General features: G+C 39.6%; 2 long non-coding RNA genes across 4 annotated transcripts; one reads left to right on the top strand and one right to left on the bottom strand.

The window, feature by feature from the left end:
- Positions 1 to 21382: 21382 nt before the first annotated feature.
- On the top strand, positions 21383 to 55357 carry LOC309654215. Of its 3 annotated transcripts, XR_014260044.1 has the most exons (4): positions 21383 to 21778; positions 24625 to 24756; positions 25466 to 25539; positions 29468 to 29525. It is a non-coding gene; the product is annotated as an uncharacterized lncRNA (long non-coding RNA). The 3 variants fall into 3 exon arrangements; XR_014260042.1 differs by lacking the exons at positions 24625 to 24756; positions 29468 to 29525 and adding an exon at positions 54867 to 55357; XR_014260043.1 differs by lacking the exon at positions 24625 to 24756.
- On the bottom strand, positions 34859 to 36570 carry LOC309654216. Its single transcript, XR_014260045.1, has 3 exons — positions 35876 to 36570; positions 35232 to 35292; positions 34859 to 34955 (listed from the first exon to the last, which is right to left on the bottom strand). It is a non-coding gene; the product is annotated as an uncharacterized lncRNA (long non-coding RNA).
- Positions 55358 to 65000: the final 9643 nt, after the last annotated feature.

Raw genomic sequence — 65000 nt, 5'->3', positions numbered from 1 at the left:
TTGATTATCTCAGTATTTATAGAAAACGACACATGACACCATTTAACATCCTTTCATAGTAACCAGAACAACAACATAAACCTCAGCAGACTAGAAATGAAAAGATACTTATTTTAACTTGATAAAGACAAAAATCAAAAAACAAAACAAAATAAACATCATACTGGAAGGTGAAGGGTTTAAACCATTTCTTTTAAAATTGGGAACATGAAAAGAATGCCCATTGTCACTGCTCTATTCAACGTTGTGCTAGGAAGCCTAGCTAAGGTAGTAAGACAAGAAATGAAACTATCATGTATAAGAAATATAAAGGAGGAAACAAAATCATTATTAGCAGTAGATAAAATAGTTGTCAACATGGAAACAAAACTCTAAACAAATTTTTGAATTTCAAAGACAGTTCAGCATGTTTGCAGGATATAAGAATATTTCCCTAAAAATCGATTGCAGTTAGATATCACAGCAACAAATTATTAGGAAACATGAAGACATCATTTACAGAAATATATAATGCCCAAGAATAAATCTAAAAGAATATGTGCTTTATGGAAGAACATTTTCAAATTTTATTGAAAAACATTGGATAAGTCCCAAGACATTATTAAAGGAATATCAATTTTCCTCAAATGTGTCTAAATACAATTCTAATAAAAATCCCAAAGGTGGTACTTACCTAGCTGGCAAGAATATTCCAAAATGTATATGGCAGAAATAGGGCCAAAATAGCCAAGAAAACAATATTTTTAAGATGTTAGTTCAAAACAATTGTGATAAATAAGAACAAAGTTGGGAATGTTACCCCAACTGATTTTGACTTACTATAATCATGTCAGTATGAGACGTGTAAAGATGGATATGTAAATCACTGAAAGAGAATAGAGTCCAGAATTAAATCCACACATAAAGGGATGGTCTGTTGATTTTCAACAAATGTGCCAAAGTGATTCAAAGGGGAAAGACATATTTTCAATAAATGGTGCTAGAGCAATTAGATATACATATTCAATAAAATGATCTTTGACTCTTACCTCAAAGCATATATGAAGATTAACTCAGAACGGATCATAGACCTAAATGGAAGAGCTAAAACTATAAAACTTGTAGAAAAAATATAAGAAGATATTTGTAGTTCTGAGTTTCTATACAGACTCATAAAAATTTTTATTGATATATGGGACACAACATACTAATAAACTAGATTTTGTTAAATTTAAAAGCTTTTGCTCTTCAAAATACTCTGTTAAGGAATTAAAAAGACAAGTCACAGACTGAAAGCAAATACTTGTAAAACATATACTGGACATAGGATTTATATTCAGGATATGTAAAGAAGACTTGCAGCTCAGCAATAGAAGAAAAAAATCCAGTAAGGAAATTGGCAAAATATTTGTATAGAAACTTCACCATAGAGGAAATATATAAATAAATGGTAAAATAAACCTGTTTTTTTTGAGCCTCTTAAATACCAATGGTAATTTTTTTTAATGTCCTGTTTTTTTTTATTTTTGAAGTGTGAGTGTGGTGCGAAGGTGTGTCTGGGTGTGAATCTGCACCTGTGCCCTGCAGTGTGAAATGTGAGGAGAGACATGGAGGGGGAGAATGAAGCCCAGGGACTAAGGTCCACTGGAAAGGCCAGCAGCCTGGTAGAGGCCATGCAATTTAAGATAAACGATAAGGGAGGGGAAATGGTTGATGACAGAAATAAGGAGGGACTGGGAGAAGTATGAGAATCTATATAACCTGATCACTCAGAAATAGGAGCTACGAAATGTCGGTTATGCAAAAAGGGGAACTCTGAATTACCAACTTCAGCCTTGACCAAGGTCTTATTCCTCCTCCCAGAATTAAAATACAGATTTTCTTTCCCTTTAGAGATACCTGAGTAATGGTGGCATAGTGATTGTAAATATATTAAAATATTTTCTAATTTCCCAAAAGTCATTGACAAACTATAGTGACTTCAATAAAAACTAAAAATATCTAAAATAAAAATGGTATAGACAACAATATTTTGCTTCAAAAATTATACTATATTCTTAGTTTTATCATATTTAATTTTCCTTATAAAATTGATTAGCCATTTTCAATTTAAAATTTTCTATTATGCATATGTATAAATATATTTTGAATACCATTTCCATGCTTAACTTATTTACATAAATCATGAAAAAATAACTTTTAGTTTGTATAAAGATATAATTTAATATCTGGTGGGAAGAATAGGTATGTGGCTGAAGATCTTTCTTGTGGGTTACATTATGTATGGTCTCTGGATATGAATGTGATCTCCAGAACTTTTTCTACATTGGATGAATACACCTAAGGACTTGCTTGACCACCTTACATATATGAGTATTTGTAGATACCTAAATGTTTTCTGTTTGAATCAGAATAAATAGAGCTGAATTTGTTTTAGGTTGTAGAATTTCTCCAGCATAAAATGGGGCTAAACTCCTTCAAATCACTTGTTTTTCAACTTGGACATACATGAATAGGCAGGATTATCTATGTATTTCATTTGAAATACACTAAATGCTTCAATCCGATATCAGTGCTTAATTTTCTCTCTGAACATCTGTCTAATTTTATAGTGAACTAGGCTAAAAAAAAGCACAAAAAGGACTTCCCTGGTGGCGCAGTGGTTAAGAATCTGCCTGCCAATTCAGGGGACACGGGTTTGATCCCTGGTCTGCGAAGATCCCACGTGCCACGGAGCAACTAAGCCCGTGCGCCACAACTGCTGAACCCATATGCCACAACTACTGAAGCCCACGCACCTAGAGCCCATGCTCTGCAACAAGAGGAGACACTGCAATGAGAAGCCCGCACACAGCAACGAAGAGTAGCCCCCTCTCGCCGCAACTAGAGAAAGCCTGCACGCAGCAATGAAGACCCAACACAGCCAAAAATAAATAAGTAAATAAGTAAATAAATAAACAAAACAGAAAAATATAAAGAAAAGCACAAAAGAAGTAATATTTATGAGCAGAAATCCTAATGGGTCATGATTTTCCACCAAAGAGACTAAAATATGTCGTCAGTTTAATACACCACTCAGTAGGAGCACTGTACAATAATTCCACCTCTTCTTCATCTGGGTACAATTTCTGATAACATTATTCACTTGTTCTTTGGATGTAGTAAACTTTTACCTCTTGAAAATTTGCTTCACATTCTCCAGGTCGGAGGATGCATGATGATGAAGAAACGAGGAAGTATTCCTTTACCCAGCTCTGTCCAGGGCTGCTGCAATATTCGATGCACAGACTGTACAATGAAAAGCATGCACAGCCATCCATACACAGCAGCCCGTGCGCACTATCACCCCTGTTTTCTTCCTTCATCTGTGGAAACCTGCAGGAAGCCAAGTGTTGCCATAACTGTAGCCTGTTGCCTCAGCTTCTTTGCTAATCAGAGACCAGACCACCACCACCAAGCTATAAAGTGGGTGGGGCTGGGCTGTTTCTTTCTGCCCTGTACCCGAGCTGTGGAATTTGGTTCCAAGAAAAGAGCTCTATCATGAAAATAAGCTATTCTTCCAATCATTCAAATGGGAATTTCAAAACTTGGACTTGAAAGGACTTCCAACATATTCTAATCAAGATCTTTTCTCTGTCCAGATCCTCTCTTTTCCTATTTTCAAATGCAGCACATAAACATCCTGACCCAAATGTTCCAAATTGCTAAAGAATTCATATGATGGTACTGGATTGACCTCCAAATGAATGTAAGGTGGTGTATTTTCACCACTTGCCATGCTTACACAATAGAATATGTACCCAATGAGATTTTTAGTTGCATATGTCTTGGCCTCTACTGGACTAGTTTGAGCCTTAGAATCTTTTAAAATTCAATAAAGTCTAGAATAAGGACACTCAGAGCATCTCTGCTGTTTTTGCTTTTGCCCACCACTTTCTTTGGTGACAACAAGCACTAATAAAGTGTATCTCTCTTTAATATTCATGTGTGTTAGAAATGAAAAAAAGAGAAGTGTGTGTAATATGTGTGATCCTTGTATCTTAAGTAAAAACTCAAATTTATCAGCTAAATATGCATTTCCCTAGCGCCATTTGCCCATTGAGATGGTATGGATACATTTCTTTAAGCGCACCAATGATAAATGATGAGCAGTGACAATGACTTGAGGTCAACTTGTTAGTTGAAGATCTGCCTAGAATGCCTGGGTCAGAGGGCTCTCACACTTTCTCTTAGATCTTTCACCTGCTCTCTGGTGCAGTTCAGGGGCCTTTTCTCCAGCTTGTCCAGCACTCTGAGCCTGCATCGACTCTCTGCAGGGTGCCATAGACAGAGAGGTAAACCCAGTCCAATCCATGATTTCAAGAGAATTTTAAGAGAAGTAAGTATGCCATATAATGCGTGCCTTGAAAGAGGTATGTCTCCAATGCCAGAGAAGTTAAAAACAAGAATCTCATTTTCAGGTAGGGCAATAAGAGGAAAGCTACCTGGAAGAAGTGACATTTAGGCCAACTTTGAAATTTGGGTATTATTTTAATGGGCAGAGAAGCACAGGGGCTCTTGTGACAGAGAGCATGGCATTAGCTAATGTGTGGAGGAATGTTTGGGACTAATGTGAATAGTCCAGTTTGCCAGATGAGTGGAGCAAAATATAAGGCAGGAACCAAGAAAGTTGAGATCTGGAGAACCAAGAAAGTTTAGATCTGAATACAACTTATTGAGGAACAAGGATGTGATGTAACTGGGTTTTAGCAAACTCATCAGAAGGTGGTTTTCATATGGGATGAGTAGTAAGAGGCTAGAGGTGAGAAGGCCTGGTAGGAGGTGAAAGGTGAGAAGGGGATTTATAGGAAGGATGATGCATAGACAGATGGCTCTAATAGTCTTAACTAATTAATTAATTACTGCTGAGCACTGGGGATATGTGCTGAGCAAAAATTCAGTCTAATACAGTGGGAGAAATTAAATAATCACACATCTGAGCAGAATCACATCTGTGATGAATGCTTGACAGAAGCAATTTGACTCTAGGAGGATTTCAGAACTTGGGGGAGTGATTGGCAATATTATATTTTGAGCCCCAGATAATGTCGCATTAAGGAATTTGGGTTTGTCTTTTAGACTGTGAAAAACCACTGAAAATTTTGGATCAGAAACTAAGATTAAGAAAGCAGCCTTTCTCTTGGTCAATGTGGTCTTCTTTCTAGAGTTGGGATATTGCATTATATACACCATGAAATTCTGGAAACAATCAGAGATGGTAAATCCTATATATGCCTCTTCTACCTTGAGTTGATGTCCAGTGGTCATTTCAGTCAAATGCTTTTTAAAAGAATACTTCTGTTAAAACTTCAGTAATTCATTCAGAACAGTATAGCAACTGTACTTATGTGCCTTGGATTCTACCTTTCCAGCATTGTGTTGTTTAATTTTCTGGAGTTACTGTTGGACATATCTGGTTATTTTTTCTCAGGTTGACATAAAGTCAAAATGAAAATAAGTAAGGAGAAGCATAGTGACCTTAAAAACTGTAACTTTAAAAAGTACTTCTGTGACTTATGAAACTTCTATCAAGGATTTTTATCTATTATGTTTATCATTTTTTACTGTATAGGTCCAATTTAAACACTTCCTTTAAAATTTATTGCCAAAAAAACTTTCTCTCAATTAACATATATTTGTAGTTTTTTTCCTAAAAATCAGCATTCTCACCTGTTTATCTTAACTTCAAAGAAATTGAGGATCTTTTCTTTATAGTGGTAAAATATGCATAACGTAATATTTATCATTTTAACTGTTCCAAAGTGTGTAATTCAGTAGCATCAAATAACATTTGCAATGTTGTGTAATCATCACCACTATATCTAAAACTTTTTGGTCATCCCCAACAAAAACTTTGTATCAATTAAACAATAATTCCTCTTTCCCCTTTAACTCTATTCTACTTTCTGTCTCTATGAATCACCAAATGATTGTTGTTTTGTATCTGGACAATTTCACTTAGCATAATGTTTTCAAGATACATCCATGTTGCAGCATATATAAAAATTTCACTTCTTTTTATGGCTGAATAATATTCCTTTGTATGTATATATCACAATTTGTTTAGACATTCCTTTGCTCAAGGACACATGTTATTTACACCTTTTGGCTATTGAGAATAACTTGGCTATGAACATTGGTGTACATATATATGTTCAAGTCCCTGCTTTTAATTCTTTTGAATGTATACCTAGGAATGAAATTGCGGGTCATATGGTAGTTTCATGTTTAGTCTTTTGAAAAAACAACAAACTGTTTTCAACAGCAGCTGTACCATTTTACATTCCCACCAGCAATGCACAAGAGTTCCAATTTCTCTACATCCTTGTCATCACTTGTTTTCTTTTTTTTTTTTAACCCATCCTAGTAGGTATAAAATGCTATCTCATTGTAGCTGTGATTTGCATTTCCCTAATGACTAATGATATTGAGCACATTTTCATGTGCTTATTAGCCATTTGCATATCTCCTTTGAGAAATGTCTATTCAAGTCCTTTGCCCATTTTTTGAATTGGGTTATTTGGTGTTATGGAGTTGTGGGAGCTCTTTATATATTCCGGATATTAATCCCCTATCAGATGTTATTTGCAAATATTTTACCCCATTATTTATTTATTATTTATTTATATATTTTGATAGTATCCTTTGGTGCACAAACATTAATTTGATCAAGTCCAATTTATCATTTGTTTCTTTTGTTACCTGTGCTCTGGTGTCATAGTCATTAAGTCGTTGCCAAATCCAATGTAATGAAGACTTAAAAATTTTTTTCCCTGAGTTTTACAGTTTGAGCTCTTAAATTTAGATCTAAAATTTAGATCTTTGATCCATTTTGAATTGACTTTTGCATTTAATATGAGGTAAGGGTCCAACTTCTTTTGCATGTGGATATCCAGTTTTCCCAGCACCATTTGTTGAAAAGACTTTCTTTTTCCCATTGAATGGTCTTGGCACCTTTGTCAAAAACCAATTTACCATATATGTGAGAGTTTATTTCTGAGCTCTCTATTCTATGCCAGTGGTCTATATGTCTGTCCTTATGCCAATACCATTCTGTATTAGTTACTACAGCTTTGCAGTAAGTTTCAAAGTCAGGAAGTATGAGTCTTCCAGTTTTCTTTCTTTTTTTAGGACTGTTTTAGCTATTTAAGGCCCCCTAAAATTCCATTTTTGTGAAAAGAACTATTGGTATTTTGATAGGGATTACATTGAACCTGTAGCTTGCTTTGGGTGGTATTAACATCATAAAAATATTGTCTTCCTAGCCATGAATATAAATATCTTTCCATTTATTTTTGTCTTCTTTAGTTTCTTATTTAGTTATTCATTTATTTTTTTGGCTGCGTTGGGTCTTCGTTGCTGCGAGCGGGCTTTCTCTAGTTGCGGTGAGTGGGGGCTACTCTTTGTTGCAGTGCGCGGGCTTCTCATTGCGGTGGTTTCTCTTGTTGCAGAGCAGGGGCCCTAGGCACGTGGGCTCAGTAGTTGTGGCACGTGGGCTGTAGAATGCAGGCTCAGTAGTTGTGGTGCATGGGCTTAGTTGCTCTGCAGCATGTGGGATCTTCCCGGACCAGGGATCAAACCCCTGTCCCCTGCATTGGCAGGTGGATTCTTAATCACTGCGCCACCAGGGAAGTCCCTTCTTCAGTTTCTTTCAGCATTATTTTGTAGTTCTGAGGGTACAACTCTTTCACCTGCTTGGTTAGATTTACTACAAAGTATTTAATTCTTTTAGGTGCTATTATCAGTAGGATTGCTTTCCTAAATTTTTTTTGGCCTTTTTTATTGCTGGTATTTAGAAACACATCTGATTTTTGCGTGTTGATCTTGTACTCTGCAACTTCACTGAATTTATTAGTTTCTACTTGGTGTATTCTATATACTGGATGGTGTCATCTGCAATAGTTTTAGCTCTTTCTATTTTGGATGCCTTTTATTCACTTTTCTTTTCTGATAGCTCTGGTTAGAACTTCCAGTAGAATGTTGAATAGCAGCAGTGAAAGTGGGTATTCTTGTTTTTGTTCCTTATCTTAGGTGGACAGTTTTCAGTCCCTTACCATTGATTATAATGTTAGCTGTGGGTTTTTGTAAATATTTTTTAATATGTTGAGGGATTTTCCCTCTATTTCCAGACTTCTGGAAGTTTTTTATCATGAAAGTGTGTTTGATTTTGTCAAATGCCTTTTCTGCATCAATTGGGATAATCATGTGGTTTTTTTCCTTGTTCTATTAATGTGACACATTACATTGATTAATATTCTTATGTTGAACGACTCTTACATTTCAGGAAAAAATGCTGCTTGGTCATGGTAAGTAATTATTTTAAAATGCTATTGGATTCAATTTACTAATATTTTGTTGAGGATTTTTGCATCTATCTTCATAAGGGCTATTGATGTGTGATTTACTTTTCTTGTGGTATTTTTTTTTTTTCTGGCTTTGATATAAATTAGTGCTGGACTCATAAAATGAGGTAGGAAGTGTTCCCTCCTTGTCAATGATTTGGAAGAGCTTGAGAAGGATTGATATTAATTCTTCTTTAAATGTTTGGTAGAATTCTTTTGTGAAGCCACCTGGTCCAGGACTTCTCTTTGCTGGTAAGTTTTAGATTAATAATTCAATCTCTTTACCTGTTATAGGTCTGTTGAGATTTTCTATTTCTTTGTGAGTTGGTTTAGGGCATTTGTGTGTTTCAAGAAGTTTGCCCATTTCTCTAATGGTTATCTAATTTGTTGGCTTACAGTTGTTCATAGTATTCTTCTATAATTCCTTTTTGCCTCTATAAGGTTTGTAGTAATACTTCCACTGTTATTCTGATTTTAGTTATTTGTGTCTTCTCTTTTTTATTTTGTCAGTCTAGCTAAAGGTTTGTCAATTTTGTTTATTTTTTTCAAAGAACCAATTTTTGGTTTCATTAATATTTTTCTATTGTTTTATTTCTCTATTTTGTTAACTTTGCTCTAAACTTTATTGTTTCTTTCCATCTGCTAGCTTTGAGTTTGGCTTTATTTTCCTTTTCTAGTTCCTTATGGTATGAAGCTGTTGATTTGAGATCTTACATTTTTTTACAATGTAAACATTTACATCTATAGATTTCCCTCTGAGCACTACTTCCACTGCATCCCATAAATTTGGTATGTTGTGTTTTTATTTGTTTCTAAGTATTTTCTAATTTATCTTGTGATGGCTTCTTTAAGAGTATGTTGTTGAGTTTCCACAAATCTGTGAATTTTCCTGTTTTCTTTGTTACTGATTTTTAACTTCATCCTGTTGTGATTGGAGAAGGTACTTAGTATGATATCTGTCTTTTAATCTATTCAGACTTATTTTGTGGTTTAACATGTGATCTGTCCTGTAGAATGTCCCATGTGCACTTGAAAAAAAACTGTATTCTGCTATTTTGGGGTAGTGTTCTATATATCTTTTATATCTAGTTGGTTTATTGCATTTTTCAATCCTCTGTTTTCTTACATCTCTTATGTCTGACTGATCTATCCATTACTGAAAGCAGGGCATTGAAATCACCACTATTATTATAGAGCTCTCTATTTCTCACCTTCTGTTCTATCAATATTTTGCTTCATATATTTTGAGGTATTTTATTAGGTGCATAAATGTTTATAATTTCTATTTTCATTGTGATAGCGAACCTTTTTTAATTTAATTTTTTATTGAAGTATAGTTGATTTACAACATTTTATTAGTTTCAGGTGTACACATAGTGATTCAATATTTTTATAGGTTATACTCCATGTAAAGTTATTACAAAATAATGGCTATATTCCCTATGCTGTACAATATATCCTTGTTGCTTGTCTATTTTGTATATAGTAGTTTGTATCTCTTAATCCCATACCCCTATTTTGCCCTTCTCCCCTTCCCTCTCCGCACTGGTAACCACTAGTTTGTTTTCCATATCTGTGAGTCTGTTTCTAATTTGTTATATACCTTTGTTTTATTTTTTCAGATACCACATATGTGATAACATAGAGTATTTGTCTTTTTCTGTCTGACTTATTTCACTAAGCATAGTACTCTCTAGGTCCATTCACTTTGTTGCAAATGGCAGAATTTTATTCTTTTTTATGGCTGAGTAATATTCATAGTATATATATACCACATCTTTATCCATTTATCTGTTGATGAATACTTAAATTATTTCTTGAGACTTTTATTAAGATACATCTTCTTTGTCTCTTGTAAACTTTTTAAAGTTAAAGTCTATTTTGTTTGATATTAGTATAGCCACTCCAGCCCTATTTTCATCATCATTTGTATGAAATATTTTTTCTGTCATTTTACATTCAACCTATTTGTCTTTAGAAGTAATGTGAGTCTCTGATAGAGACCACATAGTTGAATTATAAATATTTATTCATTTTGCCAATCTCTGTATTTTTATTGGAGAGTTTAATCCATTTACACTTAAGGTAGTTACTGATAAGGAGGGATTTACTTCTGCCATTTTTCAGAAAACAAATATGTTTTCTATATGCCTATAGGTTTTTATCTCCCTCATTTTCTCCATTACTGCTTTATTTTTAGTTAACTTTTTATAGTGAAATATTTCAATTCTCTTCTCAATTCTTTATACGTATATCCTATAGATATTTTCTTGGTGGTTACCATGGGTATTATATTTAATATCCCAAAGTTATAATAATCTAATTTGAATTGATGCCAACTTAACTTCAGTGACATAAAAAAGCTCTACTACTATACCACACCACCCTCAGTTTCTGTTAGTAATGTCATAGATTACATCATTACACATTTTGTATACAATAAAATAGATTAATAATTTTTATGCATTTGTATTTTAAACCCTTTAGAAAATAAAAGTCAGGCTCAACCAAAATTATAGTAATAGTAGCTTTTACAGTTGCCCATGCATTTACCTTTACCCTAATTTCTTTATATGGCTTCAAGTTACTATCTTCCTTTCATTTCAACCTGAAGCACTCCCTTTAACATTTCTTGGAGGGAAGGTCTGGTGGTAATGACCTCCCTCAGCTTTTTAAAATCTAGGGGTGTCATTTCTCCCTCATTTTTGAAGAGTAGCTTTATTGGATATAAAGTTGCCCATCGACAGTTTTTTTTCCTTTAAGCATATTGAGTATATCAACCCACTGACTTCTGGCCTTCAAGCTTTCTGATGAGAAATTGACAGATAACCTCATTGCGGATCACTTGTATGTGATGAGTCACTTCTCTCTTGCTGCTTTCAAGATTGTCTCTTTGTCTCTGTCTTTCAACATTTTGATTATAATGTATCTCAGTGTGAGTATTTTTGAGTTTATTCTATTTGGAGTTTTTGAGCTTCTTGGATTTGTAGATGCATTTATTGCAATTTCAGTCCTTTAAATTTGGGGGGTTTTCAGGCGTTATTCATTTCGTTCCTTTCTCTCTCTCTTCTCCTGATGGCATTCCCACAACGCCTATGTTGGTCCACTTGATGGTGTTTCACAGGTCTCTTAGGCTCTGTTCAATTTTCTTCATTCTTTTTTCTTTCTGTTCCTTAGACTTGATAATTTCAGTTGTTCTTTCTTTATGTTCACTTATTCTTCCACTTGCACAAATCTGCTTTTTAACCCTTTTGAGGTATTTTTCATTTCAGTTATTGTACTTTTCAGCATCAAAATTTCTTTTTGGTTCTATTTGAAAATAATTTAATCTCTTCATTGATATTTTTTAATATATTATTTTCCTTTGTCCATGTCTTCCTTTAGCTCTTTGAGTGTCTTTAAAACAGTTGTTTTAAAATCTTTGTCTAGTAATTTTGACATCTATGCTTCCTCAGGTACATTTTCTGTTGCTTTATTTTGCCTCTTTGAATCAGCTATGCATTCTTGTTTCTTTGTATGCCTTGTTGTTTTTTTATTGAAAATTGGACTTTTGAATTTGATAACATGGAAACTGGGGAAATCAGATTTTCCCTTTTCCTCAGAGTTTGGTACTTTAAAAAGTTGCTATAAGGTGTCTCTGTATTGGAGTAAAAGCTTAAGATCTTCTGCATGTCTTTTCTGAGCTCCATATTTCCCTAGGTATGCATGGTGGCTTTCTAAATTCCCCCATATACATAGTTGCTTTTGAATATCAAAAACAAACAAACAAACAAAAAGCAAGCAAACAAAAAAACAGGTGGCTCTTTTAAATCTCCTGGAAATTACTTCAGCTGGTGGAAGTTGGAACATTGGTGGCCAGCCTCCATATCCACACTTCAGCAGTGAGAGCAGTAGTTCACAGTTAGAACCAAGAACCTACATGTGGATGACAAGGATCTTATTGGCCACCCTGGCTCCAGAAGAAGCTGCTCCAGAAATTTGGGTTACGTTCTTCACAGCTGTCTGGTATGGGGCTGGGGTAGGGGGCTGAGTAGCTGCAACCACCCTAATGGTTGAAATAAACCAAAATTAATGAAAATGTCCTAGCCAAGCTATCCCCTTGAAGTTACAAGTGTTCAAATAAACTCCAAAGTTCCAAAATATCCACCTCTGATAGTTTCTCCTAGTACAGTTGCTGTCCAGGTAGAGAGATGAATTCTTGGTGCTTCCAACTTCACTATCTTCCCTGACTTCATTCCCTTGAGGTTTAATCTTAATAGTAATGCATGGTAACTTTTTAAACCATTTTGGTTTCCCTGTATTGGAGATCCTGATTTTCTCCTCTTTTATTAAATTTAGTGTCTATCACCCGTTTATTGGCTACATTAAATATATAACTTTAAGAAACCTAGATATTTTAATTAATCAGAAAATTACAGTGCACTAACATCCTAGTCAATCAAGTGTCTTCACGGCACTATAGTACCGATTTGTGGGGTAACTGAAATCACTTTTCTTTGCTATTACTAACTGTCATGCAGTATGAAATAATTTAAAAAGTATAAAGGTTCTTGAGGAGAGCAATTTACCTATGTTCTTTTTTAAAATCTTTTATTGGAATATAGTTGATTTACAATGTTGTGTTAGTTTCAGGTGTACAACAAAGGGAATCAGTTATATATATACATGTATCCACTTTTTTTTTTTTTTTTAAGATTCTTTTCCCATATAGGCCATTACAGAGTATTGAGTAGCATTCCATGTGCTACACAGCAGGTTCTTATTAGTTATCTCTTTTATATATAATAGTGTGTATATGTCAATACCAGTCTCCCAATTTATTCCTCCCCCCCCCCTTATCCCCTGGTAACCACAAGTTTGTTTTCTACATCTGTGACTCTACTTATATTTTGTAAATAAGCTCATTTGTATCATTTATTTAGATTCCACATGTAAGTGATATCATATGATATTTGTCTTTCTGTGTCTGGCTTACTTCACTCAGTATGACAATCTCTAGGTCCATCCATGTTGTTGCAAATGACATTATTTTGTTCTTTTTTATGGCTGAGTAATATTCCATTGTATATATATCACATCTTCTTTATCCATTCCTTTGTTGATGGACATTTAGGTTGCTTCCATGTCCTGGCTATTGTAAATAGTGCTGCAAAAAACATTGGGGTGCACATATCTTTTCAAATTATGGTTTTCTCTGGGTATATGCCCAGGAGGGGGATTGATGGATTATATTGTAGCTCTATTTTTAGTTTTTTAAGGAACCTCCATACTGTTTTCTATAGTGGCTGTACCAGTTTACATTCCTACCAACAGTGTAGGAGGGTTCCGTTTTCTCCACACCCTCTCCAGCATTTATTGTTTGTAGGTTTTTGATGACAGCCATTCTGGCCAGTGTGAGGTGATACCTCTTTGTAGTTGTGATTTGCATTTCTCTAATAATTAGTGATGTTGAGCATCTTTTTATGTGCTTTTTGGCCATCTGTATGTCTTATTTGGAGAAATGTCTGTTTAGGTCTTCTGCCCATTTTTTGATTGAGTTATTTGTTTTTTTGATATTGAGCTGCATGAGCTGTTTGTATATTTTGGAGATTAATCCCTTGTCAATTGCTTCATTTGCAAATATTTTCTCCCATTCTGAGGGTTGTCCTTTTGTTTTGTTTATGGTTTCCTTTGCTGTGCAAAAGCTTTTAAGTTTCATTAGGTCCCATTTGTTTATTTTTGTTTTTATTTTCATAACTCTAGGAGGTGGATCAAAAAAGATCTTGCTGCGATTTATGTCAAAAAGTGTTCTGCTTATGTTTTCCTCTAAGGGTTTTATAGTGTCTGGTTTTACATTTAGGTCTTTAATCCATTTTGAGTTTATTTTTGTGTATGGTGTTAGGAAGTGTTGTAATTTCATTCTTTTACATGTAGCTGTCCAGTTTTCCCAACACCACTTATTGAAGAGGCTGTCTTTTCTCCACTGTATATCCTTGCCTCCTTTGTCATAGACTAGTTGACCATAGGTGCGTGGGTTTATCTCTGGGCTTCCTATCTTGTTCCATTGATCTGTATTTCTGTTTTTGTGCCAGTATCATATTGTCTTGATGACTGTAGCTTTGTAGTATAGTCTGAAGTCAGAGAGTCTGATTCCTCCAGCTCCGTATTTTTCCCTCAAGACTGCTTTGGCTATTTGGGGTCTTTTTTGTCTCCATACAAATTTTAAGATTTTTTGTTCTAGTTCTGTAAAAAATGCCATTGGTAATTTGATAGGGATTGCATTGAATCTGTAGATTGCTTTGGGTAGTATAGTCATTTTCACAATATTTCTTCTTCCAATCCAAGAACATGGTACATCTCTCCATCTGTTTGTGTCATCTTTGATTTATTTCATCAGTATCTTACAGTTTCCTGAGTACAGGTCTTTTGCCTCCTTAGGTAGGTTTATTCCTAGGTATTTTATTCTTTTTGTTGTGATTATCTATATTCTTGGCATTAACATTTACTAATAGAATGAGTTCCTTCTGGGAAAAATCAGCTTGAGTGACTTCAAAGTTTTGGAGAGTACCACCATGGTAAAAATGGGTGGGTAAGTATAGATAGATTTCAGCGTGAAAAATTATCAATTTGCCTTTAATAGCCCTGAGTTTGGTGCTATAAGTGCACTTAAAGGCATGACTTAACAAAGAGGGATTTAGAAAGGAAATGCCGTTGACTTCCCAAGCTGTGCACTTCATGGGATACAGTTTTGTAATAAAGACCGTAGAAAATTACGAAACTTCTGAAAGAAACTTCCTGTCTGTGTATGTATATGTGTGTGTTTACAGTTTATACTGGATTAGGATTGTAAACCTTGATAGTGTCTAAAAATATTAAAGGGGAATATGAGGATGTAAGCCAAATAAAGGAGGACTGCTAGAATGTTTAATTGTGTATTAGTCTTTTATTAGCAGTGTATGTTCTTCAGGAAGCAGCTGCCTGAGAACCCATCTCCTGAGAAAAAACAGCTCTGAGTTTGAAATTCAAGGCTCTCAGAATGAAAAGTGGTGACCCTCTAGAATTTTAGTCTTATCACTAAATTTGCAAAGTTGGATTAGACCAAGCCCAGCTACTTATCAACTGCATTATTATTCTCTTCCTTGGGCCTTGGTTAACTCATCCATGGAATTGTGGAGTCACACTAGATATCCTTAAAGTCCCTCTTAAATGCATGTCCTCTGGTCACACACATGTCAGTCCTCTAGTTAAACTTTCTGTGCCACAGATGTTGTTTTGTATAGCATCCTGCAAGTGTTGTCCAACTCTGCTGAGAGGGCTCCAGGCAGACCAGGAGAGTCTGGGTTCATTACAAACATCCCTCTTTGAAAACCAATGTCCGTGGTATTCACCTATCTTTTCTTAGCTAGTTGGATCTTACTTCCATATGTTACTACTCCTCCTTTAGGTCTTATACTCTCAGCCAATCTTAGACATGGCCATTGAGTTCTAAGGAAAAATTTTCAGAATCCTCATCTCCTGTTTGTTTTCCTCTAGAGCTACATTTGTTCATTAATGTGCCTTTTGTAATGTGGTATTCACCCTGACTGAAGCTACTAAAATAGTCTAATTACTAATCAGTATGTTGAGACTGTTGCTGTGATCCTTCAGTGGTTAGACATGTTCTTCATACTTACTATTTCATACTTACTAGTCAGTATGAATTTTAAAATTAAAGTGCATATTTAATCTAGTATTTACTTTTCCTCTTTTAGTCCTCTTAAAGTATTAATGGTGTCTCTTATAATCAATAATTCTTGTGCTGGAAAAGTAATAAGGTGCTCTGATGTTTGCACAAGTTTCTAATAATGTACCAAAAGATAAAGTATATAAAGTACAACTATCTTGCCATAATCAGTCCTAAGGAATTGGTTTTCATTCTGGAATTATACTTGAATTTCAATTTATTAAACCCACGCCCATTTCTCTCCCCTGTGATATTTATATTTATAATCATATGAGTATTATTTTAGCTATTACAGATCCAGGTAGCTGCTATTTGATGTTGACTCTCCGCTTCTGTTCAACTGCTAATGATAGCAAGAGCTCTGTGGTCCCATAGGACTCATATTTTATTGTATTGCTATGGCTGCCATGCTTGTTATTTCCTCAGCCGCTTCTGCAGAATGAATTCTGTAGAAATTTTTACATAATTTCAATTTTGAATTTTGTTTAACATAACAGCATGCTTACTTTTAAAAATAAAGGAAGGAGACTGATTGATTTCTACTCTTTGCCATCCTATTTATTTATTTATTTATTTAATTGTGGTCTAGTTGATGTACAATGTTGTGCCAATCTCTGTTGTACAGCAAAGTGACTCAGTTATACACATAGAGACATTTTTAAAAATATTATTTTCCATTATGGTTTATCCCAGGAGATTGGATATAGTTCCCTGTGCTTGGGTATAGTTCCCTGTGCTATACAGTAGGACCTTGTTGTTTATCCATCCTGTATATAATAGTTTGCATCTGCTATAAAATAAAATTCATTTAAAATAAAATTTATTTTCAGCTATAAAATAATTAAGTCATAGGGATGTAATGTACAGCATGGTGACTACAGTTAATAATACTGTACTGCGTATTTGAAAGTTGCTAAGAGAGTAGATCTTAAAAGTTCTCATCAGGACTTCCCTGGTGGCGCAGTGGTTAAGAATCCGCCTGTCAATGCAGGGGACATGGGTTCAATCCCTGGTCCGGGAAGATCCCACGTGCCTTGGAGCAACTAAGCCAGTGAGCCACAACTACTGAGCCCGTGTGCCCTAGAGCCCACGTGCTGCAACTACTGAAGCCTGCGCGCTCTAGGGCCCATGTGCCACAACCACTGAGCCCACATGCTGCAACTACTGAAGCCCACGTGCCTAGAGCCCGTGCTCCACAACAAGAGAAGCCACCGCAATGAGAAGCCCCTGCCTGCTGCAACTAGAGAAAGCCCACATGCAGCAACAAAGACCCAGCACAGCCAAAAGAAAATAAATTAAAAAAAAAAAAGTTCTCATCACAAGAAAAAATTCTTGTGTATGGTGATGGATGCTAACTAGATCTGTTGTGGTGATCATTTTGCAATATATGTAAATATTGAATCATTATGTTGTATACTTGAAACTAATATAATGTTCTATGTCAATTGTACCTCAATTTAAAAAAAGAAAATTTCAAGTATATATGTAAGTTGGAGAAGAGAAATGGAGAGTATTTAGAGGTGGATATGGAGGTCAAAAGAGGTATTATGTATTTATTTTTTAAGATGCAAAAAGTATGGTACCATTGTATGCTGATTGTAATGATTAAATAAAATTTTTATTGTTTATTCATGAGGTGGTGGTGTTGAATATCTGGGGCAGTATACTGCCTTGTATCTTTTTGTTGGAGAGAGTAGATAGATTCTGGTGCAAAGTGGAAGGTTTGGTCTCTGAACGGGGCATGGACGGTGAATCCACTGTGTCAGGAGGGAAGGCAGGGTGCATGGACACAATGGCCTGTAGGTGGGCAGATGTGGGGAAAATAGGGAAGTTGCCTTCCGATTGCTTCTGTCTTCTCAGGCCTATGGAAATGTCACATACAAATTGGCACTTGCCATCTACCTCTACAAAAATTAAATTATGAGCCACTGCATCTGCTGACCTTCAACACCCCCTGAAAGGAATTCAGGGTGGAGATCAGAAATGAGGCACTCTGTGCTCTGGAAAAAACTGGCAGAACAGGTCCTTAGACAGTTAGATATTTTCAGGAGATGATTTTATGAGCCCAATTCTTGCATCTCCTCATATTTAGAAAAGCACTAAAAAATTCTTCATGGTGATGTCTGCTCCTCATGACTAGCAGTAACCTTCACGAAACTAGCAGAACCTTCTGCAAAAAATATCTGCTTGATTGCATGTACTCCCCCTTCACCAAAATCACATATATACTGACCTTCTCCACTTCCTCTTTGGAGCACTTTCTCAGAGCTATTCGATATGCTGTTTCCCAGGCTATAGTCCTCATTTTGCCCCAGATAAAACTTAACTCACAACTCTCACGCTGTGCAATTGTTTTTAGTCAGCAGAAGCAAGTCATCAGCTGAGGGTGGTCACTGAGGAGGAGACTTGGGAAGTTTTCAGAAAGAGAAGATGTGAAGTATGAAATAATTTAGGAGCATGAGAGAGTGAACGGACAAAGGAATATGTTAGAATTGTTGGGCAACAATGAGGGCCCTTGTGAAGTTATTGGTCGTGAGTTAAAGTGAGACCAAAACTTAGACATCTTAGAGGAGGTCTGGTCCGGGTCAAATCCTGGTTGTTCCTGTTAGTTAGATTCATCACCTGGACCAGGTCCATTCATTGATGCCTGAGTCCCATGGAGGAGAGGACAAAGAGTTAGACGTGAAAACAAAAAAACTGTCAACAAAAGCTCTGAAATTTTGATACGTCTTTAAATTTTGTAAACCAAAGCAGAAAAGAAGACCATGTCCTCTCTCCTGCCCCTCATCAAGGGGCGCCTCAAGGAATCTGCTTTGCCACTGGTGGAATTTTCGGCCACACCAGGTGAGGATTGTAGTGCCTTTGAGGAACTTTATGGAACCTGATGAATGTGGAAGAGCTGGAGGACATCGCAGGTCCCAGGAAGATGTAGAGGATTAATGTGTAAATATCACATGGTAACTAACTAGAATGTTTCATCATCAACTACAAGACCCCTCTGGGAAATCCCAGAAGGGCTTAAATGCACTTAACTCATTACAGGCTTATAGTAGGAAGATTTCTAAACCTGGTCTTCCAAGATTCCTGTTCTCTGATTCTTCATTCAAACACTAATCTGGATACTGCTGTGAAGAGAATTTGCAGTTGTAGTTAAAACTGAATGGATTGATCTTAATACATAGAGTTTATCCAGGTGGACTGGACCCAATCAGGTAAGCACTTTGCGTACAGAGTTTGCTCCATCTGGCAGCAGAAGAGAAGGTCAGAGAGATTTGATGTACAAGGTGACTTGATAGATCATTGCTGGCTTGAAGGCAGAGGAAAACACATGAAAAGGAATGTGGGTGGTCTTAAGATGCTGAGAAAGGACTCTGGGTGACAGCCAGAAAATAAGGGACCTAACACTTCCAACAGCAAGGAACCGTATAACAACCTAAATGAGCCTAGAGGCAGATGTCTTCCTAGAGCCTCCAGACAAGGAATCTGCCTTGCTAACACCTTCCTCTCAGCCTTATGATACCCTGACCATTGAATCCAGCCTGCTGTAAACTATACGTTAATAAATGGGTGTTATTTGAAGCCACTTAGCTTGTGGTAATCTGTTATGCATCAACAGGAAACTAATACATAGTCCTTTACATTTCGTTTGCTCAGGAGCCAGATGAGTTTCAGAACTGGGTCATTTGTGCCTATGCAGGTGGCACTCAGCCAAGTAAACTGCGGCCATGTGCTATCAAGTTCTCTCTCAAATTCACCAATATACCTGGGAGTTGTGCTGGTCTCCATAGCGGTTCAGTTAACGAGGTCTTTTTCTCAAACTTGGTGGGTTGATTTTGAGCATGATTCAATTGCAAAATTATTGTTTAACATAACTCTATCCATAAATTGTTATTTGTTTATTAACGGAGAGATATTAAAACTTTTTTACAAAGAATAAAAATCTTCACTTTCAGTTTTATGTTTCATTTTTTTTTTCACTTTACTAATTTCGTTCTGAGAGAGGAAGCCTAGTCTTTTTAACAAATGATGCTGGAGAAAACGGATGTCCACAGGCTAAAAAAACTCAACCCAAACTTCACCCCTTTCACACTAATTAACTCAAAAATGGATCACAAAATTAAATATAAAATATAATACTATAAAACTTTTAGAAGAAATCCTGGGAGAAAACCTCTGGGATCTAGGGCTAGGCAAGGAGTTCTTTTTTAAGTACATTTTAATGAAATTTTATTTTCAATTGTAGATTGATGTGTACCTTCACTTATTCTGAGAAAAAATAAAATGTATTCAATTTGCCCTTCCAGGTTTATAGACAAATCACATGAATTGATCATATTATAAACCCATAGTTGGTCAACAGTAGAGCCATGCAGTGTTTTCCTGAGGAGAAACCTTTCTTTATGTTCATGAAATTTTTGGAGGATTAGGGCTGTAACTAGAGGGTCGGGGTAAGCTGGGGATTCTGCCAGTGGAGGTGAGAGCAGGGAGGGAATTCACCAAACCCAAAGACAGGCAAACCTGTCAGAAACTGCTGGAGAGAGAGGACAGTTACTTGGGATTCAAATCTGCTGATCAACCTTGGTGTGCTATGTTTTGTGGAACAATAAAAATAGTATTTTCCAGCAAAAACTGGAATAGGTAATGCAAATTTAAGGATGCTAAAACGCACACATATGTATGTGCATATATACATACACAAAACATATATATGTATACATGTATATATCTATATATACGTCTGTGTATTTTTTCCAGCTTTATTGAAGTATGATTGACAAATAAAAATTGTATATTTTTAGGTTGTACAATATAATGTTTTGATCTACATACACATTGTGAAAATGATTCCACAATCATTTCACAAAGTGAAATCAGGAAATCATACCATAATCAAGCTAATTTACATATTCATTATTTCCCATAGTTATCTTTTGTGTGCGTGTGTGCCTGTGTGTCTGTGTGTGTGGTGAGAACACTTGAGATCTATTCTTCTAGAAAACTTCAAGTATACAGTACATTATTATTAACTATAGTCACCATGCTGTACATGAAATTTCTAGAACTACTCATCTTATAACTGAAAGTTTGTACTCTCCATATTTGTAATTTAAATTGTTAGGCAATAAATATGCAGGCATATTTTCCTATCCTCTCTCTTACACATCTTTCAAATGATGTTTTGAAACATTTTCAGTTTTTTCAATAATTCAAATATAATTTTCAAACAGTCAAAAAAGCACACGGAGTTGTTTTTCACTACCCTATTTTACATATATTTGTTAGTAAATAAATGGTTCTCCAGACTGTTCAGCAGATTAAATGTTAAAGTAAACAAGGGCTAATTGCTCCTTATTTTTAGAACAGTAGATTTACAATATATGTAGCTGTTACAAGTCACATATTTAAATTATTTTAAACATCTTCTTTGGTAATAGTTTTTTTTTTATGACTTTGTGTCAAAATAGAAACAATACCTCGAAGTAAATTTGCTTTTTAATCCATATTCTGTGAACACCTAAATTTCACAATGAAAAATTTCAAAACCTACAAGGATATCCATATTTGAAATATAAAATAAATGATAAATTCAATAATTGGGAATTTTCTTTGCCCTATTAAACATCAATTTTTAATGCTGTTTTATTCTTACAGATTCTTCTCAAAATATATTGGCTACTTGAGAGATGTCATTACACTCCTGTGATTTATACAGAAGGTAAGTTAGAAAACTTTAATTCTTGTGTCCATTAATTAACAAACTTTTAATAAACACTTTTCATCAGGGACTAGAGTAAGTACTGGCAATGTGGTCAGACATGCTTCACTCCTCTCTCTTGCCTGCAAGGAGCTTTCAGTGTAGTGAGGTGGATGGACCTAGAGTCTGTCATACAGAGTGAAGTAAGTCAGAAAGAGAAAAACAAATACCGTATGCTAACACGTATATATGGAATCTAAGAAAAAAAAAAAAAAAGGTCATGAAGAACTTAGGGGCAGGACGGGAATAAAGACACAGACCTACTAGAGAATGGACTTGAGGATATGGGGAGGGGGAAGGGTAAGCTGTGACAAAGTGAGAGAGTGGCATGGACATATATACAATACCAAATGTAAAATAGATAGCTAGCGGGAAGCAGCCGCATAGCACAGGGAGATCAGCTCGGTGCTTTGTGACCACATAGAGGGGTGGGATAGGGAGGGTGAGAGGGAGGGAGACACAAGAGGGAAGAGATATGGGAACATATGTATATGTATAACTGATACACTTTGTTATAAAGCAGAAACTAACACACCATTGTAAAGCAATTATACTCCAATAAAGATGTTAAAAAAAAAAAAGATATGCAGTAGTTGTCACAGGGGAGAAGTGCAAAGTGGTCTAGGCAACACAGCACAGGGGACCAGTCCTCATTGGGGCAGTAGAGAAGGCTTTCTGGAGTAAGCAGTGTTTAGTGAAAGGGCTGAAGAATGGGGGTGTTCTCCACGGGGTGCCAGAGTTAGCTGGTTAGGATGAGATCATTCCAACGTCTATGTTCTCCAGCCAAAACAACCAGGAACACACCTGGGAACCAGTTTAGTCTAGAACAAGTTGGATTTATTACTCATGGCAGTGAGGGAAGACACACACCATGGGGAATCCTGGGGTGTCTCAGTAAGAGGGTGTTAGAAAAGAGCTACTACAAGATTTGGGCTTTAGTTGGGTGACTTGGGAGAGGGTCTGAAAGTGATGGGCCACTTTAAATTGGATGCTGAAAGCCAAGGCAATTCTATAATTCATCTCAATAAATTTTAGCTACAAGAGGGAAGACTATAGTCAAAATAAAGCCATTACTGGAAACAAAGTAGATGTCACTCATTTTAACCAAGAGAATGGAGTGTTTGGTATTTTGGGGGGATGGCACAGTGACTTCTTTTTCTGTACTTAGAAAACAGTTGTGAATTGCCTTCACTTTATCTCACTTCATCATTATCTCAGAGTAATCTTGCTTGGCATTGGTATTCTGTGATACCTTTTGGTATTTATGTCCAGGCTTACCTCTGGATATCATCAGGGCTGTTGTTGTTTTTGCTTCTTTTTTTTTTCTCTCACAAGACAAATGAAGCATGGGGGAAGCATTTAGCTTCAATTGGAAGGCATCGTTCTAGAATTTTAGAAATCAATGGAAAAGTACAGGTCTTCTAGCCAAACCCATACATCTGTTTGTATGAAGGACAAACAGATTAACAGAGTAAGTGCATTGGTAGCTTGAATTTATTTTCTAAGATTTGCTTAGCTCCCCTAGTCCCATTTTTTATACTTGTTATATTTTGATATAGTAAAAATTCATAAATGTGAAAACCACCAGTAAGATTTCAGTTCATCCATCTTCCCTTAAATACTTTCTCAGCCTGGGCACGTTGATTCCCTTTGCTTAGGATTTAAATCTCTTATCAGTACACCTCCCCAACTCTATTCAGTAGGAAACTGGTGAAATGATATCAGAGTGGGATGACATAAAACAAAGAAGACATCCACACGCACAAATAAACTGTATATAAAGTCTGCTCGTAATTTGAATACAAAGTGTTTTAATAAAAAAAATTTAACCACTGCTAAATTATCCATATACTGAGTAAAAGCAAAAATGTTACCCTAATAAAAAGAGTGTAGACATGATAGCCCATGAAGCCATGTGGGATGAAATTAAAAATAGAGTATGTCTCCAGAGATTATCAGGCAACACTTTTTTCAAGTTTGTAATGTATAGTATTTTTTTTACCATTCCTTTTTGTATTGATAAATCAATCATGTCATATCATATCATATATTTTGTATTATATGTCATATCATATCATATCAATCAGTATTTTTTACCATTCCTTTGTGTATTGATACATTAATCATGTCATGTCATAGTATATATCATTTATTATATATCATATCATGAAATGTTTCATTTGATGGTCATCTATCTGAGAGCAAGTTGCAAGATTTTCACACTTTCACTGAGTCCTTCACTGACATCCAGCTTGACCTTGACAAGTATATCTGACCTTCCCGCTGTGTTAGAGATCAGAGTGTGTGAAATACTGACAACTACTGAAGATTACTGGGTAATGTAGACAGTGTGCAGTGGATCGACCAGTATAGACTCTTAAGTCCATTTTCTACATCTAGTAATGTGTTCAAGTGATTGGTTTTGGCATCAAAACTGAAATACTTCTCTTTCTCAACTTGCTGTTCACACATTATCTTCCAATGGCAAGTGCTGACAACTACCGATGCTGCTTTCACTAAAACTTCATTATTGACTAAACTCCCCTCATCTTAGCTTAAAACCCCTGAATTGGGAGAAAGTGTATCCGATCTGCCTGTGCTTAAGCTGGATCACAGCAGTTGCTTGGCCTAATAGCTGAGACCCTTTCTCAATATGCCAGCTTGTGAGTGTGATCAGTGTTTGTGCACCCTAGGTATATTGATCTGATGTTTAATTTTGTCTAATATTTTTACTCTCCTGCTTACTAGTCAAGTCACTATATCCATAAATTTGACTTAATGAGTCCATTTTTCTTTTCTTTCTTCAGAACTGTTTACCTGATCCAAAACACCTTCCAGTGGATTTTCTATATGTAAAACCTGTTTTTTAAATTAGTAAATAAAACTACTGCCTTCAGAATTTTGCCTCGAAAGCAACAGGATGCTTTCAACAATCTAATGTAAACGCAAACCACTGCATTCTTAACTAAAAGCCATTCTCCTGGGTATGGTGTGTGCTGCTGTTCACCAATCTCTGCTAGATGCTGCCTGAGGTCCCCCTTGCTTCTACACCCTCACACATTCCCCCTGCAGCTCTGATGCTGCTGGAAGGTCTGGAAGTTCCTGCACTGTATTCTAACTGGATCTGTGCTCTTACTACAGACTTGGGGTCCCTACCAATCCACAGCTGCATGGTGTTTGCAGGCAAGTGGGGGGAGAATGGTTCACTTACCTGTGTTATCTGCCCTCTGCCTACAAGGTGAAACTCAGGGCTGACGGGGTCCCTTTGAGTTTCAGAGTTTGGTGAAACAGATATTCTAGAGTTTATTCATGGTTCTCCTTCTCCCTGGACAGGCCACACACATGTGCTTTGCCTGACAGAGCCCAGAGCCCATGGCTGTTTTGGATTCTGGTTTGATTCCTTAGAAAAGGCCAGGAATCTGGTTCATGTCAGTGTTCTCCAACATTTCTATCCTTCTCCTACTCAGTAAAAAGTTTTCTGAGCATGAAGATCCAGTGTGTATATTTATGCATTTGCAAATTAAATGCATGTTCTATGGTTCCGTAATTTATATGCAAGACAAAGATTATACAGATATAGGAATTTTAAAAGAATGAGATGAGGAGGAATGCAAATGGAAGTTCTAACATTTTCTTCCTGCCTCCTAGCATACTGTCTTGTCCACTCTGACTGGCGGGCTTCCCCATCAAGAAGTCTCTTAGTGAAACTCCATGCTGCTCAGGTGAGGGGGTGTGTGGGGACATGGGGGCAAAGCAGGGATGGTATTTCCAGGAACTGGATTTTGTGTACTTTTGCCTTCAACTCTCAAAATCTGCATGGATGACCTTGAATTGCAGGTGGATTCAAGATTCAGAGAGTTAATGTTTTTCATGATGGAGTTCTATCCAGAGAAGTGGATGTGGATCACACTACATTGCATTGTTTTTCCTGGAAGTTTCTTTCTCTTGTTATTCTTTTCCTTTTAAGCCATGTTATGATGAAAAATAACAGACTGTTATCAAAGAAGGGTAGTATACTCTTAAATACTTTAAGTGGCACAATGAATTTTTTTTTTTTTTTTTTTTTTGCTAAAACAGTAATACGTGCCATAACCTCGTGGTGGTGGAAATAATTTACACTAGGTTTATCATCTGGATGATCTATGAAAAGGATTCTTTCACACAGGTTATATGATGTAGCAGAGGAAGCATTTGGTCTGCGTCAGTTGTGGAAAGCGAGTATCTGTATGGTTTGGGGAATCCCTCTCTGTCTCAGGGTCCCCATTTGTTCATTAGGTGACCAGACTACAGAAGAGGCCACAGTCATTTTTTGGTAATGACTTTCCTTCATCATCCTCCTTCTCCTGTTCCCTCCCCACTCCTGCTCTCCTCCTTCTCCTCTTCTTCTTCCTCGCCTAATCTCCTTCATCTAAAGTCCGCAGTAAGTCCCCAGACAGACAACGCAGGAGGGCTATAGGGTGTAGGGTGGTGAAAGGCAGGGTCATCTAGGAGTAACTAGAGGGAAGGAGCAGCACCCATCACTTTGGCCAAGTTGTAGTTCCTCCTTCAATTATGGACAAATCTTTTAGGTGGTATCCTGGCCGTGGCCAGCAGACCCTAGACCTGCCTGTCCTTCTTGATCTACTCTTTGCAAATCCTTTCATCAGATAGCTTTGGGGGAGTCCTTCCAGTTTTAATAGACTAAAATTTATGTACTTATTTGTGGGGCAAATGTATCTCAGCTGCCTACCTGAAGTCCCCACCTTTTTTTCTTCTACTGGGAAAGTTCAAGGAAATGTAATGGTTTTTCCAGAAACTTTGTGCCGGTTGTTCTGTTTACCCTCATGTTCCATTCCATGAGGGATGAGAATGGCCATAGAGCCTAATTTATAAACCGCATATCCTATGCATCACTTATGTAAAAATATTCTAGCCCACAAATCTTAAAAAAAGAATGTTAATGCATCCCATCCAGAGGACCAGCTAAAGCACACACACACACACACACACACAAATGCTTAGACCAAAGAGCTGTGTCACTCAAATTTCTTGTTATCAGGATGAGATGAGACAACTGTGTTTTCCTGTGAAAGATGACAGTATTTCCTAAATCCTCATGTATTTTGTTGGGAATTACATTATTTTATAATGCCTCTTACTAGAATTTAGTTTTATCTCAAACACATGGTTTAGAAATATTGGCTTAAACTTCCAAGAAGAGAGTGTCATTTTCATGAATGTGAGATGTTGTAGTTGTGGGTATCTATAGGAAAACGACGAGCTAGTCTAGTTAGTAAATACTGTTGATTGGCTATTAGAGGACATCTGTGGCTACTTTCCAAAGTTCTGTGATTCAGTAACATAAGAAAATGTCACAAAGGGAGCACATTTCAAAAAATTAATAGCTATGATTTTGTAAAATATTTTACAGCCTGAATATTTGTTTTTCTTAATTAAAGAAAATACACAGGGCCCTCACATCAGCTCACTCCTCTCTTTTGAGAGAAAGGACCATGACACTGTTACCCCACAGAGTGACCTGAGAGACTTAACCGGACATAATACTTGACATCTGTACATTATCCAGTTTTTACCATGTAAAGGGCAACAGAATTTATGACCAATGAGAAATATGTAGTCTCAACTGAGTGCACAATTTGGAAAGTATTAGGCAGACAGTGAGACCTCTATTATTATTATAATAGAAATGCTGATTAAAGATATACTTTCTTTAACAGATGTTAAAATGCCAATTCCCAAGCGATATGAGGTAATATATATTTCAAGCACCAATTAAGTGACATATTTTCTAAGATTTCAAAATTCTTTTAAGCAATGTATCCTTTTTGTAGCCCTATAATAAATAAATAAAATATAAATTTCCTGAGTCTTGGAAAATGCACGTTTCTTATAATTATATAAAATATGAATTCTTCTAAATGGTTCAGAAGTTTAAGTTATCACAGGTGAACATTAGGATTTTTTCACGTTCTAGAGACACGCATACCATACAACCATCTTGACTGTACTACTGTATTTTAAAAGGAGTAAAATAAACAATATCATTTAATATTAGGCAGTTAAGTACAAATATGCCAGATAATGTAATAGAGATATTGCCAAAAATCTGTCACATTTGTGAATAAGCTTCGTGTGTCTGATAAGGTGGCTCACTTCATTGAAAAATAAAGCAAACCTCACAAACCTGACACAAGCTATTCTGTGCGAAATCCCACGCCATTTGCACAGCTAGGAAGTAGGGGTTAGATGCCTCTTTGCTGGTTCATTTCACCATGGATCCCACTTGCTGTAGGCCTCTCTACATCATGTTTCCAAAGGAGAGAAGTCACTTTGAGTGCAGGAACTTGTCCCCAGCAAAACAAAGCATGTGACCCCCTGATGCCATTTGACTGAACGATATTTAAAATTGGACAAAGATTTTTCCCTCATTAGATGCTGGCAGAGTTTTGCTTCTTTTCAAAGTCTGTCATTCTTTCAACTGTGAGTCAGAGCTCAAGCGAACTAAAACCTGTGAAGGAAAGGATTTTGCGGGTTTTCATGGGGAATCTGTAATTCTTCTTTTTCAGAAGTAATTAAAAACTACACAAGAATTTTCTCTGAGGGCACTGGTACTGATCTCCTCCTGCACCTTCAGTTTGCTACATGGCTTGGGATCCATTCAGAGCCGGCTGGTGGCTCAGGCTCATTTGAGTGGGTGTCAGGCCGCTGTTTGAAGGGTCTCTGTGGTCTTGCTGGGGCGCTGGGCGCCTGTGTGTGGACTGCATGGAACTGTGTGCAGGTGCCTTGAGGTTTCTCTTCTCAACGAGGGCTCTGTATAAGGCTCCTGTGAGAGGTCTCTGTGAAGTCTATGTATTATCTCTGAGAGGTCCCTGTGTGGGGTGAGTGTGGGTCCCCGTGTGGAACCAGTGTGGGTCCCCGTGTGGAATCAGTGTGGGTCCCCGTGTGGGGTGAGTGTGGGTCCCCGTGTGGGGTCAGTGTGGGTCCCCGTGTGGGGTCAGTGTGGGTCCCCGTGTGGGGTCAGTGTGGGTCCCCCTGTGGGGACTCTTAGTGGGGGGCCCTCCATTGCTGGCCTTTCTGCACCTCACAGAAGGAGAAGGGCAAAGGGACTTGCAGCTTCTTGTTTCTTGCTGTTTGTCACTGTCCCTCTGTGTCACTTCTCCCGACAGGTGCCTTGGGCGTCCAGCACCCTCAAACCCAGCACTCACCTCTTGGTGCCCCTGAGAGGACCCGGCAGCAGTCAGGCTCAGGGGCCCCGCTCTGTGCCAGCCTCTCCTGAGCTCTGGAAGTTGTTCTGTGCTCTGGGTCCCAGCCCCTCCCAGGGCCCCTGGCTGTGCCCCCAGTGCTGTGTCTGCCCCGGAGGAGGGGGCCCAGAGGTGAGACCTGGCTCCAGGGAGAAACCACAGCACAAGCAGGCCTGTGGCCGCTCCCCCTCAGCAGGTCCTGGTCCCGCATGTTGGGGTCCTGACAGGCGTAGGGCAGGGCCATTCAAGCTGTCACCTGGATCAGGGGACCCTCTGGAGCAGAACTCTGCAGCACGGGAGTGACTGTGACACAGAGCCCCCGATTGCTCTGTAGAATTGCTCCTGTCTCCCTGGTTTCCCGTGTGGACGGGCCGGGGAGGAAAGCTGACGGCACCCTCGTTCTCCGCAGGTCACTTCCCGCCCGCTGGGTGACACATCCTGTCTGCTGGCCTCTTCCCCCTCCAGGCTGTGGGGTGAGCAAGGCTGACAGCAGGTGAGACTTGCTACGACCCCAGCACAGTCCCTGAGCCTGTTAAGTCCCACTTATCCCCTGGGGGCCTCCTTGGGCCACGCGTGTAGGTAAAGGTCACAGACCGCGAGTCTGTCGTGAGCTCCCAGTCCTGTGAAAGTTGATTAAATACATTGTGGGGAAGTGAACCTTCCCTGCTTGGGGGCTCCACGGCCTCTGGGAGCCTGGCCCTCTGTGGAGGAGCTCCAGGGGCCTTCCCTCTGTCTGGGCTCTGGGAGCTGGAGTAGGGGGAGAGTCTGGGCTGGGGCCACCATAAGCCGCTGGCCCCTGACTTCTTTTCTCTGGGCCTGTACACGGTGGTGGGACGCCAGGGGCTCCTTGGGCACTGCGCCGTTTATGGGCGCCTCTGCCACTTGCCTCCTTCCCCTGCATCCCACCCTCGGGGCACATGACAGACAGTGAGGTGACTGCACACACAGTCACACCCCTGCTCGTTCCCCAGGGGGCGGGGAGCACTGTGAGTAGGGCTGTCCTCTCCTCCGGGGCAGGGGTGGACGGCCCTCGGCGGCCTCCATGCTCGTCACCTCACACCCTCAGACCTGGGAGTGCGCGGTCCTCCTCCTCACCGCTGCTCCAGAGTGTGAGAAGGACAGAGGACGCGTGACGCTCCCGGCCCACCTCAATCCCAGCTCCATCGGGGAGAGGAGGAGCTTCCAGGGCAGGCATCATCTATCCCCACCAAGACATGGGGGCAAGGTTTCTGCCACGTCTGGACTCTGGGCTAGCACTGCCCCCAAACTCCTCTCCTTATTCTGACATGTGAACTTGTCTCTGACACTTTCTGGAGCCTGAGGGGAATTTCAGCCTCTGCAGACCCCTCCCCTACAGTCCCACAAGTTCAAGGTAGAGAGAGAGCAGGAGAGGACTGAGCCGGTTCCTGAGAAGGGGGAGGTCTTTAGGTTTAGTTCACCTTGACACGTCCTGAATGCTGTTGCTTGTTTCTGTAATGCTGCTATTATGGAAACTTAAATGCAGTGAGGGAATTGAGGTGAGGATGGGTATTCCACGCTGGGATCAACCTCCCTCCATGGCCCCATCCCATCTGGAAGCCAAAGCAGGCACCTGGGAAGAGTGGACCCTGATCCCTTCCCTTCCCCCCAGCAGGGCACAGACAGAGGCCACCACCTCTCATGAGAAGAAACATTTATTTTGGGAAACAAAAATTGTGGTAGGAAGAAGCCATTAACACATAGACAATGTGTTAACATGAGAAGAAACAGGTTTTCTTTGCATGACCTGCACTTTTCCTTGCACTGCTTTCCTACCAGGAGAGGCATGAGAAGCACACTCTGGTTGACCAGAGGGAACACATTTTTGAGGACATGTTGGATGATGGCGCAGGTGGCCTGAGTCACCTGCCACCCTTGGTCTACGCTGGCAGGGTCTGACTGGGGACTCCAGTTCCCTGGGTGGGAAGGCAAACTTGTCGCCTCTGCCTCTGGTATGCCTGCTGTTGTTAAGGTAGCTGTGGTCCTTGGGGGTGGCTTGGTGACTGTAGGCTGTATCTTTCAACACTCTTCTCTGTTCTGAAGAGGAGAGAACCCTGTGGTAGTACGAATGCCCCTCTGCTGGGGCCTGGAGCTGTTCTGGGTGCTGATTTAACTCTGAGGCACAGAGTCCTTGGTGAAGCCCCAGTTTGTCTACTAGGACCTGTCCAACAGCTGTTCCAATCGCCCGAGGATCAATAGCCCTGCTCTCTACAACAGATTTGCCTTTGGTTGGTTCCTGGTGGTGAGCAGTGGCTGATACAGGCTTGCCTTTTTGAAGGGATTTTTCTGTTCCTTTGCCTTTTTTATTGTGGCTAAGATACTGCAGAAAGTGCCTAAGATACTGCAGAAAGTGCCTTGTCCATTTTTGGCTTTCTGGTGAAAGCTCTCTCTTCTCTGGCGAGAGCTGGGGGTGTTTGCTCCCAAGGGACTCTCCTCTTTCCCTGACCTGAGAAGCGTGGCTCATCCCACTTGCTTGAGAAGCCTTTAGTCCTGAAGACCTTTCTTCATACTCTCCCGGTTTGGGCCTCCAATCGTCCTCCCTCTCATCAGTTGGGGCAAACATCTTGCTCTGGCTGTTCATTTCTTCATCCTCTTCTGGTTTGAGCCTCTCACAGACCTCCCCATCATCAGTTGAGGCAAACTGGCCCTTACACGGGTCCCTAACCTTTGCTTTCCTGGGTTCCTGTTGTCCCTGGTTGCTTCTCGTTTCTTCATGTTCTCCTGGTTGCAGTCTCCTAACGCTCCTGCACTCCTCAGCTGGGGCAAGCGTCTCGCTCTGGCTTCTTGTTTCTTCATGCTGTCCTGGTTGGGGCTTCGTGAAACCCCTCCACTCCTCAGCTGATGCGAGCACCTCCCTCTGGCCCTTCATTTCTTCATGCTCTTTTGGTTGGGGCCCCTTAAAGTCCCTCCACTCCTCAGTTGGGGCAGACATCTTGCTCTGGCTGTTCATTTCTTCATCCTCTTCTAGTTCGAGCCTCTCACAGACCTCCCCCTCATCAGCTGAGGCAAACTGGCCCTTACACGGGTCCCTAATTTTTGGTTTTCTGGGTTCCTCTTGTCCCTGGCTGCTCCTCATTTCTTCATGCTTTCCAGGTTGGAGCCTCTTAAAGCCCCTCCACTCCTCAGTTGGGACAGACATCTCACTCTGGCTCTTAAATGAGTCCTTAAGTTTTGGTTTTCTGAATTTCTGCTGCCCCTGGCTGCTCTGTTCACTCACGTTGAGGTCATATGGCACCACCTGGAAAGCTGGTGCGTCCTCACTAGCATGTTCCCTCTGGGAACTGGAAAGAGACCTATGAGAAGCCAAGATGTCTGCAGGAAGGAGCACATCAGTGTGAGAGTCTTGAAGGAGCTCACCAGTGGCACGGCCTTGAGCCACCTGTGTTTTAAGGCATGGCTCCTTTGGATGTTGGGCAACTGACTTTGTTGGTAGTGACAGGGTTTTGCTAGCGGCTGGAAACCCCAAGACAGTCCCATTCTCCCAGCTTCTGCCCATGAGGTTGACTGTGGGCATCTGATAAGGCAGTCTGCCCTCCTGTCCAGTCAGAGGGGCCTCTGAGGGCCCATACCTGTCAGCAGGTGAAGTCTTTCCCAGGGCCCTCTGGATTTCTGTATGCTCAGGTGAGGGAACAGGGAGGGGACTCACCAGGGTGGGAACTGTTGCTTTTGTTATCACTTTCATTCCCTGATGGGGCTGAGGTTTTCCCAAGAACTTATTAGCAAAGTTGGCTTTTGAGTGTGCCCCAGATTGCCAGGTGGCAGAGGGGGAAAAGGTGGACCTTGGAGAGGACAAGGGTTGAGCCCCACATGGCTTGAGATTTATGGGCTCAAAGGCCTGTTTGGGTAGGCCCCACCTGTGCCTTACCCGCCACCTTATAATATGTGCTTCCAGCATCTGCTGAATGCTTGGACTGAGGAAGGAAAGCATACGGGAGGAGTTTACACAGGGTTTCCAAGACTTCAAGGGTGCTAGATTTCTGATTTCCTCGTGAGGGTGGGGCTTAGAAAAAACACAGTTGGCAGCAAGCCAGGATTGACGCACAATCACAGGGATCAAACCTTGATTAATCTGCCTCGACTTTGTGCTCAAATGGGCTTTCAAGATTTTTTCTAGATGTTTCTTCTCTGGGCTACTGGGTAAAGAGTTTCTAGAGTCACTCATCAAGGGCCTCATCAGGTATCTTTCTGACTCCTTTTCAGAGTTTCTTTGCAGAAACTTCCCTGGGAGCCTGGCCCCGGAGGAAGCTTTTGAGATCCTCCTCAGACATGGCCTTAGACCCTTGCCAAAATCCTTCCCTGGTTGAAATTGCATTTGACCCTTCCTATGGGATCTCCTAGGGTGCCTGGACCTTATCTTCTGTGGGCCCAGTCTCCTTTTGCCTGTAAAAGCAGAGGGCTGCCAGGGTCCCTGCTTGCCCTGTGCCTGATAAGTCCTTAAAAATTGGCACTGAGAGGAACTCAATTCCAGAGACAGAGACAGGTGGATACTGAGGCACAGGCCCCTCTTGGTTTGATCTTTGATGAGCCTCTTTTGAAGATGTTGCTTCTGGAGATCAGGGCCAATTAAGTCCTCATGATGAATAGAAACTGACCTTTGGGCCTGAGAGCGCCCCCTCTCTTGGGGAAGGTTGAGATTGAGTTGGCTAAAGCCTTTCTGAGATCTTTTGACCACAGAGGATGAAGGCTTCCCACTTTTCAGTTGCTTCTGCAACAAGGGGCATTTCAGACATTGAGTTTCAGTTGGGATAAAATATGGTGTCTTGTTCTGAAATGTAGGACAATCTAGTCCACAGGTACTCATCTGGGGTGGAGAATAAGGTGGTCTGAATGGGAGAGAAGATGGGAGGTAGGGCTGGGCCTGGATCTGAGCCAGAGGTGAGGACTGGCACAGAGGCAAGGTTTGAGTGAAAGGCTGGGGTGGGACCCCCGGGCAGGGCAAGACTGCGGCCTGGGAAGGACCTAAAGGTATTCTAGGTTGAATTGAAACTGGAAAGCCATTAGAAACTCCACTGAATAAAACAAAGGGTGCCTGCTGTTGAGTAGAGCTCCTAGTAGGCACCAGGGACTCGCTGTGCAGAGAGGGGTGACCACAGTAGAGCTGGGTGTATGTCAGTTCCAAGTGGTCCCTCAAGACCTCGGAGTGTAAGAGCTGCCGAGGACCGGGTAGCTGCTCTGTTTTGTCTTTCCTGTTCCAGAAAGATTGAGGGGTTGTGTTGTCCTGCTCAGCACCCAGTGATTTCCACACATTCCCTAAAGTGTTCAGGTGGTAGTCTGAGCTCATTTGTTCCGAGAATGACCCATCCTTTTCTTTCCCCTTATGAATCTTTAGTTCTACTTTCTTGGTGATTAGAATCTCCAGCAGCTTCTGGACTTCAGGGTTGACAAGTGAGGGGCTACCAGTCTCTACCTGCTTGTCTGTGGGCTCTTCCTGGAATGGGGCCCCTGGTGGCTGGTGGGACAGGTGTTCTTGCCGGGACTCACTCTGTGATGAGGTGGGGAAGAACAAGGCCTTGGTAGTCTTCCACCAGAAGGACAGGAACAAAATGGGATAGCATGCAAGGCCAAGACTCAAGATGGCTGCGATGGTAGATGCCAAAAAAGAGTTACCTGGAGGTGAGCTCTTTGCAACAGTGCCAAGGGTGATTCTCTTCAAGTTGGATTGGTCTTGAGGTTCTTTTGACAGGGTGGAGGCCACAGGTAAAGAGCCCTGGGTCAGAGGAGCCAGGGCAGCTGATGGGCACGTGGCAGGAACAGCCTTTTCTGAAGGTTCTCTGCAGGGCTGGTGGGCTCCAGCAGACGCTGCTCTGCACACTTCACCAGGGGGGTCTTGATAGGAGAGCTGATGAGAGCTGCCCTTGTCAGGGAGCCTCCCCAGGTGGCTTCAGGAGACATGAGGCACAAGCTGCAGCCAGGAGCCCCCAGGGCCAGGAGGGCTGGGCAGGCCAGGCAGGGGTGGGCACCTGTGGCCCACAGCCCTCCACAACCCCCATGCTGACTTCACAGTGCTCCTGCTGTCCCTCACCCCAGGGCTTTGGCCATACCCCACCCTCAGCGCTCCCCCTCCCAGCTCAGCCCCAGGCTGCCTGCAGCCCAGGTGTCACACCATAGGCTTTGGGTGGAAGAAGAACCCAGGAGAGAAGGGGAAGATTCTTTACCTTTGTAGAAGTGAAGTCAGGGCCCGAACCTCTTCCAGCTCTTGCAGGCAATCTCTGAAAACTGGAAAACAGCAGAATGGGTCATGGTGGTGAAGGCAAGGGCTTAGGGGGTCTTACAGGAGGCTGAGTGCTGTGTCCCTTTAAGGGGACACCATTGGGAGATTGGAGCCCAAGCACCAGTGTCCAGGGCCACATGATCCCTGACAGTGATGGCGAAGCTCATGAAAGGGTTTATCATTTACAAAGTACTTCCATATCCATTACCCCTTGCTGCCCTCCCATCCTCCCTGTGGGGGACAATGGGCAGGGGTCACATCACAGAGGAATCTGAGCAAAGTTAAACAACTTGTCCACGGTCGGACCTGGAGGTCCCGCCTCCCAATCCAGGCGCTATTGGTCCACTGTAGGCCACACACCCCTGCTGGGCCACACCCTTTTCCGGGCCCCTTACTGCTTCATTGTGCACATGGAATCTGGGAAGTATCTGGGTTCTGCCCTCCTTCCCAGGAACCTCCCTGAGGGTTCTGTTTCTTGAGGCACAGGCCCTGCCACTGGCCTCCTCGGAGCCTGTGGAGTGGGCCCTCAGGGCTGGGAGAGATGGGGCCTAACCCTCGGGGCACACAGGGCTGAATGGCACAACTTACCTTTCAAAGCTCTGTTTTTCATCTTAACCTTGTGTTTCCCCCTCCACTCCGTCTGATGCTGAGAGACAGAAAAAACGAGGACCTGGGACCCAATTCTCACTCTCCCCTCTCTAGACAAGCATCAGACACTCAGTGTTCATACATAATATGACTTTTTACATTTAACTAACAGAGCTCTGTGGTTTTTCTTGCCTTTCACTCATTTTTAAAGAGGATAAAAATATTTTCTGTTTTCCTTCTCTGAAGAACATAAAGAAGGATTTTCAATGTGAGATTCACCCTGGATTTCTTTTGTCACTGTTCCTCTGCTCAAGAAACACACACATTCTCTGAACTACGGGTTCATCTGAGCTCCAACAGGTGGGTCTCTGCTTCCCGAGGCCAGGGCCACTCCAACCCCCGCTCTGAGGCTCTCAGGGCCTCAGCACTGCCAGCAGATCAGCCCTCATCCGAGACACGTGTTCACAGCTGGTGATCCATTGCTCATGGGCCTGTCCTCTGGCTGAGATTGAACTCAGTATCCAGTCCTCGACCTCCGGTCACTGTGTGTGAGACTTGCCCTGGAGCCCTCTACCACACCTGGACAACTGGTCTGAGATCTTTGGATACAAATCCTAGTGTTCACTCTATCCCCTGCCCAGGCTGGCTTGCCCTTAGAGGGATGACGTCCTATTCTTAGGAGTAGATGTCCTATTCTTTCCCATTTTAGGAGTCTCTGAATTTGATTCAGAAAAGTGGAAATAATAATAGAAAAGAAGGGAGAAGCATGTGCTTGTGGGTCTGGCCCAAGGGTTCTTTACCTTCGTGATGTTTCCATGTTTCCTAGGAGGTGGTGAAGATAGATTATTCTGGCGGTAGGAGAGTAACAGGAAATAGAGCCCCAGTCCACACAGAAAGCCAAGGATGGTGGCACTCGCCCAGGAAGTACGACTGGAGTACAGCCAAGTATCAAAAGTGCTTTTCAGAGAAAAGAGAGGATTCTCCATCATCTGAATCACATTGCTGGCTTCAGGCAACTGAGCACAGGATGTGTACTTGGGGACTGATGTCCTAGGCCTACATCATAGAGCTGTGGTCTGGTCACAAAGGGCTCTTGAGGGTGGGGGAGGGAGTAATAGAGGAGGAGGCTGGACCACGGCCCCTCCCCACCATCCGCCCCACAGCTCTATCCCTCGACCCTCATGGGTCTTCTAGACCTTAGTCAATTTTCTATTCATTCCACCTGGAAATCACATTTTTCCTGGTTCCTCAGCTCTCTTGGGGATTTCGAAAGATTCCCTTTCTCTCCTATTGAATCATTACTTATTTCAGCAGAAGCTGAAGATACAATAGGAAGGCCATTAATATACAGTACACTTTTTGCTTCCCTTTCCAATTTCAATTGAGAAACTTAAGTTTTCTGTTTTTTGACAAATAATTTGAGCCCTCAACAAACAAAAGTTTTTTTTTTTTTATTCATTTAAGTGGTCTGCGGATTATCCAGTTCATTTGGATAATACCCTCCATAGGTATGGATCTCTTTCTAATTAATGTTGTCTGGAGAGAAAGATGAAAACAGCTTTTCACAATTTAAATGTCATTGGTCTCCTGTCAGAATACGTTTTTATTGTGTTTTATCATACAAGATGGTACATTTCCCTACTACTTCCTCAGCATCTGTCAGGTATATTAGGAAATGGGTTTTTTCCTCAGGTAATTGCTCAAATCTATAAGATGGTTTTAGGTCTACTCTCTCTGACCTGTTTTGACCTTTAAACCTCTTCGAGTCCTAAATGCACGTCGCATTTCTTTCTAAGATCCTGGGAGGTGTGGCCATTTGAAAAGCCTTCACTTTTTCTCGCCATTGATATTTACTGTTATACCTCTCTGCGAGGGCTGCTTGATAGGGATGTTACATGAACATTCCCCCTGCTTGTTTTCTGTGCTTTATGGGAGTAATGTGAGCTTTCTGTTTTAGATAATTTACTATGTTCTCCACTGTGGACAAAGCAGGGAGTGAGCATATTGCTGTAAGGCAAAAAAGCATGATTGATAAGGTGGGTGTAAAACAAGCCAAGAGTCGTGGTCCTCATGTGCGTAATAGGTTCCATCAAGTGAGGGACAAATGGAAGTGATGCAAAGAGAGAGAATGGAAATGAAACTAAGAAATAATCTCTCCATTTTTATTTTCTTCAATGTCACCAGCCTGGATGAAAAGACTTCAAAGCACATAGAACCAATGAGTCAAAAATTATATTGTAATTATACATCCATGATTTTCATGTGAGTTCTTAGATCATGTTTTACCAGGTATTTTTCTGAAACATTTTTCTGAATAAATGGAAAGGTGTTCCTGATAGGCAGGAAAGGCAGATATCAACATTTTACAATTGACTTCAGAGATGTAGAGAGCTGGAAAGAGTGTTGTTGGAAATTAATGACTTTTTTCAAACCCTTCCTAAAACTGAGGTTGCAGGACAAGCAACCAACAGGAACTCTAGAGAGTGACAGGCACCTGCAGGGAGAAACAGCAACTTGACATTCGTTTACTTAAAACAGACACAGACTGAATGAATTATAAGCCCAGAGATTAAACTAGACAATTTTAACAAATTGAGCAACAAAACAAACAACCAAATAGCAGATTATAAACCAAAGAATAAAATAAATGTCCATGAGTCCATACTTATATAAATAAATCATTGACCAGAAAAATAAATTACAGAAAAATTACAAATAATACATAAAGATATTTAGATATTCCTGCCTCCAAGAAGTGGAGTTTTATTTTGATCATGTATTGGGTTTAGTGTTGGGTTTCTAGCTAACAGAGATTTGAGAGAGAAAAAGAATAACTTTACAGTGAATAAACCTGGCAGGTACCACCTAAGTCTAGTGGTCCTGATAACATCCTCAATTATAAGTCATCTTGAAATCATGTACCCTCCGATATGATGCATAAGAAAAGCATTCACCTCTGTACTATGCTTCCCCCAAACCCATAACCCAAGTCTAATCATGAGAAAATATCAGAAAAAAGCAAAATGAGAGATATTCAAACTTGAAAAAGTCATGAAAATCAAGAAAAGACTGAGAAGCTCTCACAGATTGAGGATGACTAGGCAGATAGATAACTAAATGCAACATGTTCTTATTTGGATCTGGAACAGACAAAGGACATTAATGGAAAGACTTGGTGAAAGTAGAATGAAGTCTGCAGTTTACTTAATAGTGTAGTACCAATGTTAATTTCTTAGTATTAACAACTGTACTATGGTTATATAAGATGTTAACATTAAGAGAAGCAGTTTCCAGAAGTCATCACTCCTATCCTTACGATAAGGAAAATCTGGAAAAACTGGAAATCAACAATTCTTTCCCATTTCAGGAGTCTCTGTAGGTGATTCAGAAAAGTGGAAATAATAATAGAAAAGAAGGGAGAAGCATGTGCTTGTGGGTCTGGCCCAAGGGTTCTTTACCTTCGTGACGTTTCCATGTTTCCTAGGAGGTGGTGAAGATAGATTATTCTGGAGGTAGGAGAGTAACAGGAAATAGAGCCCCAGTCCACACAGAAAGCCAAGGATGGTGGCACTCGCCCAGGAAGTGCGACTGGAGTACAGCCAAGTATCAAAAGTGCTTTTCAGAGAAAAGAGAGGATTCTCCATCATCTGAATCACATTGCTGGCTTCAGGCAACTGAGCACAGGATGTGTACTTGGGGACTGATGTCCTAGGCCTACATCATAGAGCTGTGGTCTGGTCACAAAGGGCTCCTGAGGGTTGGGGAGGGAGTAATAGAGGAGGAGGCTGGACCACGGCCCCTCCCCACCATCCGCCCCACAGCTCTATCCCTCGACCCTCATGGGTCTTCTAGACCTTAGTCAATTTTCTATCCATTCCACCTGGAAATCACATTTTTCCTGGTTCCTCAGCTCTCTTGGGGATCTCGGCTTGAACCCACCATTTTCATAGCCTTTGAAACTCTGAAATTCTCCCAGGATTTTGGCTGTTTCCCAACGATTTTAACTCTCAGAATCTCCTTTGTTCACAATTCCATCGTTTTTTCATCTCGCATATTTACATTTAAGTTGTATCAATACTTTCTCAGCAAATTTCAGTTATACAATACAGTATTATCAACTCTGGTCACCATGTTGTACATTAGATCCTAAGACTTTCATCTCATACAAAGTTTGTACCCTGTTGCCACCCTCTCCTTATTTCCCCCAACCCTAGCCCTTGGCAAACACTCCTCTGTTTCTATGAGTTTGACTTTTTTCTGTGTAGATTCTGTATATAATTGATAATAGGCAGTATTTTCCTTTCTCTGTCTGGCTTTCACTTAGCATGATGTCCTCTAGATTCATCCACATTGTTGCAAATATGAACACCACTTTTCCCATATAATAAGTTTTTTACTTTCATCAACCCAGAAATAGAATTTTTTTTATACTTATTTAATTTTGAATATTTAATTTGTTATAGTTTCCATCCACCTTTGCCGACTTCACTCAGAATAATTAACACAAAAATTCAAACTAATGATGATTATTTCAAATTTACAAAACCAAGTATAACAAAAAGATAAGTAATTTAACCTCTAAATGATATGTTTTGTGTTAGTAACATTTTATACTTCTGAAGTTAGAAAAGCTTCGCAAAAACTGTACACACACACACATTTTGACAGACCAATGCAGTATATTCAAATCCAAAAATTAAGCATGTCCTCATTTTCTCTAAATCTTTTGTATATTGTCTTGACCACATTTCTTCTCACTCTGCCCAAAATAGACAGTCTCCATTCTCCAGAGTTTAGAAACATGTGTGGAACACCCAGAAGTCAGAAATGGGTTAGGTGAGCTTAGGTTCTCATCTTTAGAGTAGACACTGGGACTGGAGGACCAAGGCCTGGGTTAAAGTCATCTACAGTAGCCTTTTCTGATATCCCTAGTGTGTTCTACACATATTCTCTTTTTCAGAATACACCTTGCCTTCCCCCTCCTACCCTACCCTCTCCAGACCCTGGAGCTTCGAGTCTTGCCTGTACCTTATAGAGAGGGCACTTTGAGTCTTATAGGAAATCCCCTATGACATCATTGGACATCCCTTTTGGCAGGTGGAATTGGGTATTCACTTAGGGATTGTACTTTTTAATCACTAGCTGGTTAATTTTTCTTAATATGTGAAATATTTATTGGCCATACTGTCATGAATGTACCTGTTCAAGAACATGTCTCTAGCATCTACTGTTGCTTTTATTACAGTCTCTTCACCCTTTATGATATTGTCACTGGGGCATGACAGTCCTCAGTGTGAACAACTAGGGCACCTGAGGAGCATGGAGGTCCCTAATTTAGACAACTAGAATCAATGGAGATCATGGTGGGTCCTGAGTTCTGCTTCATTTGCAGGGGGACTTATGACTGAAATGTGAGTCTCATCTTGACCTAGAAAATCAGGCTTGGGCATGCAAGGAATCACCTTCCAATATGATTCTGTGAGATAATGGAAAATATATATTGGTCTCTGCCACCAGTGCCTGGCACAGAGCTCCTGAAGCTCTTGTGATTTCCTGGGTGATAGGAGTGTCTTTTTTTTAAATTAATTTTTATTGGGTTATAGTTGATTTGCAATGTTGTATTAGCTTCTGCTGTACAGTAAGGTGAATCAGTTATACATAGACATATACACACTCTTTTTTAGATTCTTTTCCCATATAGGTCATTACAGAGTATCGAGTAGAGTTCCCTGTGCTATACAGTAGGTCGTTATTAGTTATCTATTTTATATAAAAGTGTCTTTTTGTGATAGGGATGGGGCAGGCACGTGGCTATGAGTGAGCAACCATCAGCAGTCCCACTCAGCCACTGGTTGGCTTTGCAGTGGGCCCCTCCCCCTCCCCTTCCTCTGTTTAAAAGGAGCCTGCATTCAGACTGGAGGAAGATGGTTCTTTGAGACACTAGTCTACCATCTTCTCAATCTGCTGGCTTTCTGAACAAAGTCATTATTCCTTACCCCAACACCTCGTCTCCTGATGTACTGGCCTGTCGTGCAGCGAGCAGAGTGAGCTTGGGCTTGGTTTCATTTTGCTCTCGTGAGGTGACTCTGGGTGGGCTCCTGGGTGGCTCCTGGGTGAGGGCTGGTCACCAGAAAGACCAAGCCATGATGCAGGCTTGACATTTTTAGCCCCACCCCACTATTCTCTTGAGAAAGGAGAAGGGCTAAAAAGGGAGTTAATGACTGATCACATGCCTACATGAGGAAGTTTCCGTAAAAATCCCTAAAGTACAGGATTTGGAGAGTTTCCAGGTGGGTGAATACATCCACATTCTGGGAGGGTGACACACCCCAACACTGCGGGGACAGAAGCCCCTGAGTTTGCGACCTTCTCAGATATCATCCTATGTATCTCTTCATCTGAATGTTCATCTATATCTTTTCTCATATCCTTCGATAAACTGGTAAATATAAGTACTTCCCTGAATCCTGTGAGCCACTTTGGCCAATTAATGGAACCCGAGGAGGGGGTCTTGGGCATCATTTCCTGAGTACAAATTATTGATTCTCTGAACCCTTTTGTACACGAGTGCTTAGATATTCACCTTTGTAGGTATTAGACAGTTACACATACAAACACTTACAGATTATGGAAAGATGATTTTTTACTTGATAAAAAGATAATCTTGGTTATACCAAAAGAGGTCTTGTATAAGTTGTTCTTATTACCCTAAGCTAGTATATTTATTTCCAATTTATGCATATTTTGATCACAGAATAATTTGTTGCATAGTTAACTCTCTTAGTAGTCACCAAAATCATGTTTAATGTCTTCCTCAAGAGATAAGACAACTTTATACTTAACAAGTCAAACAAAGGTCTCTTTCTGGAGCTGGGACTGAAATTCAAGTCTGCTACTTTATTGCCTCTTATCATCAAATGATGTAGGAACAAATTAAGAAAAATATAGAAGAATGTCAAGTAAGATAGTGGGTATACTGTGAGTTATTTTATTTACTTTGTATTTAAAAACACATAACACTTGTGAAGTGTCAGGTATGGTTCCATTTAAAATACTGACCATTTAATAGTTTAATAGTTTATGTGTGACATAAATAATGTATATCTGTGGGATCTAACACAAAAAGCATCACAAGCATGTCTGAAAATAGAATTGCTCTTAGTAATGTCAGACCATAACTGTGCAGTTTGTCAAGGTGTTCTTACTATAAATTCCCAGTGTATCACTTTTCACTGAAACTTCTGATGATATGCATTTCAACCCTACTTTGCTGTTTTGATCAAGGTTTTCCTTTCTACACTTTTACAACAGTACTGTAACATCGTAAGCATGATTCAAAGTGTAGTTCTTTAAAAACTTCCTTTAAGAGAATTTTAGAGAATCCTGCAAAGTACATTTCTCCACATGTATCATCCTACTTCTGTCAAACCACTTAGCATTTGCTTGATAGCGGAATCATCTATGGATATGTCTGACTTTTCTCCTAGATAGCAAATTTCTGGAGAGCAGGGACAGTTTTGGGCAGATTCAAGCAACATGGAGAAACCCTGAGATTCTGTGGGCCCAGGCGTCCCTCTTCCATGCAAGGCCTAGGTAGGGTTTGAGCCAGGTGACTTGCCCAAGATCATATGTCTAGTTTGTGGCAGAAATAGGCCTATCACACAGTCCCTTGACTCTTAGTCCTGTATTTTTCTACCACACAGCTCAAGCCAACTGTGACCTGATTGTCCTTGTATAATGAAGATGGCCTTCCAATAAGCCAATAAGTAGATATTGGGCACTAAAATATGCCTAACATAGCAGCATGGGACTAAGGAGGAAATAAAAGAAAACTAATAAGAACCATCATGTATTTATTATTATGCCACCAAATAGAATTTTTTAGCCTTCATCCTTATAATAAAGTACCAGTTTGGGGAAATAGCCCACTACCTTTGCTCATTTATGCACCGCAGATGATATGGGTTGTCATTGGATCTGAAGACAATGTATGTGTTGACTTTAGTATCACAAATCTTATCTTCACTGTGCTATATTTTGCTTATGATTTGTTTATGAATTATGCATCTATGTTTATGAGGGAGATTGTGGTTCTTCCTGAAATGCAAGGTTCCTGGTCTTATTAACAGCTATGCCACGACCTCCACCATAGTCTTCCAGTTTGCCTGTTTCTTTGGTCTCAGCATTCTCTGCTATGACACACAATGCTAATGTCTGGATTGCGACGCATGTAAATTCCAGCAGGGTGGAAGGAATGAAAGAGGATGAGAGAAATCTAGCACTGCCAGAAATTAAGAAGTGAAAAATCTTGGGGAAATGGGAATGGACACAAAAACCATTAAAGAGAGTTTATTTCATGAAGACAAGGTTGTTTTCACATTCAAAAAAATCAATCATTATTACACATCATATTTATAGGATAAAGGAGGAAAGTCCAATGATCACCTTAGTAGACGCCAGAAAAAGAATTTGGTGTAACCCAGTATGTTAAATGACTTATTTTTCTATTGCATCATATTCTTGACAATCCTAATGTTGTTTCTTGTATTTAACAAACTCTAAAACCTAATCCTGCTCAGTACTTTTCTAGGCTTACATGTATATTTCTTATGAAGCCTTTAGGGCATGTGTTTAGAATGTAAATCAATAAGAAAACTCTTCCAGAAAACCTAATCCAACTAGAATAGTGTGTATAGTAGAGAGGAACCCTCGTGTTAAATAAAGACCCCTCCCCTAAAAAATTAATCAGTATTACATTGGATTATTTCCCTGACCTATGTGATGCTTTTTATCTCTGTAATAAAAGAAGCCATAAGTATAGGAAGTGCCTGCTGCTCAGTTATTAAGGTGAATTTCAGAAAGATTCCCTTTCTCTCCTATTGAATCATTACTTATTTCAGCAGAAGCTGAAGATACAATAGGAAGGCCATTAATATGCAGTACACTTTTTGCTTCCCTTTCCAATTTTAGTGTTTCTGGAGTCATCATTTAATGTTGTGATAATATTCAATTGAGAAACTTAAGTTTTCTGTTTTTTGACAAATAATTTGAGCCCTCAACAATCAAAAGTCTTTTTTTTTTTATTAATTCAAGTGGTCTGCGGATTATCCAGTTCATTTGGATAATACCCTCCATAGGTATGGATCTCTTTCTAATTAATGTTGTCTGGAGAGAAAGATGAAAACAGCTTTTTACAATTTAAATGTCATTGGTCTCCTGTCAGAATACGTTTTTATTGTGTTTTATCATACAAGATGGTACATTTCCCTACTACTTCCTCAGCATCTGTCAGGTATATTAGGAAATGGGTTTTTTCCTCAGGTAATTGCTCAAATCTATAAGATGGTTTTAGGTCTACTCTCCCTGACCTGTTTTGACCTTTAAACCTCTTCGAGTCCTAAATGCACGTCGCATTTCTTTCTAAGATCCTGGGAGGTGTGGCCATTTGAAAAGCCTTCACTTTTTCTCGCCATTGATATTTACTGTTATACCTCTCTGCGAGGGCTGCTTGATGGGGATGTTACATGAACATTCCCCCTGCTTGTTTTCTGTGCTTTATGGGAGTAATGTGAGCTTTCTGTTTTAGATAATTTACTATGTTCTCCACTGTGGACAAAGCAGGGAGTGAGCATATTGCTGTAAGGCAAAAAAGCATGATTGATAAGGTGGGTGTAAAACAAGCCAAGAGTCGTGGTCCTCATGTGCGTAATAGGTTCCATCAAGTGAGGGACAAATGGAAGTGATGCAAAGAGAGAGAATGGAAATGAAACTAAGAAATAATCTCTCCATTTTTATTTTCTTTAATGTCACCAGCCTGGATGAAAAGACTTCAAAGCACATAGAACCAATGAGTCAAAAATTATATTGTAATTATACATCCATGATTTTCATGTGAGTTCTTAGATCATGTTTTACCAGGTATTTTTCTGAAACATTTTTCTGAATAAATGGAAAGGTGTTCCTGATAGGCAGGAAAGGCAGATATCAACATTTTACAATTGACTTCAGAGATGTAGAGAGCTGGAAAGAGTGTTGTTGGAAATTAATGACTTTTTTCAAACCCTTCCTAAAACTGAGGTTGCAGCACAAGCAACCAACAGGAACTCTAGAGAGTGACAGGCACCTGCAGGGAGAAACAGCAACTTGACATTCATTTACTTAAAACAGACACAGACTGAATGAATTATAAGCCCAGAGATTAAACTAGACAATTTTAACAAATTGAGCAACAAAACAAACAACCAAATAGCAGATTATAAACCAAAGAATAAAATAAATGTCCATGAGTCCATACTTATATAAATAAATCATTGACCAGAAAAATAAATTACAGAAAAATTACAAATAATATATAAAGATATTTAGATATTCCTGCCTCCAAGAAGTGGAGTTTTATTTTGATCATGTATTGGGTTTAGTGTTGGGTTTCTAGCTAACAGAGATTTGAGAGAGAAAAAGAATAACTTTACAGTGAATAAACCTGGCAGGTACCACCTAAGTCTAGTGGTCCTGATAACATCCTCAATTATAAGTCATCTTGAAATCATGTACCCTCCGATATGATGCATAAGAAAAGCATTCACCTCTGTACTATGCTTCCCCCAAACCCATAACCCAAGTCTAATCATGAGAAAATATCAGAAAAAAGCAAAATGAGAGATATTCAAACTTGAAAAAGTCCTGAAAATCAAGAAAAGACTGAGAAGCTCTCACAGATTGAGGATGACTAGGCAGATAGGTAACTAAATGCAACATGTTATTCTTATTTGGATCTGGAACAGACAAAGGACATTAATGGAAAGACTTGGTGAAAGTAGAATGAAGTCTGCAGTTTACTTAGTAGTGTAGTACCAATGTTAATTTCTTAGTATTAACAACTGTACTATGGTTATATAAGATGTTAACATTAAGAGAAGCAGTTTCCAGAAGTCATCACTCCTATCCTTAGAATAAGGAAAATCTGGAAAAACTGGAAATCAGCAAGTTTTCATAGACTCATCAAAGAACTAAAGTTGCAAGGCTAATTGTCACCCCAAAATTTGGAGAGACAGGCACATCCAGAGAGATATAGGAGCCAAGATCTGCTTACTTGCAGTAGGAGCCATAGACTAGCAGGATGACTTAAAAGGTAATTTTGACAAACTGCTGGAAGCCAAGGATGACTAGTTGAGAGGGAGAAAATCCTGGGGGCCAGACTCTTGGGGGACGTTCCCTTCAGGAACCCCTGCAGGCTCTCATGGTGAGGATGGAGAGAGGTGCCCTGGTGGCTCTGGAGGGGGTGGGGACGAAGGGGTGGCAATGGAGCTTTCTTTGTAGCAGAATCTTACTCTCCAGAGAAAGGACTTGGCCAGAGTGCAATTCTGAAATCTTATCCCAGCTAGAGGAAATAAATTCTCCCCCAATTCAGCCTTCTACATCCTTCCTTTCTCATGTGATGTGGTGTGTTGGGGGAACATGTCAGCAGGGGATAGGGCTTCAAGGAAATGCTGCAGCCAAGGGAAGGCGTAGCGGCAGGGGAAAGAGCCATATCCTTGGGGAGAGTCAGAAACAGTTGTGAAGGCCACACCCTCAAACAGAGTCCCACTAGAGACTGGGATTTACTGCAAGATTATAGAATGTTTTCCCTCCCTCACAGTTCACCATCACACCCGCAGGCCTCCAGGATAGTTAAGAGTAGATCACAGCCAAGAGAACTGCAAGACACAGACTCAAGCTGAGCAACAGTACTTAGGGAAACCCCAAAATCAAGATGAGAGACAAGGGACTTCCCTGGTGGTCCAGTGATTAAGACTCTGTGCTCCCAATTCAGGGGGCCCAGGTTTGATCCCTGGTCAGGGAACCAGATCCTGAATGCCGCAACTAAAACCCGGCTCAGCCAAATAAATAAGTATCAAAAAAAAAAAAAAAAAAAAGAGGAGAGACAAAAACAAGGACATTAGAGGAATTTGAAGCCTTTGGCACCTATGTTACCACAAACATTAAAAACAGAACAACTGACAAAGATCAGAAAATTATATCTACATAAAGGAGGAACTTCCAAGGAGAAATGAATGCTGGTAAAATTAAATCCTTGAGTTTTCTGCTTCTTAATCAATCTAAAAAATAACTTTTATCAGCCCTGGTGGCCTAATGGATAACATATAACTGTTTTAAGGGACAATAGTAACAATGTGTTAAGGAATTATGGCACATGGATAAGTGAAATTAATGACAGCCACGTGACAAGGATGGGAGAAAAGAATTGGGAATACTATGTTATAAAGTTCCTGCACCCATCAAGTGGTGTAGTGTTATTTCAAGGTGGGATTAGATTATTTTAAAAATGCATATTGTAAACTCTAAAGAAACCATAAAAAATTTAAGAAGTATAACTTACACTCTTAAGTGAGGAGATAAAATGGAAACATTAGGGGAAACTGGGTACAAGGAACAGTCTGTACTATTTTTGCAACTTTGCTGTTATTCTAAAATTATTCCCAAAGTAGTAGTTTAATATGTTCCTTAAGTGTACTTGCTTAATTATGAAACTGTCTCAAATAAATTAATGGTGGATCTCTTGCCCTCAGTTCCTAATTTTTGAAAAGTAAAAAATCCTGGAAAAATTAGCACATTTAAGTCAGTTTCTCCACCCCACTCCAGGTGATTCTCTCCACATTGTCCCTCATTTGGCTATATAGATTATTTAGTTCTTTTTAGGATGCTAATACAGCTGTCACTGTAGCTATGTATGCCCCATTAATGTATGTAACAGAATATGCCCACATAGATTGCTGGATATATATGCCCTTATTCATGTTTTCAAAGACAAAAAATAAACAAGAGGATTGATTTTATTCAGGCTTTTGCAATAAGAAGATCAGAATGTCTTGCAGGGTGGTTTTTGCCTTAGACTTTTTTAGGGAAAGTAGAAAAGTTACAGGTGGGGCTGATTTACAGTTGGAATTATTTTGCAATTAGGTGAAGTCTCAGTCAGTTAGATGAACAGGAAGGTTCATCTCTGTGTCTGGCTAGTTTTAGAAGGACAGACAGTTCTGAGCTCAGCTAATCATTCATGGAACAAAGAAAGGGAAGTTGAGAGATCAGTGCCTGGTCTTATCAGCAGGTTAAGGCAAAAGGGGAAAAGTTGGTGTTTCCCTGGTCACAGATAAACAAGGGAGTGATCTCCAGGTCTTAGGGGAATCCTGAGAAGGCCTGGGTAGCAAATCTTATCTTAAGTGGGGTGGTTCTTTGTGGTACACAAAAGGTGGAGGATTTCAGAAAACAGAGGATAGGGTGATTTCTTAACTGTTGCTATTTTCTGAGATCACAAATCACAGGTAAAATTCAAAACTGTTGGGCCTCAGTTTTGTTCATGACCAAGAAATGTCATTCATTGTTGAACAACACAGAGGCAATCATAAACCTTTGAGTGGGGCAAATCTGGGTCTAAGGAATAATCTCCTGAAGACTCTTGTTTGGCGTTGTTCCTGCAAAATCATTTGAACAATTGTTGAGAGGAAGTGGAAAAGATGAGCGTTTTAGAGTTCTGGAGATCAGGCATCTTAAAAGAGGGATTCTAAAATGAAGAAGAGAAATATTAACATAAAATATTATAGTAAGTAAAAAGTCTGTACCCTCTCTTTTCCATGTGAAAATTAGAGGCAAAATCATATAAACTTAAAATTATGTTTAGTAACTAATTTTCAGTATTTTATCTTATTTAAAAATGTATAGGTATCTAAAGAATACTATTATTTAACTCAGTTTAGCATAAGTCTAATGTTTTAAGTTACCTAAAGATCTTGGAAACTATCTTCATACCACAAAGCATAAGCACTGTTAAGATTGGTTTGAATAATGATTCAATTTGGTTAAACAAAAATTTACATTTTTCATAATCTGAAACATCTGGTAGATACAATGCTAGTTTATTCAATCAGAAAAATTTTATAAGTTTCGGAAGAGCATATCCAGGTAGAATAAAAATGTATGATGTTGAAAACATAGCTGTTTTTATTAAACCAATAATATTAAGCTAGTCTTTTTTGATAAAGATTTGCCTTAATTATGTAAACTTGAATTTTACAAACTTTTTAGTTAGTTTCCATAAGAATACATTTTTAAGCATATGAAAATATCAGAAGTTCAGTTTCCTTAATTTCTGGTAATTTTAGAACTATTCAATTTATGTGTGTTTGTTTATGTTTAAGCTAATCAAAACAGAATTCTCTTTAAGAAATTTCATAGTGCAATTTTGTAATACCATCCAAAGGTAGAAACTTACTACACGTTCATAGACAAAAATACATACAGACAGACACAAATAGAGAGGTTCAGTTCTACAACTTTAGCCATGCATTGGACAAAAGCACAGAAATACTAATACATGATCCCTGGGCCATATAAAAGAGTTAGCTTTCATCCTTGTCCCACCAATACTTGTAAAAGAGATCTTCAAGATTCCCTTTGTCCTGATGTTTAACCTTATGGATGCTGTGTACTAAATTTTCGGCAAGTAACCAAGAAGAGACCAAGTGGCCATCTGGGTATCTCCAGAATCCATCTGGGTGGCAAAACATCCAGCTTGTTTCCAATGAGATTGTTCAGCCTCAGGTTTTAGCAGGCTGTTGTGCCATAGGTTCCTTAAGTAGAGTTTCCCATCTGTAAAAAAGATTGAGCAAGGGGAAGTATGTAGGTGGCAGAGGACAAATTTTCTTGGGAAGTGGCTATGTTAACATTTTTGTCAGTCAGGTAGTTTCCTTGGCTTTGGGAGTTCTGGCTTCCAGTGTGAGCTTTGATTTTGAGAATAGCTAATTATTTGGTTTGCAATGTCTTCTAATAGGTCAGTGACTTGTGTTCCGTTTTTGATGGGTATTCCTGCAACTGTCATTGAACACTCTGTGTTTCCATTAAAGGGGGCTTAGGGATCTTGACAGAAGCAAAAGAAAGTCGGGTGGTCAGTGAGAGCAATTCAGCGGCAGAGGTGCCTAGGCAGAGTCAGGGGCCCAGAAGGTAAGGCCATTGGGAGAGCAAAGAATACTGTTTTCCAACTGGAAAGTTATTCTCTTCCCAGAAAGTTTACTGCAATTTTGGGGCTAATGCTGGGTAAATCATGCCAGGTAGTAAGAAGTTCTAGTGAGACAGAAAGAGGTTTAGATAAAGGCAGGTCACACACAGCATGAATGTATGTCGGTTCTGGAGTTCTGTGCGCCTCCTTGGGCTGCATGGCCTCCTTTAGAGAGACCTCCTGCAGGAATGCAGCTTTCTGTTCTCCCGCACAGATGGCCAACCTGCTACTGCATGCTGAACCCTTGCTCTGACTAATTAATTTTTCTTCTCCACTTACTTCTGCTTTTAGTAAGTGAGCCAATTCACCCCATTTCCTATTGTAAATTAGATAAACCAAACATTAGATACAAAGAGAGGGATAAAGAACCAGTTTCTTGGTTAAGCTTGACCTCTTTTATGTGTATCCAGTTGTTGTGTTTTTCTGCTTGAATGGGATGTGGTATTAATAGGAATAAAGCCAATGAGGCAAACAAGTCTGAGCGGTCTGAACATCACATAATAAACACTGAAGGAGGGCTGGTTTCCATAGTTGTATGTCAGCGTCACTAGGCACAGAACATTCTAGAGACACCTGAGTGGTTTGGGACAACTGGGTCAGGGATAGCAATTATTGTGTGAGAAATTCCAAATAAATAATTAGCATGTGTTCATGCAGAAGAAACCCTATTCACAGTAAACCAATTAGGGGTGCCTGAGGATAGGAGCACAATAGAGAATCACTGTACTTACAGATAAATAGAAAAAGGAGACTACAGAATATGCCTCTATATTGGTTTAATTTGTAAATTAAAAAAAAATAATGTGAGGTTTTATATGAATGAAGAAAATGCGATATATTCAAATACATATATATATTTCACATATATCTATAAAGACATATAATGAAATATTATTTATCCATAACAAGGAAATCCTGCCATTTGCATGAACCTGGAGGACATTATGCTAAGTGAAACGAGCCAGACACAAATAGGTAAATGCTGTGTGATTTCACTTACATATGGAATCTGAAAAAGTTGAACTCATAAAGCCAGAGAGTAGAACGGTGGTTTCCAGAGGCTCGGACATGGACAGAATGGGGAGATGCTGGTCAAAGGGTACAAACTTCCAGTTATAAGATGAACGAGTTCTGGGGATCTGATGTACAGCCTGGTGACTATAGTTAGTTAATACTATACTGTACACTTGAAATTCACTAGGAAAAGCTAACTGTGTGAGGTAATGGATGTGTTCATTAACTTGATTGTGGTAATCATTTCACAATACATATGTATATTAAATCATCACATATGGCACTTAAAAAAATCACGTGTACAACCTAAGTATATACAATTTTTATTTGTCATTCATACCTCAATAAACTGGAAAAAATACTGAAAAAAAAAGTGGAAAGATAAGCCACAGACTGTGAGAAAATATCTGCCATTTATATCTGATAAAGAACTTGTAGCCAGGATATATAAAGATCTCTTAAAAACTCAATAAGAAGAAGACAAAATAATTCAATTAAAAATGGGCAAAAGATTTGAATAGACATTTCCCCTAAAGAAGGTATACAAATGGTGAATGCCACATGAAAAGATGTTCAATATCATTAGCTATTAGGGAAATGCAAATTAAAACCCCAGTCACATCCACAAGAATGGCTAACAGAGAAGAGAAAGAAGATAAATATTGGTGAGGGTGTGGAGAGGAACATTGCTGGCAGGAGTGTGAAATGGTACAGCCACTTTGGAAACCAGCTTAGCACTTTCTTAAATTGTTAAACAGAAATTTACCACATGTCCTAGCAAAATTCTACTAGTAGGTAACTACTCAAGAGAAATGAAAACATTATGTCTACAGAAAGACTCACACATGACTGTTCCTGGCAGAATTATTCATAATAACCAAAAAGTGAAACAACCCAAATATCCATCAATAGGTGGGTAAATAAAATGTATAAGTGGTTAATTAAACCTGTGATAATAATGGCAAAAAGGCCCAAGGGGAGAAAACAGTACACTGCTGTAAGGTTCTTATACTACCTGTGAAGTGGTATAATAAAAGCTGAAGATAGGCTGTGATAAGTAAAAAGTATAAGTGAAAATGTATATTTGAAACCCTGAAGCTACAGCTAAAACAACACAACAAATCACAACCAGTAAATTCTATGTTCCAGGTGATGCTACCGACTGAGTTATACCAAACCTGCCAGTATCTAACAAAAGGTAAACTAAAAGATAGGAGATTTTTATACCTGCTTTCACTTGGCTTTTTAGTTATCTGAATTTCATTGACATAATATATGTCTTGTGTGAAGAAGATGGCAGAGAATAGTATTGAGAGTTGTTTTCTGCTCTCTGTTTTTATGTTTTCAAGGAACAATTTAACCTTTACCCTCTCCAATCTTAGGCAAAATTGCAACACTTTGCTCTCTATCTCCACACAATTAGCCTTTCATGTACATTAACCAAACAAGATTATTTACTGTAACACTATTTGATAACCGTAATTCAATGTGTTTTAAAATGAGGTATGCTCTGCAGAAAGAAGAGTCAATAATGCTTACCTTGTGAGAAACTAAGAAGTATGAATAATGATTGTAGGACTCATATGGCTTTGTTATTACAAGGTTTATAAAGGTAAAGCTCCCCAAAGAGTTTACATGCTTTAAAACCCTGAACTGTAGTCAATCTGAACTTGTTTAGATTGCACATCTTTATTCAGAGTATTAAAAGTAAAATGTACATAGATACCTTTGAAATATACTCACGGTGAAAACTCAAAATTCAAAACTATGTTGCAGTTTTTACTTCACTCCTCCCCATACTCTCAGGCGTTTTTTTGTTCTCCTAAAATCTGGGCACTGTCAATCCCTGAATGAATAAAATAATTTTTTCAAGTCAGGTGCCCTTTGGGAAATCACATCTAAATTAATCGAGCAAAATGTTGTCGAAAAACGTTCCATAAGGAAAACTTTTGAGATGCACAGAAAACCTCTGTTTAAACCATGTAAAAACTAACCAGAATAGCCAAGAAGTTTGGGAGTTGGAAATAAAACAAAAAGACATAGCCCACAACACATGCACAAATATACATTTCAATATTTTCTTGTTTTCTATTTATAATCAGAGTAAAGAATTGTCACTAAATGGTTATGAAGGAATTTTAAAATAAATCTGATGTTATAACTATTGAGATAAATTAGTAAATCAAACTGAACCAAAACCAAATGTGTTCATGGGGGCAGGGGGCAGGCTCATTCAGGGAAGGGTTTTGGAGAATTAAAAATATAAACCAAATGGAATATTCTTTATTGAAAAATATTGTGAGGTTTTAATTTGTTTATAAACAAAGTCCTTTAAAATAATCTCTTGAGCCAAATAATTCTTATTTCCCTTCAATATCATTAGGAAAACCAGTGAGCTGTTCGTATACATGGCAATTGATAGGTCAGCATATTGGTTAGAAACCCAGAGGTATTTATCATATTTCATTGTTATGCAGACATCAAAGACTGTAAGCATCTTGTTATAGCAAATTTGATATATTTTATTTCTAAGTGGCAGCTAAGGAGGTATATTTTCCAACTCACCCTTCAAAAGAACCTACTGTGAGGAGTGTGAGAAAGTGACAGCCTCCAGCTGCTGTGCCTCTGGACCTTTGGGACCCCTGACAGCCTTTACACTGAGGCTGTGCTCTCCCCAGGCTGCTCCCAGCCAATGTTTGGATAATGGAACAGGGCCGTCCCTGCCCTATGTGGGATTACCATAGCTGGCAGCCTTTGCTCCGGGACTCCCTATACGTGTAGCCAAGACTTTCTCAGAGCTGCATTGAAGTCTGAGGCTCTTCTTCCACAAGCCTCCCTTTCCCTGTCTCCTTTCACAGGTGTCAGATCTGCAAGGCAGTTCGAATGCTTTTCCCTCCTACTCCTGCTCCATCACTTCTTTATCCTCCACAGGTGTTTCCCTGGCAGATCGCTTACATGTCTGATTTCATCTTGGCATCTGCTTGCAAGAGAACCCTAAGTGATCCAACAAGAAAAATAAGAAAAATTTCCTTTGGGCTCCTCTAGACTCCACTGATCCATAGCAAGTGAATCCTTTTCTAGGAATTAATGGCGACACTCAACTCAGCTTAACATTGAAGGTAGGAAAGCAAGGATTATTTTTCACTCCAGAAAATGAATGACCCGTTGGGACTGCAGATAATAAAACTTGGGGAATAATAAGAGGCATCTCCAAAGGACTGGAAATGCTTCATCTAGATTTAACACAGACAGGGCATTGTCCTATAAAACCACACAGATCTTAAATTCAATAGATCAAAATTTGTTTAAATTGTGTAAATCTAGAAAGATCTTAATTGTTCTTTTAAGTTTAAAATATTTGCATAATTCATGACAGGTTAATTTTTTTCAAGGATTTTTAAAAATTTGTTTTCACATGTGATTTTCTTTTTTTTTTATAATGCAAAGTAATTCAGATCCTAATTAAGAGAATAAATAGGCACCATGTATGGCTCCCTACACACCCCCTTTTCATACCCAAAGCTCTGTTTTCTCTTCAACACCATCTGTTTAAATCTCCCAGTCTAGCTGAGATCCTTCTGGCCTGTTCTCTAACTCATCAACTAAAAATACTTAGTTTCAGCACTTAAAAGGAAAGACTGTTCTGCCTCTTCTTAGTGCTGGAACCCACTTGTTCTGCCCTGCAGCCCCCTGCCCCTACCTCACTACCTGGCTCACCCCATCTTGTCACTTGTTTCTAACACTGATGACCCTCCGTGGGGAGACCTCTCCCCTGATCCTTCTTCCGAAGTAACCCCTTTCCATCTGTTTCTCCTTGACTTGTTTATTTTTCTTGGCATTTATTACTAACTAAAATTATTTTTCTTTGTGTGCTGCCTTAGTAATTAAGGAAATGTAAATTAAAACATAGTGAGATACCATTTCCCAAACAACACCAAATTGGGCACATTTAAAAAAAGGTGACATTGTCTTTAAACTGCTTGTAGGGATGTAAATTGTTACAACCACTTGGGAAACAGTTTCTCATAATTTAGTAGGTGTGAATGTGTAAACATTTTGACACAGCAATTGCACTGTATATAACCTAGAGAAATTCCAGCTCCTTCATATAGAAAACTCATTTAAGAATATTCATAGCTGTTTTTATTGTAATATCAAATATGGGGGAAAAACAATCCAATCAATTGGAATGGATGTGTTTGCTTAATATAATTTTATAAGGGATACAATAAAGCAATGACAATAGACTACAGTAAAATTTTCGTAATAATGAATACTATAACACTGAGCAAAACAGCAAGTTGCAGAATACATACAGTATGATTCCATTTTTTTAAAGTTCAAAATATGCAAGCCAGGGGCTTCCCTGGTGGCGCAGTGGTTGAGAATCTGCCTGCCAGTGCAGGGGACACGGGTTCGAGCCCTGGTCTGGGAAGATCCCACATGCGCGGAGCAGCTAGGCCCGTGAGCCACAATTACTGAGCCTGTGCGTCTGGAGCCTGTGCTCCGCAACAAGAGAGGCCGCGATAGTGAGAGGCCCGCGCACCGCGATGAAGAGTGGCCCCCGCTTGCCGCAACTAGAGAAAGCCCTCGCACAGAAACGAAGACCCAACACAGCCATAAATAAATAAATAAATAAATAAATAAATAAATAATTTTTAAAAAAAAGAAAAGAAATACCTTGAAACATTAAAAAAAAAAATGCAGGCCAAAGCAATATCTTATTTAGCAGTATATTCATATTGATGAAACTGTAAAGAAAAACAGTGGAAATAACAAACAGGTTAGGATTAAAGAAGGACCAACAGAGACCTTCAAAGATATGGGTAAGTTTTCTTTTTAGGAAGAGTGGTTACACATGAGCGTTCATTTATTTTTATTCTTTACATCTTCTGCATAACTTTCACACATTATTTTGCAAATTTTGAAAGACAAATCAAAACAATAATGCCAACAAACAATTGGGGAAAAGTAATATAGCAATAACAACAAGAAAAAGTGAGCCCTATCTGCTGGAAAGCATTACAGAAGATACAGAAAAACACATTCAAATGGCTTCTTTGTACACCAGAGCCAAAGCTTTGTTTCACAACATCTTAATGATTTCAGTGAGGTTCCTAGCTTTTGAAACAGTGATTCTCTGTTCCCTCCCCGCTACCTTGTTTATGACAAGGTGGATTCAAATAAGGTACTTCTGACAGCTTTTAAACCTAAAACACAATATAGAACTCTATTTCTTCTTTGACACATGCCACTTACATCTTTTTTTGGAGTTGGACTGTAGTTGTTTCATAGATGTGGGTCTTATGCCATGATCTGACAACACCCGGTCCCTGGTGTGCCACTGCAAAGCCTCTTAGGATCAGGAGGCCCTCACAAATGGAAAAACTGAATTCACAATGGGACGTTAGATCAAATGTGTATGACATCAGTCTAGTGGCTCTCTGAGTTAACCAACCCTGGGGTATATATGCGGTAGCCATAAAAGGTACTTTTAAGGAGATTAAAATGTACAGTACTGAAAAAGATCAAAATTAAAATACATAACTGTCTTCATAGAAATTTAAATACCATTTTTACACATAGATTGTTTTGTTTGTGTAGTTGTAACAAAATAATCCTGAATACGCATAACATGTTCTGTTTTGTAAGACAACTGTGAAGATTGTAGGTATTTATATTGAGTAGTGAGAATGATAGCATTTTACAGCTGGCTTTGACATCCCTCATCTCACACACTGGATAAAAAAACTGATGATCAGAGAGATTAAGTAATTTCTTTTCAGTCAGGCACTGAGCTGAGACCAGAACCCAGGTCCTCCTGACTCGGGGGTGGTTCCTCCTTTTCACCATCCAGCCCTGTCTGAAAAGGTTTACGGTCCATGGCACTATCATATAGTGTATCTCATACCATCTTGTTCTCTGCGATTAACACTGTTATTTGTGAAGCTTACTCAGTGGTCTAGGATGCAACTTCCCATAATCTATGAGTGCTTCTGCATCATTTATCCACATCCACAAGACGGTAAGCTAAGGACTTTCCCCAAACGCTAGACCGTAGTAGTAGATGTCCCAGGCAGTAAAACATGTCCTGGAATAAAGAAATTCTTATGATTCATACCAGACTGGTGTAGCCCTGTTGGATTCCCTTCAGCTTTAAATTTCATATTCTTAATGCAAGACTCTGCAAAGCAGTTTAGAAAACAATGTAAAGATTTTAGTAAATTAAGACAGTGGTTTTGTTTTCTCCCACTTCCTACTTATTGAATGTTCTTGCTGCAAATAAATCAGATCTCTTTATTTTCCTATGAAATATCAGTGCTATGCAAGAATGTTGGAATCAGATGATTCCACTGTGTCTGACATCTTGTTGTTGGTGTCCATTGAGTGTCTTTGTCCTTTCTCATATATGTTGTGATCATCTTGGTTCTTACTACGAGTGATTCTCAATAAAAACCTCGGTGTTTTTGTTTTTTTTTTTTTTATTTTTTTAAATTTATTTATTATTTATTTATGGCTGTGTTGGGTCTTCGTTTCTGTGCGAGGGCTTTCTCTACTTGCAGCAAGTGGGGGCCACTCTTCATCACGGTGCGTGGGCCTCTCACTACTGCAGCCTCTCCTGTTGCAGAGCACAGGCTCCAGATGCGCAGGCTCAGTAATTGTGGCTCACGGGCCTAGTTGCTCTGCGGCATGTGGGATCTTCCCAGACCAGGGCTCGAACCCGTGTCCCCTGCATTGGCAGGCAGATTCTCAACCACTGCGCCACCAGGGAAGCCCAACCTCGGTGTTTTGAGTATTACATTATGAGATTCTGGATATCATATAAATTTTCTGTTTGACTTGCCTATTCTGACACCACTCTAGCAGGGGATGACAAGCCATCTCATTACTGCCTGGTGGAAATGGGGGTCCAGGTCATGGTCTCCAGGTTTTGGATTTGTCTCTGTTCTCACCCAGGGAGCGAGGGGTTCCTTGTTACTGCTCAGTGGGGTTGGGATTTCTGGCTCCCACTGGACCTTCACTGATACCTCCTGCTGGGAGGGGCATAGGTGCCTTGTTCCTGCTCCTCCTTTTGCCTAACCTGACATCACGGAAGAGCCTCATTACCTTTGGATGGTGGTGAGAGTCCTGACTCTGAAACCACGTCTGCAGGGAGGGGTCAGTGTGCCTTGTTCTTGCTGGGTGGAAGTGGAAGTCCAGGGTCTCTGTGGTCTTCAGGGACACTGCTGAGATGGTCACTCATTACCACCGGCATTACCACCTGCTGAGGATGAATATCCTGGCTCCTTATGTTACAGAATTAAGTCGTATGGACCTTGTTCAGGCCCAGCTCAGCAGGGCAGGGTTCTTTTTTTCGAGTAGGAGAATAACGAGAGATCCACACAGCACAAGCCTTATTCTATGGGCAAAAAAAAAAAAAAAATGGAGAAGAAGGAATTAAGTTCATAGATCAACTTCTCACCCACCTGGTGAAAGTGATTTAACTGTAAAGAGTAAAGACAAAGGGAAGAGGAGTGAGGCAGAGGATGGGGAGACACATGCCTTAGTTAACCAGGGAAGGGGCGGGGCTTTTTTGAGGGAGTGGGGTACAACCCCCTTTATATCCATTTTTGGTCCTTAATGTCTGGTCCTGGCCACGAGTAGGTGTGTCATTTAATATGCTAATGTAGTAAAATCAACATATAATGAGACTCAGGGTCCGTTGGAGGTCAGATTCGTTGCCATCTTGGTCTCAAGCGGTTCCATCTGTTTCTTTTTTTTCTTTTTTTTTTGTGTGTAGCTTCCTTTCTTATCTCTGGACCCTTTAGCTTAAGGATTTATGTTCACTCCTGCTAAAGGTTGTGGGGGTGAGGGTTGGAGGGTTGTGAGCGAGGACACTCCTACTAAAGTTGGGGGTAGATGGGTTTTGAGCAAAGATCTGGAGCGACTCTGGCAATACCTTTTCAGGGCTTCTCTGACGCCCAGGGCCTGGGGGAGTTAGCACTGGGGTGCCTCATTGCAGACTGGCAGGGATGGAAGTCTAGACTCCCAGATTGGACTTTGCTGGTAGGGTTGGGGAGGGGGCTGTAGTTTTTCTGTGGTGTTTGGCTGGAGTAGAACAGTTATTGCCTAAAAGTTTTCTGTATCTTTAGGCCTCACTTATTCTGGTCCTTTAGCTAGAGAGAACAGGCTTTTATTGGGATTTTATTTTACTTTGTACACTATTTTGCCTTTTCCAATTGGCATTTATGGGTGCTGACTTCTCCAGACCCAAGTCTGGAATATTAGATGCAAAAAGGGAAAACCCAGGCCACTCACTGTCACCTATAAAATTCTAGCACTTTACCAATTCCAAGAGAATATGACCCGACTATTACCTGCATTTCACAGTGATTTTTCAATACAGAAATATTTTTCTCAGTAGGATCAGATTTATTCTGCATACCCACCACCTCTTATTCACCACGTAACACCTATTTGGGGGACAATTTCTATTTATCAGGTACTAAAAACCATCTTATATATTCCAAATGTTGCTATCTCAATCAGCAATATATCATTTGTTAATAGCCCAATGGCCAACAGCAAATGTATATAAATCATGGCTTGCAACCATTTGTAATTCACTAGAAGTGCAGAAAGAGTTTGGGGAAAAAAAGTATTCAGCTAGGTAGAGGTCATGGTAGATACTTTAAAGACTAGAAAATAAATCACTAGTTCTTAAGCATGTGTCGGAATTACATAAATTTAAAGAAGAAGGACTGACAATTTGGAGAATAGTAACATGAGCAGACACGTGTAGGAGGCCGAGAGCATAGCATGAGCGAGGGGACAGGGACCTCCCTGTCTCTGGTGGGAAAGACATGTGCAGGGGCCACTAGGCACACAGGATAAACAGAGGTAGGCAAGAGCATGGCAGGTTTTAGGAGACAGACATCAGCATTTTAAGGGGATTTCAAAGGGGAAGGAAACTATTAACTATTGGAAATGAGGAAAAGGGAAGAGATCAGTTATTGGGAATCAGTGAAGCTAGATACTCTAAAGGTAGTAGATGATGAGATTGAGGTCAGCAGCAAGGTTAGTTTGAGGCAGAAGATTCTTGAAGGAGGAGGTAGATGGAGTCTGGAAATAAAAGCTGAGGAAGAGGCAGGAAGCAGCCCACTGAACGGCCTTTCCAGAGGCTCTTCTCTGAAATATTACCCAAAGCCTCCTTCCTCAGTCCAGTGGCACTTCCCCAGGCCTGGCCCTCACCGACCTTCTCATGACATCCTCCTCCTGGTGAATTAAAGGTAAACATAATCATCAGACTTAGGGCAATAGAATAAAGGGAATGAGTATGAAGAAAGAGGCAGACATCTCTATCCTAGAAATCCACGAGAAAGGGACCATCTCTGACCATAACACAGGGAAGACTGAAATTTGGGGAGAAGAGAGAGGTGGATTAAAGATGTCTTAAATTGAAGGAGAGAGCAAAATTCCCAGGTCAGGGCATATGGCACAATCACTTTAGAGGCCCTGGAAACCCCTTCATGACTGAATTGAAAGGTACTAAATTGGGCAGGTAGATAGGAAGATGCCAGGCTGATCCTGGGGATCAACAAATCCCCTTCCCACCTAGGCCCTCCTATTTTGATTATTCATTTTTCCAGTTCACAGTCTCATTTGCTAGAAAAAGTTACTCTTGCTGCACAGATTTAAAAAGAAAAAAAAAATGTTTCCAGAAATGCAAAGAATTTTTCAGAGGGACTCACAGCCTCACTGGGGAAGAAGGGAAATTTTGTCTCAGTACTTCTTTTCCTTCCAGAAACTCCTCACACAGTCTTCTCTGAGTCCTGAACCATCAGACCTACTCCTCCCCCGCATCCCCACACAAAGCACTGACCTCCATATCCTTGAACTCAACGTGGGGAATGTACCAACCCCCATCCTTATTCCCTCCAGTCTCAGATCCTCCAAAACCTGGGGACCAGGAAAGGTCCCAGGCAGTAACACTTCTCTTGACAGAGGCAAAGAAATATTAATAAAAACAAAAAGAAAGAAAGAAGAAAGAAAGAAGGAAATATTTATTGCTTTTTCTCTTAGATGCATGATCTCATTGTTTAACTATACCTAATGAGGCCTAATTCTTCCTTCTAAATCTGGCCTCTCAGTCAGCAACAGATTTCACCAGTCCCACTGTGTATACTGATGATGCGCTGATAACCAAATGTCATTCTTGAAAAAACGTGGAACTTTTGACTATTTTCTAGTGCAGGAGTTTTGCAACCAGATTTCTAAAATACATAGTGAAACTGGTTTCGACACTAAACTCAAATAATTGATCTTAGGTTATGAATACAAATTATGAATAACCATAATATTATGAATAACCACAAATTATGAATAATCATAAGTCCAGTTTGGTTTACTAACATCTAATCCTCAGCAGAATGGAAAATGAAAAATATAGAATTCTATATTACATTTGCTATCAAATTTTAGCCAGTCTTGGAGACTCTCTTGGTTCTAGGACAAGGCCACATTTTGAAAGCAAATTCTTTAGAGTAGTGTTTCTCAAACTTCAGAGGACGTAAGAATCACTGGGAGGACCCCCCCAGACCCAGAGATTCTGATCCAGTATTTTGGGACTAGGGGCAGGGAATTTGCTTTTCTAATACAAGATGTTGTTGATGCTGCAGTCATCAGCACATTTTGAGTTGCACTGCCTTGAAACATACCCTGTTTATTTCCATTTTCATCATTGCTGTGTTCTCCATACCTAGTAGCTTAGAACCATTCATTATAATATAACTGAAGAGAGGTAAGTTATAAGAAATTTTGCTCTCTTTGCTCCTTGCTTGATTTTGAATTGTGTCCTTTGCTAAGTAAGCTACCACTGAACCAAGAATATAAAATAAACCCCTAAATTCTAGTAGTTAGAACATCAAGTATTAAGAATGTGCAGTTTGAATGAGCAAGACATCCTTGGTCCCTCAGTGCAGCCCTCAAGTAAAACAGTGCCAGGAACTGTTTTGATTATGATGTCATCATGGTGGCCAGAGCTCATTGCCCACAGAGTTTAGTGCGGTGACATTGGCTGCTGAGAGCGTTTTCTCATTAGCCCTTACCTGTAACATGCTTGGAGAATAGAGGGATACTTAAAATGAACTCACCCTCTCTTGGTTTGACCAGTCTCCATTTAATTGGAATAATTAGTTTTTCCCAAAGTCATACTGATTTAAAGGATATTTTTACTTTTCTGTAGATTTGAAAATTCTCATCGGTGAGGATCCCTTGAAGAGATGGCCACTCCCCAGGGCCAGAGAATGACACTCCCCGGCCCCAGGGCCTACCTGACTGCTGGCAAGAGGCCCAGTGCTACCACAGAGCAGCTTATAGCGTGAAACTGGCTTCTTCCAGAGCAAGTGAGGAAGAGAGGGAGAGCAGGTCATTTTGTCACTTATCTTGGAAGCAGTACCTCTATTCATGCTTCTGCTATATACTATTTGCTTGAAGGAAGTCAGTAAGTCTAGCCCATATTTAAGGGAAGGGGGAATCACACAACAGTGGGGATGCAAGCAGATAGGGGTCTTTGGGGGTCACCTTAGAGGCTGCCTCCCATAAGAACACTTTTTTGAAATGCTCTCTAAATATACAAAATGAGCCAGTCTCCACAATTTATTCATCATAAAATTTCTCTGGTCAGTTTTAACATCAAACCGGCATACACTGCGATTAGCCTTAATCGTTGGCATGTCACAATACATAGTCCATTTTTCTAATTTGATAATACAGTTGAAATTTTTGATCACTCCAAATTTAATCATTTGTTTTGTTTTTCATATAAAAATTTTTTGTATAGAAAATTTTTTAAAAGTTTAGAGGAGAGTGTTGAACTTAAATGTATACTTTTATAGGTCTTAAACTCAAAGAAAATTATTTTCCATTTTGGGATGATTAAATGGTCCTCAGAAACTTACTTGTACTATGTGTTTGCTTACAGAACCTTTCAAGTTTGAGTACATAGTTGAACTTCCAGATAGTAATTTGGTAGAAGTAAAATGGTTAATGTTGACAAATTCACATAGAATATCGTCTCATGAGTATCCAGCATGGATCTCACACTTCATACACCCAGAAGGCCCACTTGAGACCAGGATGTCATGATGAGGTTCCTCCCTCCCCAGTAAGGACCACAGCTCAGCCAGCTGCAGACAGGGCTGATCAGCAGGTTCATGCTCTAAAAGCAGAGTTGCATTATCTCATTCAAACTCCCTAGTAAAAAATTATATTCTAGGTACGTTTCTTACCTTCATCCCAAAGGTACACAGAAGAAACTAGAGGAGAGTTTTCTGGATAGACACATCTGGTCCTTTTGTGTGAACTTCAGTCACTCAAAATGGGTATGCTGCCTGTAGAAACGTTTCAGCTTGCAAAAAACCTGGCCCAGTATCAGACTTCACTTGTGTTCTACACTGGTAGCAGTGAGTGGAGGGGAAGGTCGTGCAAGGACAATATCCTGCAGAGGAACACAGTCTTGCCTGTAAGTGTCTCCTTGGTCTTGCCAAACCTCAGTTTCCTCTTCAGTAAAAATAAAGTAAAAGAGTGACCTTGGGTTAGGCAAAGTCTTAGATACAACATCAAAAGCACAAGTGATTAAATAAAGATAAGTTGGTCTTCATCAAAATTCAAACATTTTGAACTTCAAAAGACATCATTAATACATGAAAAAACAGGCCACAGATTGGGAGAAAAAAATTTCAAAGCATATATATGATAAATGACTTGTATCTAAAATATATTTTAAAAGCATACTCAATTACCAGAAGAGAAAAATGCAATAAAAAATAAACAAATATTTTTGAATAGACATTTCATCAAAGAAGACATATATAGGAATGACCAAGCACATACATGATTCTCAATATTTTTAGACATTTTAGTAATGCAAGTAAAAAACACAGTGAGATCCTAATTCACAGTCACTCGAATGACTACATAAAAACACTGGACAATGTAACAAGTGCTGGAGAAGATGTGGAGAAATTGGAACCCTCATTTGTTGCTCAAGGGAATATAAAAAGATGCCGCTTTCACTTATTTGAA

Source organism: Balaenoptera physalus, assembly GCF_965194825.1.
Source record: "Balaenoptera physalus genome assembly, contig: HAP1_SCAFFOLD_2295, whole genome shotgun sequence".
Lineage (NCBI taxonomy): Eukaryota > Metazoa > Chordata > Mammalia > Artiodactyla > Balaenopteridae > Balaenoptera > Balaenoptera physalus.
Note: the sequence above shows the minus strand (reverse complement) of the source record. Positions and strands in the feature narration are given on the sequence as shown.